Source organism: Hyperoodon ampullatus, assembly GCF_949752795.1.
Source record: "Hyperoodon ampullatus genome assembly, chromosome: 12".
In the NCBI taxonomy this organism is placed as follows: Eukaryota; Metazoa; Chordata; class Mammalia; order Artiodactyla; family Ziphiidae; genus Hyperoodon; species Hyperoodon ampullatus.
Genome location: NC_136925.1, coordinates 41,950,139 through 42,022,227, shown reverse-complemented (window position 1 = coordinate 42,022,227; position 72,089 = coordinate 41,950,139). Strand labels below are relative to the sequence as shown.

Sequence of the window (72,089 nt, the reverse complement as noted above, 5' to 3'; positions counted from 1 at the left end):
AAAGACAGGTGAAAACTGAGAACAGCAAAGCATTTGGGATCTCTAGAGGGAAGGCTTACCTGTGAGCCAGGCGTTGATGCTGAGTCCTAAAGAGAAGCAGAATCTGCAGTACAGCCCCGCCTGCTTCACAGGCACAGCTGTGCTGCAAGACCAGCCCACCTTGCCCTCAGCCCTCACCTGTCCCCTCAGGGGCTCCTCAGGGACTTGTATGAGAAAGGCCTGGCCTGAGGCTGTGCAAGATGAAAGAGCCAAGACTTCTAATTTGTTTTTTTTTTTATTGTAGTAAAATATACATGACATAAAATTTTATCAATTTAACCATTTCCAGTTCGGTAGCATTAAGTACATTCACAGTGTTCTGCAACCATCACCACTACCAGTTTCCAGAATTTTTTCCTCATCCCAAACAGGAACTCTGCACCTATTAAACAAGAGCTCCTCATTCTCCCGTCTCCCAGCCCCTGGTAACCACTATTCTACTTTCTCTCCCTCTAAATTTGAGTACTCTAGGCATCTCATATAAGTGGAATCATGTAATACTTGTTCTTTTGTGTCTGGCTTATTTCACTTAGCATAATGTTTCCAAGGTTCATCTGTGTTGTAACGTGTATCAGTCCTTCATTCCTGTTTAAGGCTGAAGAATATTCTGTTTTATGTCTGTACCACATTTTGTGTATCCATTCATCCATGGAGGACATTTGGGCTCCTTTCACCTTTTGACCGCTATGAATAGTGCTACAATGAACATGGGTGAACAAATATCTGTTCAAGTCCCTGCTTTCAGTTCTTCTGGGTACATACCCTGATGTAGAATTGCTGGATCACATAGTAAGTCTACGTTTAACTTTTTGAGGAATCACCAGACTGTTTCCTAATTTTTTTAAACTATTTCCCTAATTTTTCATGTAACAGAGAAAAAAAATCATTACAAAAAGATAAAATAATGATCTCTTTTGTCGTTTAGGGAATAGAACTGATCTCCGTAGTAGATGGCTGTTTATGGAATGACCTTGATCGGACATGGTTGGCTGTGAAAGGTGAGATCCCTTTCAGTGATCAGGAGAAAAGGTTACCACCCAGAAAAAGGAACTAGACGGTATTGGCCTGATAAAGTTGCAAGAATATTGTCTTCCCTGGGTGGTGCTGAGCCAGGGGTCTAAGACCCTGAAAGAAGGGAGAGAGGTCTCTGTAGAGAGGGGGCCAAGCTCTGTACCACCAGGGTCTGGGGTCCTAAGGTGAAAGGTGACCAAGGAGATCTCTGCCAATGAAGCTAGAATGCCTCAGAGTTGATTTTATTGAGAAATTGCTTTTTCTGCCCTGGGCTGTAATTCCCCTCCATTGTCCCTAAACCTTCAGCTAAAATCTCTTATGTGCAAGGTCCTGCGAGCAAGTGGGAGGGATAGAGAGGCGGGAATGGGGCTCTCCAAAGTTGGGGGAGATGGGCTGCACCCATGCTGAGCGGAAGCAGGAACTGAGTGTGGAGTGCCTGTGGGGCACGTCAGAAATCCTGCGGGAAATGAGGCGGGGACTGCAGCCACTTGGAGTAGAAATTAAAGGAAGAGACAGTTGCAGACAAAGGGAAGACTGGGGGCTTTCCGGGTTATCCCGAGAATACCACGCCTTGGAGCAGAAGACCCAGAGCCACTGGAGGTGAAGCTCCAGCATCATATGTGGGCAGAGGATTAGTGGATGTTCTAGCAGGCCAGAAACAGAGACTCGCCCCCTTGGAGCCAAGTTTCGGCAAAATGCACAGCCTGTGAAACAACTCTGCGGCTTTCAGGGAGCTGGGTGACACTGGGGCACCTTAGTTTAGATCTAAATTCCCACTACCATGAGGAACACTCCCCGCACGAGTCACTCCGGGGCGATGCAGAGCAGGGACTGGCCTGGGAATGTGAACTTGCTCAGCCAGACGCCTCCCACGGAGACAGGACCTCATACCGGTCTGTCGCCTCAGTAAGGCCACCGTGGGTATCAGAACCCTGACTTTGATGATCAGATTGGGTCACCTCTGTCCAGAGATTCATCTGTAGAAACACAAGGGAGGTTTCTTTCATCAAGACTGTAAGCAACGAAAGACTTGTTATCATGAAATGGACCCACGCTCTGTAGGAAGGCTGAGGTGTCATTTCATTCATCTCTAGTTACACTTTTACACAGCAAACTAAAAGATTCACTATCATTTTAGTTCTGAAACAAGTCCTGTGTTTCTCTCAGCTGAAGGTCCGGGGATTAGAGCCCATGTGACTGAGGGATTACCCTCCCGTCTCCTCAGTCTGGTCCCTCTCCTGCACGTCCTACCTTGTTCTCATCCCACACCATCTGCTCCATGCAGGTTGTTCACACCTGCATCAGAGCCCTTATCGCTAAGTCTCAGGCTTTGCCAATACAGGAAAGGAAAACAAATGATACAGAAAATAAACCACTGTAGGTGCATGTCTGAATTCTAGAGATGGAGGGTGGGTGCACGGGGTGAGGAGGAGAGGAAGCAGAAGAAAACTGGCTTGATTGTTTAGGAAAACACCTGTTTGGTTATGAAAGGTGAGCCTCCCGGCAGGAGAACCGAAGTCATCTGCATAACGAGGTGGTAGGAATTAGGGGCTTCCCCCAAGGCATCAAGGGAGACTTGTGCCCCATTACCCAGAATAGGGTAAAAGGGATCAGAATAGGCTCCAAAAATGGCTAAGGTCAGGGCTTAAGGTGAAAAGTAACTCCAGTGAGAAACTCTCCATGACAGGCAAAGCTGCGGGTCCTCCGAATTGCAATACCTCCCTCGGGCCCGTGCTGTAGAATTTTGCTGCTTAAATTGTGGTCCACAGACTAGCAGGATCAGTAGCGCCTAAGAGCTTGTTAGAAATGCAGAATCCCAGGCCCCACCCCAGACTTTACTGGACCAGAATCTGTCATTTCAAAGCTCCCCAGGCAATTTATATGTACACTAAATTTTCATAAGCGATGTTTTTAGAGCACTGGTCTGCAGCTTTGGCTGTGCATTGGAATTGCCCAGGAAACTTTAAAAAATACTGACAGCCCACCACCAGAACTCTCAGGTGATTCTAGTATGTAGCAAAATCTGAGAACCACTGCCTTAGAGGGCTCCAATCTGGGCTTTTTCTGGCTGTGCCCCTGTAAGTGGTGGGAGGTGTCCATGGGCCAGGGGTGCACTGATAAACAGGCTATCCAGAAAAAAAAAAAGGTTGATTTGTAGATTGAAATATTTGCCAGTTTCCACTCCCCCCACAGCACAGCTGATTTCAAGCTACCAGTGCAACACCCTGAAAGTGGAGTTAGGAAGCGATGATTTGATTTTTTTTTTTTAATAAATTTACTTATTTGTTTTTGGCTGCATTGTGTCTTCGTTGCTGCATGCGGGCTTTCTCTAGTTGCGGCGAGCGGGGGCTACTCTTCCTTGCGGTGCGTGGGCTTCTCATTGCGGTGGCTTCTCTTGTCGTGGAGCATGGGCTCTAGGCTCGCGGGCTTCAGTAGTCGTGGTGCGCGGGCTTAGCTGCTCTGCGACGTGTGGGATCTTTCCAGACCAGGGCTCGAACCCATGTCCCCTGCATTGGCAGGCAGATTCTTAAGCACTGCACCACCAGGGAAGTCCAGGAAGCAATGATTTGACTCTCAAGAACCTGTGCTAACCGGTACACCACTGCATGGGGCCAGTAGGGTGTGTCTACACCAAGTCTCTCCCCGTCCTTCAGGACCTTGGAATACCCTGATGCTATGCAGGCCTCTTCCCAAAGCGGGTGGTTCAGAGTTTAAACATGTGCCACAGTGATCACAGCTGAGGTCCCTCGTGTGCAGGATGTAGCTGGTGTTAGGAAGGGCATGGGAGAGAGGGTGAGAGTTGGGCCTCCAGTGCTTTCTTGCCCCATCCCTGTAAATGTAGGAGTGGGCCTGCAGAATAGGCATGCCCCATTTTGAGTTTGCAGCTCTTTCCTGAGCTCTGCTATGGCATGGTGGCCTTCTGTTATCACCACGCATCCCCGATCCTTAAGAACACGCTTAACATGCTGGTTTGGGCTTAGGTGTGCTTTGCGGAATCGGTGGGGACACAGTGCTCCTGCACTGGGTGAGGGCAGGAGAGAGAGGACCCCACATGTTGGAGGCAAGAGGACTCGAAGGATCAGGAATTTAAGTGGGAATCCCCAGGAGGATATGACTCACCATCCACTCCCCAGGAGCCCTTGGAAACGTTGGGGAGGTACTGGACTTCCCACAGGATGCAGGAGATGGACTTAAGGCATTTTATTTATTTGTTAAAGGAAGGATGATTTCTAAAGTCTGGAGGACTTAGGAAAAAGAGTCCAGAGCCTGGAGTTGGATTGCAAGGGTTAAATTCCCAGCTCCACCACAGACTAGCCTGTGGCCTTGGGGAAGTGGCTTAAGCTTCCATTTCCTACTCTGTTTCTACCTCGGGGAGTGTATCGGAAGCTAGTGTGCCCTCGGAAGGCAGAGAGTTGGGGCAGATTCGGGGCAGGAAAGGGTCAAGGAGGGCAAAGGGCCAGGTGGCAGTCACGCTGGGAGGCCCAGAGGGGGCAGCCAGTGAGGAGATGAGACAGGACAGACAGCAGCCTCTGTGAGAGGAGTCTCCCGGGAAGATGGTGCCCTGAAAGAAGGGCACCCAGAACCGATGAAGGGAAACGATTAATGAAAAAAGGTCAAAGACAAACATCACCTCCTTCCCAGGTTGTTAGGTTGTTAGCACCAGCCTTCTCCCTCTCACCCAAATGCCGAGTAACACTTCCTTTAAAATAGTCAAAGGGTGAGGACTTGAGCCCCACAAATTGCTGGAAACCCAGCCTCTCAAAGGGCCTGAAAGCTCCCCAGGAGGCTGACATTTCTACCGTGTGTGTGTGTGTGTGTGTGTGTGTGTGTGTGTGTGTGTGTGTACAAGAGAGGGAGGTTGTCCCATGCGTTGTGAGGGTCTCATGGCCTCAGCTTCCTTGTCAGCCTCAATGACGGTCAGAGGCAGGCTCTTCTTTGCTTGTATGTTTCCAACCCAGAACTAGGCCATCTTCAGGGTGTCCCAGCCGGCAACTTCCTCTCTTAGACTAGCTTCCCTTCCTTCAGAGGACGTGCCCTCTCTCCTGGGGCCTGGCCCTATCCAGGAGGCCCCAAGAGGGGAAGAGCTTAGTATCCCATTCTGTTCCAAGGCCTGTCTTAGTCCTCAAAGCCTTTCTATGGTTGAGCTCTTCTCAAGATGATTAATAAGCTTCAAGGAAAATCTATCCTCTACCTAAAGCTCTTGGGGGGAAAATGGTTTCAGATGCAATTTTAGTGTGAAAATTCCAGTAAGACAATCAAATCAAAGCCCAATAGGAGTCTTGTACAACATTACATACCTAGGATATAGGTTCTGATGTTATCAGGGACCCAGACTCCTTTCCTCTTGTTGCTCCCCCATCCTTGGGGTGTTGCTATCAACACATGGTCCCCCAACAGCTCACCCCCACCACCAAATCCACGCTGTAGCCAATGAGAAGAGGAAGAAGAGGACGAACGCCCCTTTGCTCAAAGGGCATGACACTTCTCATTTCTCTTTGATCAGAACTTAGTCCACCTGGCCATCCCTACTGACAGGAAGGCTGGGTAACAGAGTCTTTATTCTGGGGAGCCATTTGCCCAACAAAAGATTCTACTACTGTGGCAGAAGAAGAGAGTGAATGCTGGGGTTCCCTCCAAGCCTCCGCTCAGACATCAACAACGTAAACTGGGTTGAGCTGCACCAAGCTTGGTCCAGTTCCCTGAGAGAGTGTCCTGGGGAAGGTGAAGAACAAGTCAGCTTACCCTCCAGGAGAGCTGAGGTGAGCACTTAGAAGGTGCTTGCGTTGTCACCATCTTCAGATAAGAGCAAGGTGCCCAGTGGGACAAAGACTAATTTCACAGAGAACAGAAAAGCCCAACAGGGACCTGAGGCTCTGCCCTCACTAATGAGAAGACCCACAGGCTCTCCTCTACATCTAGACCCTATGCCGAAGAGAAAGAGGGAGAAATGCCAAAATGTTCAATAATTACCAAGGAGAGACAGAACTGAAGGAGACTGAATTAGTCTCACTGGCAAGCATATGGTCCTTTCCCCACAATTTAGTGGAATGGGAGCTCACTAGGAGAGGTAGAATAGCTATAGAAAAAAAAAGGTTGCGGGGCTTCCCTTGTGGCGCAGTGGTTGAGAATCTGCCTGCCAATGCGGGGGACACGGGTTCGAGCCCTGGTCTGGGAAGATCCCACATGCCACGGAGCAACTGGGCCCGTGAGCCACAACTACTGAGCCTGCATGTCTGGAGCCTGTGCTCCGCAGCAAGAGAGGTCACGACAGTGAGAGGCCCGCGCACCACGATGAAGAGTGGCCCCCGCTCGCCGCAGCTAAAGAAAGCCCTCACACAGAAACGAAGACCCAACACAGCCAAAAATATAAATTAATTAATTTAAAAAAAAAAAAAAAAAGGTTGTGGAGGGACTTCCCTGGCGGCCCAATGGTTAAGACCCTGAGCTTCCACTGCAAGGGATGTGGGTTCGATCCCTGATCAGGGAACTAAGATCCTGCATGCCACCGCGTAGCATGGCCAAAAAAAAAAAAAAAGGGTTGTGGAGTTTTGGGAGTTTTGGCGTAATCTAAAAGTTAAAACTCTCTCTCTGTCTCTCTCTGTCTCTCTCTTTCTCTCTGTGACACACACACACACACACACACACGTGTAAAATTTACTGGCCTATTGTTTTTAAGATGAAGTTCTAACAGCATTTTTCTTACAGGTAGAACCACCACTATCCCTGTTTACGCTTCCTTCTGTATGCAATCTGCCAGCCAGGCAAAGCTGAAAGGGAAGATCTTTTAAATTAAAAGAATACATTAATTTTCTCCTGCCAGGAAGGTGTGAGCATCAAGGCAACAAGCTGAGCCAGTGAAGACAAGTCTGCTTGTAATACCTAAGCTTTCAGGTGGCCTGAGAGGTAAGGTGGTCACTCTGTTCCCAGAACAGAATGCAGAGCAGAGCAGGCAAAAGCCCTCAAGCGGTACGTGGTTGGGCCTTTGGTTTTTGCTCAACTGGATCCTCACATGTGTTTGGATTCTCTGATTTGCAGTAAATTCTCTAACATACAACACACCCTTATTTAATTGTTAGCGTAAGAATGTCTTATTGCTGCATACGAATATTTTAATATCATCTACTATTTTGTTGAGTTTTGTTCCTTTACAGTATTGACCGATAACTGACTCTTGGTATACTAATTGAATTATGCATTTATTTGATAGTTATTATTATAATACTAGCTAATATTTATCGAGCGCAATGCCAGACACTGCACAGAGGTCATTTTATCTAATCTTCCATAACAATCTCAGGGCTGCGGTACACAGTTATGCAGTTGGTGCCTGGCTGAGAAGGCAAAATCAACCCTAGTCCCCCACCCACCAAGCTCTGTGCTGGGGCAGAAGTCTCATGCCCCTGGAGGAAAGGAGATGTCTTCTTTATACAAAGGCAGCAGCCAGAATCAGTGCATTGGGAGCCTTGACCACCAATGAAAGAGAGACCTTATGTCTCCCATTATCCAGATTAAGAATCCAAGGTACAAAGAGGTTAAGAACTTCCCTAAGGTCACATGGCTGGCAGGAGGTGGTCGAGAGACTAGTCCAGCAGCCAGACTTGCAGCCCAGGCTCTTAACCCGGATGCTGTTGGTGTAGTGTCTTTCCCACCCCCGGGAATGCTCAGTCTTAGGTTGTGAGTGCCCAGAAGACAAGCATTTGTGTCCACATGAGTTGCCTTGGGTTCTACACAACACGCTACATCAGTGAGCAGATGAGATGCATTCTTGACACTAAAGGAATGATTGTTCAGATCTTTGGGCAGAGATCTCCAGCTACTGCAGCCAGCTGCTTTAGACTGGAATTTCACGATGTAACAGGAAGAGAAGAGGCATTGAGAACTGTCAGGGAAACAACACCCTGAGGAAATGAACTCTCTAGATTCTGACAACAAACAAAAGTTTAGAGTCTGGAGGTCAGGCAGCCCAGTTTGCTCAGTGGGGAAAGCTTAACGAGAACTGTCCACCTACCTCCCTCGCACCCACACTTCACATCTTTGTGGAGCCTTGAAAGATCAGTCTGTCCATAAAATATATCTGCCTTCTAACTTTGCACCCAACCCCCCCCCCATTTAATGCATTTCTCTGGGTTATAGTTGTCCTACCTGCCACCAGCACCCTCCAGTTCCTTTCTGCTTGCTCCCTGATGCCTGAAATTCCTTGAACATGGAACAAAGGCTTTCATTTCATAGAGAGTGATGAAGCTTAAAATGCAAGCGCCCCTCAGAGAGGTAGCACAATGATTTAAATTCACACCATGTAGCTGAGGTATAAATGAGGGATCAGGTTTTTTCCTGAGAGGACCTTTTGATGAGGGAAAGGCAGAAGAGAGAATAAGGATACTAGAAAAACCGGTGCTGGAGAAAGGACAGTCTAGAGAGGGTAAAGGGCACAGGAAGGAGGTGAATCTGTGTGGCCTCAGCATATGTCCGCACCCACCTTGAGCCCCCGGTGGGTACTGGGCAGCCCGGTGCAGGGGAGAGGCGTGGCTTTCTTAGGGAGTCAGCTCTGGTCTGAAACCCAGCTGTGCAGCCCTAACAAGCTGCCTGACTTCTGTGCACCTTAATTTCCTCACCTGTAAAATGAGGGAAATAAAACTCACCATGCAGCCCTGCTTTGGGGACTATTTTAGTTTAATTGTGATGAAATAACATAACATAAAATTTACCATCTTAACCACTTTTAAGTGTACAGTTCAGTGGCATTAAGTACATTCACATTGTTGTGTAACCAGCACCACTATTTATTTCCAGAACTCTTTTCATCTTGCAAAACTGAAACTCTATACCCATTAAGCAGTAACTCTGCATTCCTGCCTCGTCTCAGGCTTTGATAACCACCATTCTGCTTTCTGTCTCTATGAATTTGACTGCTCTAGGTCCTCAGCTAAGTGGAATCATACAGTACTTGTCCTTTTATGACTGACTTATTTCACTTAGAGTAATGTCCTCCAGGTTCATCCCTGTCATAGTACATGTCAGAATTTCCTTCCTTTTATAAGGCTGATTAATATTCCATTGTATGTGTATACCACATTTTGTTTATCCATCCATCCATCGATGGACACTTGGGTTGCCTTCTACCTTGGCTGTAGTGTATAATGCTACGATGAACATGGTGTACAAATTTCTCTTCAAGACTCTCTTTTCTTGAGGGTTTCTTTGAGACCCTCAGTTCTTCTGGGTATATACCCAGAAATGGAATTATTGGGTCATATGGTAATTCTATTTTTAATTTTTTGAGAAATCGCCATACTATTTTTCACACAGGCTGCACCATTTCACATTCCACCAATGGTGCACATGGATTCCAATTTCTCCACATTCTCCCTGACACTTGGTATTTTCTCTTTTTTTATAGTAACTATCCTAATTTTTTTAAATTGAATTATAGTTGATTTTCAATATTGTGTTAGTTTCAGGTGTACAGCATAGTGATTTGGTTATGCATGTATATGTATACATATATTCTTTTTTTCTATTCTTTTCCATTATAGTTTATTACAAGATATTCAATAGAGTTCCCTGTGCTATACAGTAAGTCCTTGTTGTTTATCTATTTTATATATGGTAGTGTGCATCCGTTAATCCCATACTCCCAATTTATCCCTCCCCACCCTTCCCCTTCAGTAACCATAAGTCTTGTCTCGATGTCCATGAGTCTGTTTCTGTTTTGTAAATAAGTTCTTCTGTATCATATTTTAGATTCCACATATAAGTGATATCACATGATATTTGTCTTTGACTTACTTCACTTAATATGATAATCTCTAGGTCCATCCATGTTGTTGCAAATGGCATTAGTTTATTCTTTTTATGGCTGAGTAATATTCCATTGTACGTATGTACCACATCTTCTTTATCCATTCATCTGTCAATGGACACTTAGCTTGCTTCCATGTCTTGGCTATTGTAAGCACTGTTATGCTTACTCTGTTATGCTTACTAATGCTGTTATGAACATTGGGGTGCATGTATCTTTTCAAATTAGTTTTCGCTTTTCCAGATATATGCCCAGGAGTGAGATTGCTGGATCATATGATAACTCTCCTTTTAGTTTTTGCTTATTTATTTATTTATTTGTTTGTTTATTTATTTATTTATGGCTACGTTGGGTCTTCGTTGCTGTGCGCGGGCCTTCTCTAGTTGCGGTGAGTGGGGGCTACTCTTCGTTGCGGTGTGTGGGCTTCTCATTGCAGTGGCTTCTCTTGTTGCGGAGCACGGGCTCTAGGTACGTGGGATTCAGTAGTTGTGGCTCACGGGCTCTAGGTACGTGGGATTCAGTAGTTGTGGCTCACGGGCTCAGTAGTTGTGGCTCACAGGCTTTAGGGCACAGGCTCAGTAGTCGTGGTGCATGGGCTTAGTTGCTCTGCAGTATGTGGGATCTTCCCAGACCAGGGCTTGAACCTGTGTCCCCTGCATTGGCAGGTGGATTCTTAACCACTGCACCATCAGGGAAGCCCCTATTTTTAGTTTTTTAAGGAACCTCCATACTGTTCTCCATAGTGACTGTACCAATGTACATTCCCACCAACAGTGTAGGAGGGTTCCCTTTTCTCCACACCCTCTCCAGCATTTATTATTTATAGACTTTTTTGTTGTTGTTGTTGTTGCGGTACATGGGCCTCTCACTGTTGTGGCCTCTCCTGTTGCAGAGCACAGGCTCCGGACGCGCAGGCTCAGCGGCCATGGCTCACGGGCCCAGCCGCTCCGCGGCATGTGGGATCTTCCCGGACCGGGGCACGAACCCGTGTCCCCTGCATCAGCAGGCGTACTCTCAACCACTGCGCCACCAGGGAAGCCTATTTATAGACGTTTTAAGGATGGCCATTCTGACCCATGTGAGGTGACACCTCATTGTAGTTTTGATTTGCATTTTTCTATTAGTGATTTGAGCATCTTTTCATGTGCCTGTTGGCCATCTGTATGTCTCCTCTGGAGAAATGTTTATTTAGTTCTTCTGCCCTAACCATCCTAATTTTTAAATATAACCTGAATAAAGCTGCCCATATACATGTCCAAAAGTCAAACAAATGAGTACAGAGAAGACTTGGAGAATAACATGGGATTATTTATCACAGACTTTCTTGAAGGGCAGAGGATCCCTCCTGCTCTCTCACTACTACACTCTGTCTCCTCCACCTCCTCTGTGGGGCTCGTGCTACTTTCTCATCATCCCTTTCCAAACGTTCTTCTCTCATCTGACTTGCCCTGCTATGTTCAGCCTCCACAGGAAGTAGAATCTGGTCTCAATGTGCTTTTCTCTCTTGGAAAGCAGCTGTCTGGAATTCTGGTGAATAAAATTTTCCACTCCATTATACAGATAATGAAAATCACCTGACATATAGTAGATACTAAATGGTAGCTAATCTTCTGGTACCTATCTCACAGGGGCACTGTGAACAGTTGGCTCTGTGAACAGTTAAGTGAGTAAATAAATGCACACAAAGTTCTTGGAACACTTAAGCGCTGAGGTTAGCTGTTATTATTGTACTGGTAGTAATGTGGAGCTCAGTTTGTTAGGATTTAATCCCTTTTTAGCAAGAGATGCTGCCAACAACTTTGGGTCCAGTTGACCACTCTGAGGAAAGTCACCTTGGAGCAGATAATCTTTGACTTTTCCAGAACTTTAAAGTGTTCCCCTTTAAGTATGCAAATGTAAGGTGAATAGACGCCATTGCCCTGAGGTAATGGAATGACAGAGCTTTTGTAGCTTGACAGAAGCTGCTGTTCCCAATATACCCTTTGTAGGGGAAGGAGATGAATAAATCTGTACAGGGCTCAAGGAACCTCATGAAAAGAAAAAGGTTGAGAGGTAATCCTTTCCACGTGAGAGTTTGTGTTTCCAGGACCTCTTTGCTAGATTTGTGAGGTCCTGACTGAATCAGCTGACAGAACAAGAAACAGTTCTAGCCGGCAACTCGCCGAGAAGGAGGGCCACCTGGACGGTGGGGCAGGATCCCGGGGCTCAGCGGGGGTGGGTGAGAAGGGTGGTGATGGGCTCTGGCTTCTGCCTGCGTCTGGCTGACCCTCTGGACTAGAAGCAGCCCACCAAAGCAGTGGAGAAGTAACCGGTGGCTCTACGGCTTTGTCTAGTGGCTAGTTTATTTCGAACTGCCTGTATCTCCACAATTTTTGCTTCTGAAAGAGACACAAGAACATGTTGGGAATCTTACAGTTTGCGTGCCTAGCCTAGCACCCAGTGCATGTCTGGAATAAGGCAAGGCTCACTAAAGGTGGTGGGACTGGAGTTAGCCAGAAGGGCAGGACCAGGCACTGGGAGCCTGGGCGTTTCTTCTCTTCCTGCCTCGGTTCCAGCAGTGACGCCAGAACTGAGTTGTGGGGAGAGTTAACCAACGCTAGGGACCCTTTGGGTGAGGACCATCCTCAGGGAAATGCAGGACAGGAGTTTTCTTCTCTTCCTCATGGTGTTTCATGGTTTCACTCTGCCATTTCAGCACTTAAAATCATAGCATTTAAAAATGGAAAATCAAGGTTTGTCCAAGGAATGAATCTTTTCCTTTTTTCTTTTTTCCTTTCTTTCCATCTATTAAAGCTGTAGAATGGCAAGTTCTGAGCATTAGGTCCAATCGGTTTTGTTTACAGAGGTGGGGAAAGCTGACCTTTATGGAATTATGCCTTTGCAAGAATACTGAGCAACTCTAGAATCTGGCAAACACAAATCCTCCCCTCCTAGACTTTTAACTAGAGGGAGAGGGTTGGCCCACCTCTTGACTACTCTATTATGTACACAGCAGCCATCACCATATGTAAACACTGCACTTTGGTAACTGGCACAGTCTCAGCCCCACCCTTTTATTGGCTACATCTTTCCCCACCCACATTAAGCGTTGTCAAGAACTGTGCAAAGAAAACAAGTTATGTGGGCTCCATCCAAGCACATAGGAAGGACAGGCTACAGCAGGGCAACAAAGGAACGGGAGATAACATCCACCTAGAAGTGAGACAGTTCAGGAATCCTTCTCCACAGACTAGCTGGGTGACCCTGGAGAGGTTACTCCAAGTCTTGAGCCTCAGATTCTTCAAAGGTGAAGTGGGAATGACAGTAGTAAATGCATCTCACAGGACCGTTTGCAGGATTAAATGCACTAACAAGTAGTATATGGTAGGTCCTTAGTGAAGAGTTCCTCTCCTGGGACTTCCCTGGTGGTCCAGTGGGTGAGACTGCATGCTCCCAATGCAGGGGGCCAGGGTTCGATCCCTGGTCGGAGAACTAGATCCTGCACGCACACCGCAACCAAAATAAATGAATAAATAAATAAATAAGAAATATTTTTTTAAAAAAGAGTTCATCTCCTGTGATGCCAGCTAAAAGGGTGTGTGTATTAGCCTGAGAACACCAGGGGGTACTGCTGGGGGCCGGAAGTGTTCATTTCCTAGGCTCTCTGACACTTTCCCTGTCATCCATATTTCACTGTAACTGCCTCATGCATGTTCAGATGGAATTTTCTTGTGTTCAGGACACCCTCTCTAAACAGTTTACATCCTCAGGCCGCTTTTCAGTGGGGCCCCAGCAAGGGCTCCTAGGTAGGAACCATTAACTCCTTCCCCCAAGTGCTGCCTTTCTGCTTGGGATAAACTGAGATGGGAGGAAGGCCCAGCTACCAGCAATTAAAAGCAGCACTGCAACACTTGGTATCTCCCCACAGAGCCCTTAGGCTCACATCTGGGGAAACAGTTGGTGGGAGAATTGGAAAAAAAGAATCCTCTTGTTCTTCCTGATGGGTTGTATTCCAAAGGCAGTACTTGACAGAAGCATCTTTCAGGCTTTTCCCAATCCATTTAAGGGCATCTAAGAGAAATGAAAATTATCTTCACCCTGCCCTTTCTTTGATCTCCCTCTTTTTTCCTCCTCTTGTCTTTTCTATTCTCATCTCCTAATACTGATAGCTTTTTCAAAGTATCCTGGTACCAACTGCTCCACATGCAAAAATGCTATTTCCCCCTAAACTAAAAAAAGATTATTATAATAATAATTGTGAGGCAGAAAGCTCAAGGCCAAGATAAGTACAATTTTTAAATCTTTTTTCTTAATGAATGAAGTACTACACACTTGTTGGAAAAGGAATCCAACATATGTATACTATACATACACATATGTATAGTATACATATTTTATATCAATACTGTAAATAGGATAAAAGCCCTCTGTTCTGACCCATTCCCCTCAATCCTTTTCCTTAGAGGTGACCACCACTTAACAGTCTGGTATGCATTCTTCCAGACATTTCTGTCATTTTTGGTCACTTAGCAGATATGTAGTACTTGCCAACTATGTTCTGGGCAGAGTGATAGGTGTTGGAACCAATGGACATAAATAAATAAATATATAAAAAAATATATATACACACACACATGTATTTGTCATATCTATTGGCAAAAATGAGATTATGTTTCTCAAATAATATCTCAGAGCCACTTTTCCTTGTATGTAGAAATAAATATATACATAAATAAATATTTATGGTTTTTAACAGCTGTATAGTATTCCACTGTAAGGATACACCAAAATGTATATACCCTGTATATGTTGTTTTAAAAACAAGCAGCATTCCCTCTGCTTGCAGAGCATAGAGCAACCTGCTCCACGTGGCTCACTTGAGCAGAACCTGGAGGTCTGGATAGGGATGCTCTGGGGCCCGTCCCTTCCTCGAGGGTAGAGGGGTGGCCAGCCGAGTGGGCTGACCCTCGGGACTCAACAGGCAGGCAGAGCGTCCAGGAGCACAGTGCGCCTGCCCAGCACCCAGCTGGCCAGTGGGTAACTGAGTTCACACCCGGGTCCCTCTGACTCCAGAGCTGCGGCCAACACAGCTCCCATTACAGTCTGCCGTCCTGGTCATCCTGTTTCTAGCATCTCCTTTGGCAATAAACTCTGTAGGCACTGATTAAGCAAAGAGAAGGAAAGGCGAGGAAATAAACTTGAGGACATGAAAAATGCAGCCAGAGGAGGACTGTGTGTGTGTGTCAGGGGCGGGGGGTGGTTCTCAAAACTAGTCACTTTTTCATGCCTGTGGATGGGACAGGGTGTGTGTGTGTGTACGTGTTTGTGTGTGCGTGTGTGGGGGGATGGACAGTGAGTCCTCCCTTTGTGATTAAGAGCAGCAAATGCGGTTAGAGACAGCAAGAAGTTTTTGCTTCATACTCCTCCCCATGATCTGCCCCCAGTTTCCTCCTCTGGAGCTGCTAATGAATAACCGATCTTAACGCCCAAGTTCAATCCCCTCCCCAGGCACCGTCTCAGGCCAGGGTACTACGACGACAACAACGCTGAGGTCCAGGGCAGTGGGAACATTCCTCAGCAGTTACTTAGCTGGGTTGTGAAAAAAAAAATGCAGCCTAATTGGCCAGTGGCCTTTTCTAGTGAATGAAGGAGGTTTCTGTTTTAAGAAATAAAGTGACTTCTCAGCGGCTGTTGATTCACTGCCCACAGGGAGATTTTTGAGCCGAGGCTTCCTAGCCTCGGTAGAAATTTGCATACAACTTCCACTTCCTGCTTCGGAGCCTGTTCCGGCTTACCTGGGCCGGGAGAGGGTGGAGGAAGGCCCGGAGCGACCCAAGGTGGAGTGACCCAAGAAGGAGAGAGCGTGATCACCCCGTGGCCCGGTCTGTCTCTCCGTGGTGGCTCTAAGGTAAGTTGTTCAGAGTTGTCACCTACCTCGCCTTACTTCTTTTTGACCCGTTTCCCAAAACAGTTTTCTCCTTTACTGAAATGTGCTGCCTTACTTTCCTCCACCCGCCTCTCCCCACCTTTCGTTTGTTTGTGTACAGAGAGACCAGCTTGGGCTGGGAAAATGACAGCTACATTTCCGCTGTGAGAAAATGCTGGTGGTTTAGTATTTCAGACGGGAGAGTGAAGATTAACTCTTTGAGGAGTGGAGACACACACACGGCTGTGTTTGAGTACTTAGTGTCCCCACAAGTTTCTATTAAGAAGACAAGCCCCATTCTCCAGGGAGGGAGCCGGGGATGGCACAGATTAAGGAATTGGCTTCCAGCCTCAGACACGTCAGTGGCAGAGATGGAGGGAGAACTCCCAAGTTTTCTTGATCCCTGTTTCACTTCGGGGAAGAAAAATCAACACCATGTTCTTGGGCCAGGAAGTTCATCTCAGCTCTGTGCTGGCTGTGGCGCCCTCTCAGGTCCTGTCTCACAGCCCTCCACCCTTCCAAATGACCCAGACATTTGCTGGCACGGACAGTAGGCCTGAGCCTTTAGGGAAAACCAGGGGAGAAGTGCTATCATTTGATCTTAGAAGCTAATCGAGCTTCCTGTGACTTTCAAGTTCAAGATGATTTCTTAGCATAGGGGGATATTTTTTAATGAACGGGGAAAAAAAGAGACCAAATAATAAAAGCAGAGGACAAGAAACTTGGTTTCAAGTTCTCACTCCACTCCTTGCTGGCTCTGTGACTTATGCAATTTACTTTGGTTTCCCTAGGCCTGGATTTCTTCATCAATAAAATGTGTGGGGGGTGGTGAGCTAACAAGATTATGTCGAAATTCTAACGAAAGAAGGCTGGGGTGATGGGAATCCCAGAGGGGTAGCCATAATGGGTGGTCTTAGAAGAGTGTGTTTTGTTTACTGATTACTCAAATACATTCATCTTACCTCTCGCTACTAAGAGATATTTAGTCCCTGGAGGAAAAGGACTCCTTTCTTAATCCTTCTCTACCCTCGAGCTCTCAGTAGACTATCAGGCACCTTGTAGGCGCTCCGGTTTCTTCCATATAAGCTGCTCTGATTTGTTTCACTCATCTGCTCTCGAGGCAAAAGGTGAAGCCATAGCCTGGGTAAGAGGCTGAGAGTGGCGGCGTGGTGTGCTGGGCTGCCACGTGGCTCCGCAGGAGGCTGCCTGGAATTTAGGTGTTATTATTGGCTCTAGTTAAATAGGAGAAAGCAGGGGGTTTCTTGAATTAGTTTATGTCCCATTTGGGTTACCCAGGAAGAACCAGTCCGTGCACTTGCCCACAGAGTCAAGGCAGGCCCGAGAGCTGGCAGACGAGCCTGGCTCCAGGAGGCTACGTTACTGACTTAGCAGGAGCTGGAAACCACTCCTTGGCTAGACCAGTCACTGTGTGTGGGGCCTTTAATGGGAGGTGAAGGGAAGCTGTGAAGCACATCCAGATGCCACGTAAGGGTGATGACTAGGGTCAGACGCATTATTTGATGACCGACACACAGAATCCTTAACCTTTTCCAAACCACTACTTTTTTTAAAATCCTGATTGTTTCTTTTGAGCTGTTACTCTCCCTCCTTACAGTTCAAACTAGGCCCTGACTGTGTGGGATGGACTGACTCACGGCTTTCGGTATTGCTCAGCTGTTTCTGTGGAATATCAAGGCCCCGGTATGGTCCCTGTCATGTTTTTACCTGGCTCTCTCTATCACCCTGAGATGGGAGGACAGGAATTTCAAGATGTTTCACCTGTGATGAGTTACTGATTTTTATTTTCAAATAACATGCACCACTATCTGAAATCAGGCTGTTATTTGCTGCCAGCCTAGCTTTGATCCAGAAAGGCCACCCACAGTCATTTTTCATCTGGTGTCATTTGTGATGGGGTGGCAGTAGACAGAAGCCCCTGCTCTGCTCTGTGCCTGGGGTGGGTTGATTAGGAGTGAAGGCATGTTGGGGAGAAGACTTTTAACTTGGGGGTACTCACTTTGGGAGGGTGCAAAGATGGAAAATATTTAAGCCTGCTCCTCTCAAGATTAAGATGTTAGTGATTTTCAAATGCTCTGAAAATAAGAGAAGAAGGCAGTCATAGTTGCACGAATTCAGAATCATAGTTGCAGGCGCTCAGAAAGATCGATTATGCGGGTAGTTTGTCTAAATTAAATCTATGCTTAGAAGAATCGAAATCTCGGAAATATCCTGAATTCTAATCATGTTTCTGCTACAGGAAAATTTAGATTAGCCTTTCAAAACACATAGGAATTGCAGGCAACTGCTGCAGGGAAAACAAAAAAGAGCACACAGATGAGCCATATTAAACTTTAAGTTCCTTTCAGATCCAACGAAATGACCCCTAATGTTTGATCACAGTTCCTTATCAAAACAACCCTGCAGGCCTTCCGTGAGAAAGCATCTGAGGATTAGAATCAAGAAGCTCTCCCCCTGGGCCTCTCCTGTTTCTTCCTAGTGCATTGTCACCGAGATATTTTTAGTTCCTGAAACCCAGGCTGTCCTTCTCCCTCCGACATTTGACATTCTTTGCGTCTCTTGCCCAGCAGGCCTCCTACTCGCCCACATGTGCTTCGATGCCTGAGTGTTAAGCTCACCCTGTTCCTCTGTGTGTGTGTGTGTGTGTGCACGCGTGTGTACAGATGTGTACACAGACCTTCCTGGGGACCAGAAGTTGTAAATTGGCTGAGGGAGGAAGGTGGGCTTTCATCCCCTCGTGATTCGCAGAGCTGAGCCAGTTTGGCGTGGTTCCCTGATAAAGCAGCTGAGATCTAGCTCTCCAGGACTGACGGGAGCCCCCGGCCTGCTTGACCCCCTTCCTTCAGCCTGAAGATGCAGGCTGGCTGGGGTCTGGGCAGCTCCCTGAGCGATGATGGAAACTTGGCTCTTCCCCACCTCACCGTTTTCCTGCGCTCATGGTTCCAGTGTTTTGCCTTCTTCCTCTCCCAGGCGGGGTCCCAGGTCTCCCTCCCACCTCCGATTTCCCTTCCTCCTCCTCTGTGCTGTCTGCCCAGATTCCTCGCAGCTCAGCAGCTTACTTGTAACACTCTTGCCTTTTGCCTGCATTCATTCTTTCCCTTCCCTTCCAACTGTAATATGTAAAAATCACAGCTTAAGCAAGCCTCTCTCCTCCACCAATAAAGGACAAGTGTTTTAAACTTTTCCTTCAAGGTTTCCCACTCTCCTTGCTTCTCTTCCATTTCCTTTCTTCCTTTCTATCCCTTCTCCTCCCTCTATCTGCCCCTTCTTTTCCTCACTCTGGGGTCTGGACTGAATTAAGAATCACCAACGTGTGTTTAGAGAAACCTTATCTGAAACAAAACAAACAAACAAGAGAACCCATGGGCTGGTTTGAGGTTGTTCTCTAAACGGTTTTTACCAGCTTCCAGCGTGGTGGAGTCAGTCCTTTCCCATTAGCCCCGTCATTGAGTTGAGCAGCTCAGAGGAGTTGCAGAGCGAACTTCCGCACATCAGGTCGGGTCACGCTGCACCGCCTTCAGCCTGCTGTGAGCTGTACTGTGCAGGGTATGAACAAGGGCCAGTAAATGTTCCCTTGTCTCCAGGGCTCACCACTGCTTCCAATCCTCTGGCAAACCAAATGGAAGAACTTCTCTGTCTGGGAAATTCTGCAAGTAAACTTGGAAATATTTCTTCACTGGAATTTGAACCCGAGCCACACAGTTCACTCAAAACCAACTTCCACTAAGCAAACCGATGTTGAGAGAGTTTGCATGCGTTGGGGCACTAAACAAAGAACATGAATGAGTTTAAAGATTTTTTTTAAATCCCAAATTTTTGGACAGTTATGAAAAAAAATTACTCCCTGGAGAATGAAGAAAGACCTTGAGAATCTGTGACTGCAAGGACCTGGTCCAAATTGCATCTGAGGATCTTCCTAGCTGTAAATTTATATATTTATTAATATGTCCACCTGAAATATTCATGCTGTGTGTGTCTAGGACCCTTCAATCCTGTTGTTGACCCAAAGAATGCTTTTTTAAAAAAATCCAAGCAGTTGGTAACAGCAAGCCTTGATCATTTAGGAGCTGGTAATGTGGTTTATTAATTACTCAGGCTGCTCACTCCTGCCCTTCCCCTGTTTCTTGCTCTGCTATTTGTCTTCTTCCAGGGACATACACCTTCATTAAATCCCATCCATCTTTGCCTCAGAGGCGTCCCCTGGAAGATATCCCCTCTCTAGATGCATCGCCATTTATCGTCACCCTTTGTTTGTGCTCTGTCAACAAGTTTTCAATTTACTTTGAATTCAGTTTATGATTAAAATTTAATGAGATCCAGTCAAGTGCTTTTCTCAAATCAAGATGCCTCTGCAGTCTCATCCATATCCTCTATTGTAGTAGCATGAAGGAAAGCCATCACAGGTTTCCAGCCTGGCCATTCTTCATAAAACACAGGTGGCATGTATCCATGTCTCCTTAGCTTCAGGGTGAATGGTTCTGAAACCTATCTATTCCAGGAGCTTCTAGGGTTTACTCAGCTCCTGCCATCCCCTTTCTCCCCTCCCCCACATTGCTGTACAAGTCAGTGCCCCCAACCGAGAACCAAGTGGGTTCAGTGCCCAGGCTCTGGTGCTGAACTGCTTGGATTTGAACACTAGCTAGGCTACTTACTGGCCCTGTGGCGTTGGGAAAGTTACTTACCCTCCCTGTGTTCAGTTTCCCCATTCCTAAAACAGGGTTGACAACAGTACCTACAAATAAGGTGGCTGAGAGGATAAGTTAATACATGTAAAACACCTTGGAACAGTATTTGACACATAGTAAACATTTAACAAATATTAACAGTTATTGTTAACAAAGGGTAAGGTTTCTTAAGTATATCCATTTCATTAGGTTTATATTGATTTATCAGCATAATCTATATCAGAGCTTGATAAACTACAACTCTCGAGCCAAAGGTGGCCTGTGGTCTGTTTCTGTACCTGCCTATTGCTAAGAATTTATATATATATATATATATATATATTTTTTTTTTTGTGGTACGCGGGCCTCTCACTGTTGTGGTCTCTCCCGTTGCGGAGCACAGGCTCCGGATGTGCAGGCTCAGCAGCCATGGCTCACGGGCCCAGCCGCTCCGCGGCATATGGGATCCTCCCAGACCGGGGCACGAACCCGTATCCCCTGCATCGGCAGGCGGACTCTCAACCACTGCGCCACCAGGGAGGCCCAAGAATTTATATTTTTAAAGTGTTGTTTAAGAACAAACAAACTAACTGAAAAGCAGAGTATGAGACAGAGACGGTATGTGGTCCACAAATGTGAACTATTTACTATCCGGTTCTTTACAGAAAAGGTTTGCCAGTGCCTGATCTATGTGGTTTAATGGAAAGAGGTAGGAGATCTACAGGCTAGAATTGGCGGTGACTTTGGAGAAGCTACTTAATGTGCCCATGGCTCTGTACAATAGGAATGGTGAAGTGAAACCACGTACCTCACCTGGGACCCAGCTGTTTTAAGGACCAGATGAGATGATGTATATCGAATCTGCCAGAAATACACGTTGGTTAAAAAGATATGGTCTCCATACATTAGGTTCATATAATAGGTTTAGCGTCCAGGTATAAAACAAGTGAACATTGTCTAGAAAACAGTTCTTTTAAAGCCAAATCACTTTTTGTTGTAAAAATAACAAAATAGCCATTGTTTTTGGAGAGCTTGATATGGGCCAGGCCCTACAGTCAGCACTTTATTTACACCTTCTTCTTTAACCCTCCTATGGGGCAAATGCTGTCATTTCCCCCACTTTACAGATGAGAAAAATGAGGCCCAGAGAAGTTAAGCAATTTTCTCAAGGTCACACATCTAATCGTGCAGCTAGCAGAGAAAGAATTTAATCATGGGGAGCTTGAATCTAGAGCCTGTGCATTTAAGTCCTGCGTATTTTCCACATCCTAGAAATGTGTATTTATTCAGGGTAAGCCCGTCTGGATGGCAGAAGCCACAGTTAACTGTGAACGTGGACATCATATCTGTGAATATGTGCCCTGAGAGAGACTTGTGCCCTATGCACACCAGGGGGGGTCTAAGAGACCTGCAGAAAGCGAGGCGGGCATGATGGGAGGAAAAGAGGCTTTTGGATGAACGATGAGATAAGAAAGGTAATGCTGCGAAGACTGATAGGTTGTGTTTCTAGAAACTAATCATTTAAGGCAGAATGTGCTGGAGGAGAGAAAGGTTGCTGGGAACAGACATGAGCAAAGATTTGGAGGCAGCAAAAGAGAGAGAAAGAGAGAATGAATGGGAAATTCTGTGAATGGGACATCAGGGAGCATTGTCACAGGGGATGTCAAAACTGTTGATGTCTGGATAAGGTCTTATCTGCAAAACCAGGCTACGCAGGAAGGGTAGGGGGCAGAAAGGAAGCGAGAGAGGCTGGGACAGAAAAACTGACAGACAGATTTGAAGAAAGATGCTGGTCAGAATCTAAGAGCTGGAACCAGAGCTCACAGTCCAAAGGGCAGTGAGATTCCAGAGGAGGAAAACTGCTGTCTCTTGGGTCAGATCAGAGTAAGAACCAGGCTCACATACACCACGGGTTTCACGCGGTTGTGTGGCCCTGGGACTAGCCCTCCATTCCTAGCTTGTGCCACCCCAGTCCCACCCACTCCCACCGTGGACAGATGTCCCCACCCTCTGCTGAACGGTCTTTTGTATTTTATGGGACGGTTCACTCTCTCCTGGGTGGTCTCGGCAGTGCCTCTCTCACATTGGTTCTTAATCTTTGTGCACATCAGAATCACTGGTGGAGCGTCTCCTTTTCCTTTTTTATCTTTTAAGTAGATATACAGGCACTTGGTACAAAACGTAAAAGGTAAAAAATGCTCTGAAAAGCAAGTCCCTCTCCTGCCCCTGTTCCCAGTCACCCAGTTCCCTTCCCAGAGGCATCCTCTGTTCCAGCTTTCAGATGTGATGCTGTGGGCATATACAATCTCAGATCGCACAAAGGGTAGTGTACTCTACACACTGTTCTGCTCTTTCCTTTTTTAACTTCACAGTAAATCTTGGAGATGGTTCCACATCAGTTCACACAGCACTTCCTCAGTCTTTTCAAAAAGATGCAGAGTGTTCATTGTAAGGCTGGACCATAGTTTTAAAAAGCAGAACCTTTTGGACGCGTGGGTTGTTTGTAGTCTTTGCTGTTACAAACATTGCTGCATTGCCTATCCTCGTAGCCTCTTCGTTTTAAATAATATGTGCATATCTCTGTAGAGGAAATTCTTGGAAATGAAATTACTAGGTCAAAGGACATAAGATCTTAAAATTCTGATAGTTATGGCCAAATTGTACAGATTACACTCCCCTTGGCAAAATATGAGAGAACCTATTTACCTGTGGGACTTAAACAGGAAAAAAAAGGGAGCCCTGGCCCCGCCTCAGAATCTCTAGGTGTGAGGCCTGGACATCTATATTGTGAGCCTCAGAAAACGCTTCTGAAACAGAAACTCTCCTGTGGTCCCTGGCCAGCCAGCCTCCCCATTCCCCCAGGGGTTTGAAGCGAAGCCTTCGGAGCTCAGCATCATCCTGATAAGCTGAGACTGTCTAGAGCACCGCCAGCCTGGGGCTCACCAGGGCCTGGCTGGCAGGTCTTCTGTCCGCCTCAGGGGTCATAGACTTCTCCTCTAGGTCATGGCTAGAAAACAGGGCTTTTCCACTTAAAACCAATTGCCACCCACTGTTAAGGGTGGGAGCACAGGTTGTGCCAGGGGTACAACTGCCTGGACATCATATAGAGAAGGGTCTGGAATAAAACAGGGAAATTAGAAATGGTTAGGAGCGATGAGATACTGAGTTAATTTTTTTCAACATGCATTTTATTTATTTTTTTTTTTACAATATTGACGTTAAAGACCAAAAAGTAGGGCTTCCCTGGTGGCGCATGTGTTAAGAGTCCGCCTGCCGATGCAGGGGACACGGGTTCGTGCCCCGGTCCGGGAAGATCCCACATGCCGCGGAGCGGCTAGGCCCGTGAGCCATGGCCGCTGAGCCTGCACGTCCGGAGCCTGTGCTCTGCAACGGGAGAGGCCACAACAGTGAGAGGCCCGCGTACCGCAAAAAAAAAAAAAAAGACCAAAAAGTAAAACTCATTTCCAACCCTACCCACTGATCTGCCCAAAGCCCTCTGATGTGGCGTCGGCATGTAGTTTTTCTCTGTGACACCCTCAGGAGGGTGGCAGGGTTTTTCTGTCAGTTCTGGCTGGGGCGTAGGGCTGGAGGGGCCCCCGTGGTGACTGCAGGCCTGCCCCACCCTCTGCTGTTCTTCGCAAAGCTCTGAGGATGCAGGAGGAGACCAGCCTCCTTCCTGTCTGGAGCAGATGTCCCAGCATGCTGGGTGGTGGACTCACTGTTATTCTGCCAGCGAGGGTTCAGGTCAACCCTGCCGTGGCGGGGTGGGACCTCTTCAGGCATGGCCCAGGCCTGCCTCGGGGCCTGACACTTAATACATATTTGAGAGGAAGAGAGGAAGAGGGAAGGGTATAATTTCAAGAACTCTGAAATCCTCCCTGCCACCTTTCATGAGCCTGACATCCTCACTGTCAGGGATCCTTCCAGCTACATGGATCTGTCTCCTTTCTGAAACAGGCATCAATCATTCATTCATTCAACAAATATTTATTGAGCACCTACTATGTACCAGGTATAGTTCTAGATGCTGGGAATACAGCTGTGAACAGAGGAGTCCTCATGAAATTTACATTCTGGGGAAGGGGGGAGACAATAAACAAGGAATGTCCTAGATATTTGTATTTATAACATACATTTTATAGTATATACAGTGGTGATAACTGCTAGAGAGAATGATAAAGCAGGGAAGGGAGACAGAGAATGCAAGAAGCATGTAAACATTTTAGAGGGTGACCAGGGAGCCCTCACTGAGAAAGCAAGAGCTGAGTAAAGACCTAAAAAAGAAAGGAATTAAGCCATGCAGATACGTAGGGGAAGAGTGTTCCAAGAAGAAGGCACAGCAAGTGCGAAGGCCCTGAGGTAGGGCCTTTGATTTCCTGTATTAGTTGTCTTCCTTGAGCTGGATCACAAGCAACTTGAAGGTAGGAATAATGTTTTATGTCTTAAGAAATAATTATGTTTATGTCTCACAATATACCCTCTTGTACCTTTTGAGTTTTGTGTCACTTGTAGGTATTACCATTTGTAAAAAAATTTTAACTGAGCTTGTGCCTCAGAAGAGGGGGTACACAGCACAGAGTTGGACACATAGTAAGGTTCAGTAATCATTTGCTGTTTGAATACTTGTAGTGACAAATTTGAAACATCAGAGTTCATTTTGTTTTTTAAAGATTACTAATCCCATAGCTTTCCTGAAAGGTTGTTCATTGCCATGCCAGGTTTGTTCACTATCATCCGAGGAACTGTCTGTTCATTTTCAGACCAATTTCAACTCTAGAATTCCCACCCTAGGATGGACCTCAGATTCCCACTGAGGGAATCCCACCCTAGGATGGACCTCAGATTCCCACTGACCGCACTCCGGAGATGACCACATTTGTCACCCTTTTTATTAGCTTCCTCCAAATCCTTGAAGGTTCCTCAGCTAGAAGAGAATTTGCAACTTTTTAAATTAAATTTAATTTTTTAGGGAAACACTTCTAAGGTATTCACATTTGAAGACCCAGGGAGAATATAAACAACTGTACCTGAAGTGTGGAAAATGAAAATGAATTGCATACCAAGAAATAGCTCACAGCATTTAGTTCTCTTGCTGGCTGGCTCGCTGGCTGCACCTCTTACCCCGACACCCCCCCGACCCCCTAACCCCCCATTCAGCTGTGGGCCCACAGATGCCTGCAGGAGATTACACAACACTTAGCCCTTCAGAAAATACTTCTGTTTCCTGACCAGCTGAAGAGCATGTTGTATGGCATCTCCAATTTCATAGCTGTAGAAAAATTGTAAGAAAGAAAGGAAAACAATGGTGAACATTTTAAAATACTCAGTAGTTGAAATATGTGTGTTTTGGGTAGGTCTCATCAATGGAAATCAGTTGAAATTTGTGTGTTTTTACAGGGTCTAAGCAATTTAGATGATGAGGTCTATCCTCTGCAGAGTCAAGGGGCAGGAAGCACACCCAGCCTAGACAGCAGCCTAGAAAAGAGCCAGCCTGGGGCAGGGGACACCAAGTCAAGGAGGCAGGGCTGGCAGGGACTTGGAGCCTGAGGGAATTTTCTGTTGTGCCAGAAAATGGTACAAAGGTTGTTTGCAGCAGATGGGAAAGTCTGATACCACGTGAGAGTCAGAGAAGTGTTAGAGGGCATTCATTTGGCAGGGAGTGCAGAGCAGATTGAGGTCTCTTTCTATAGGCCAGGAAGATAAATTTGGTGGGAAACTGCTGATCCCACTTCTGCTCTTTGGGGCAGCATTTTAAAATGCGTGCTGTCTTGTTGCCATTGGGTTGGGTACTGGGCACAAGAGAAGGGGAATTCATAATTTTCCAACTTGTCTTAGCACAATAACTGATGGGCATCGTGCCTTTGGGCACAGTAAGCCCTCAGTGAGTGTTTGTGGTTGAAATTCTACATGGATAAAATAGGAATTTAAAAATTCACACACACACACCCCCGGCACCACCCCTTCTCCCTGTATGGCACTTGAGGTATGCTATGTACGAGGCCTGCACGGAACAGACGGCCAGGAGTTTTCTTTTCACTTCCTCGCTCCCACTATCCCTGCTCTGGAGCCTTCTGCAGGCCTCCCGTTATCACCCTGTGACATCTTTTTCCGTGACCTGCCTCCTTCCTTCCCCTGGAGCCTAAGCATCCTGGGACATCATCTCAACCAATCTTCTGATAAGGGGAGGCGAATTTTCTTTCTCATTCTGTTATGTTGTTTGAGAGTTCTGTTTTTATAGGTAAAACCAATATTACCTGGACTGTGGGCTAAAGGCTAGTTTAGCGAGCCTTGTCCGTGCAGCTACTACATCACAGGCCAGATGGTCATGCAGGCATTGTGCAAGAGGGAATTAAACCTTCCAAATAACCTATAGTTGTAAGTGGAAAATGTCACTATGACCTTTTTTCCAGTGCTTTTTAAACTCAGGCTTTAAAAATCTTTTTTTTAAATTGGGCAATAGTCACAGGGGGCAAAAGTTTAAAACTTCAGCAGGTAAAAACTCTCCCCCTTCCCCCCCAGCTTAGCTCCATTCTCAAACGCAACCAATACACCAATGTCTTGTGTGGCCTCCATCCACGTTTTATATGTGTGCAAGCAGTTGTGCTCACACACACACACATTCCCCTCTCTTTATTTTTTCACACAAAATAGCAGCATTGTATATACATTGGTCTGCACCTTGCTTTTCTTTAATCACTTAACAGTATATTTTAGAGATCATTCCACGTTCGTTACTGAGATTTCTTTCATCATGGATTCCAAATACACATGAAACAACCCACATTCTGATGATTTCTCCTTCCTCAAAACTTGGCTGTTGATTTTCATCCGTGTCTTTCCCTTGCTGGTGTATGACTTCTACCACAGAATGGTCCAGTCACATTCTTTGAATCGCCTTCCAGATAAAAATATCTTAATAAGCCTTACTGCCTTTGCCTGGAGGATAAGTGAACAATTTTATGTGATCAGGGCTCTGCCAGTGCACTGGTGTCACTCTACTGTTAATTTAAACCACATCTTGAATGAGGTCCCTTAAGGTCATAAAGCGGGGGACTCCAAGAAATGATCTGACTTCTGAGGCTGTGGCATGTTTTCTCTTGTTCCAGAAACTAGGATGAACCGAAGCATTCCTGTGGAGGTTGATGAATCAGAACCATACCCAAGTCAGTTGCTGAAACCTCTCTCAGAATATTCCCTGGAAGAAGAATCCGAGCTACCTGCTCCAGATACAAGGAACATGGCACCCAACAGCTTGTCTGCACCTCAAACCCCTCACTCTTCCTCAGGAGACTTTTCTCACGCTCACCCAACCCTGAAGCTTTCAAATCACCAGCAGCCTATGTCCCAGCAGGTAACCTGCCTGCGCACTAAAGTCCTGGCAGAGAGTGAAGACAGCTTCTGGAGGAGACACCCAGACCCCGGCAAAGATTTTCCCTTAGGCTGCTCTGCAGCCAGCGAGCCTGAGGCTGAGTCTGTGGTTGGAACCCTCACCCCGGAGCATCAGTTTTCACTTATGGAAAAACGTAATCAATGGCTGGGATCTCAGCTTTCAGCAGCTTCTCCTGACACTGGCCATGACTCAGACAAATCAGACCAAAGTTTACCTAATGCCTCAGCAGACCCCCCGGGCAGTAGCCAAGAGATGGTGCCATGGGCCCGGACCCACAGGAACCGAGCAGCCCCAGACCTGCGTACGATAGACACGGGATATGATTCGCAGCCCCAGGACGTCCTGGGCATCAGGCAACTGGAAAGGCCCCTGCCCCTCACCTCCGTGTGTTACCCCCAGGACCTCCCCAGGCCTCTCAGATCCAGGGAGTTCCATCAGTTTGAACCTCAGAGATATCCAGCATGTGCACAGATGCTGCCTCCCAACGCTTCCCCACAGGCTCAGTGGAACTATCACTACTATCCTGGAGGCCCCGATCACCTGGTGCCACGTAAGTGAGCTTTACCTCCTCTGGACATTCTGGGCTGGGTAACTGAGTAAGTGGGAATCTCACATCAATGTCTTGCATCCTCAGACCAGCACAGACAGGTCAGAGGGCAGGGAGGACATTTTGCTTCCTGTGGGACCTTCCACATGTGATTGGATTTGCAAGTGGTTTTAGAATAATGCTTTATCTTGGCCCAAAGCCCGTTCCGCTTGGAACCTGCTTCTCTAGGAAACTTTAAGTATAAAACAGATTCCTCTCTAGGGTAGTTTTAAGTGAAACTTGCTGAGAGGCAGGGAGACGACTCAAATAACTTCTAGAAAACTTGTTTGTTATCCAAATTCTTGGGCATCTGGGTTTTTCCTTCTTTACATGCTTCTTCTCCACCTTAGATTTTTCAGAGAAAGGGGCCTTCTGTCAAAAAAATCAGAAGGTGCCCAGAATGTCATTGAGACTCTGAATTCATGCATTACATGAAGATCCAGTTGCTCCTGTGATTATATTGCTTAAAGGCCTTTGGAGGTTGAACCATCAACATCTACCCTACCATCTAGCCACACTTGAGGACTGGCAGTCCCCCTAACTTGTCGAGCTGTTTCACATCCCCCTGCATTTGCCCACACTCTTCTCTCTACCCAGGATGTTTTTCCCCTTCTTGTACATTTGAACCAGTTCTATACCTTTTTTTCTTTAACTGCTTTTTTGAGATCTAATTTATATACTATGAAGTTCACCCTGCCCCCATTTAGGTGTATAATTCAATTTAGAGTTATACAACCATCACTATATACCTCTTTTAAGACTTAGCTCAAGTGTCCCTCTGGCAGTCTTCCCAGATCAGTCCCTCCTTTGGGCTCTCTGTTTCCTTATACTCTGCCTGTTGGGGCACCTAATGCCAGTATGGCATTTACTTATGGACTTGTTTACTTCTCCTTCCAGACTGTAAGTTTTTGCACATTCAGCAAAGGTGTATTTTCAATCCATAATTCCCCAGTATTTAGCACAGTGGCCAGCATATACTAGATTCCCAATAAATTATTTCTGAATGAATGAATGAATGAATGAATGAATAATATGTATCAGTACAGTAAGCATCTCTGAAAGTGATAAAGTCTTAGACTGAGATAAAAGGTTCATCACAATTCTTGATGTCAGCTCTCTAAGACGCTGCTGGAAAATAACAATAGGGCTTTACAGATGAAACATGGGGCTGGGAGGTGCAATATTTTTCTTAGCAAAAAAAACCCACCATATCGAAAGCAGTTCAAATGGTCTGACCAAAGAGTCTGACCAAATCTGGTGCCTAGCTTTAAAATAAATTATAGAAATAATTACACATCCTATAATCAGTCACAATTTATGTATTTATACATGTGCATTTAATATAAAGCTTCCTGGGCTTCCCTGGTGGCGCAGTGGTTGAGAGTCTGCCTGCCGATACAGGGGACACGGGTTCGTGCCCCGGTCCGGGAAGATCCCACATGCCGCGGAGTGGCTGGGCCCTTGAGCCATGGCCGCTGAGCCTGCGCGTCCGGAGCCTGTGCTCCGCAACGGGAGAGGTCACAACAATGAGAGGCCTGCGTACCGCAAAAAAAAAAAAAAAAAAAAAAAAAAAAAAAATATATATATATATATATATATATCTGCAGGTACCAAGTGCTCAATAAGTATTTGTTAAAAAAAAAAAAAAAGTGAGGCTAAGAGATGAGGAAGCAGCCGAGCTTCAGGAGAAAGAGCCCCTGAGGTCTACAACTGGGACTCTGGTGTTGGTGTGGGATGCTGGGAAGTCAGCTGATTGGGAAGCAAGGACCTCACTTGTACTTTGAGCACCCAGGGCTAGGATGGGTGTGGTGGCAGAGTTCCTTGAGCATGAATCACTCACTGAAAACTGAACCTTGGCAGGGTCAGGATTTGCATTTTTTTCTCAATGATTTCTAGGTCAAAAAGGAATAATTTTGTGGAAATAATACCACAAAATACTTTTTTTTTAACATTCTACTATCTGCGTTTAAAGATAATTTTTCTGATCATAATACTAATGTTTGTTCACTCTCAAAGTTGAAATATGCCCAAAAGCCATGTTTCCATCACCCCAAAATAATTCCTTATTGGGGTTTGACATATTTACTGGGTTTTTTCTTTGCATATATATTTAATATAAAACTAAAATAATTTCAGTGTAATTCTTCCAGCATCACCTAAAAATGCTGCATATTATTTCATCAGATGGATCTATCAAGTTGTTTTTAAGTTATTCTCTGCTGGACATTTTAAGTAGTTTCCAATTTCTGATCCAATAAGGAATGATATGATACATCATGTACATAAGTTTTTACCTGCATTTCTGATTAGTTTCTTAGATTAAAATGTGGAAGTGTGAATACTTCATCAAGGGCTTTGTGATACTAAGTCCCAAGCAGTTGCCTTTAACCACTAACAGGAGAAAGCCCCATTGTGATAGACAGAAAACATGGACTCACAATTTGAGGGTTCCAGGAAGATCTTCTCACTTGAAAATATTTTTCCTGTTGAACCCTGAAATGGCATCGTTAGCAATCTAGTCTTTGGAGGTGAGCATTGCCCTCTTTGGGCAGGCTCTGTTAAAATGCAGACACTCCCACTGGGAATACCTTTAGTCTCTTAACACTTGCTTTCTCTCATCAGATCCCCTCCCCTTGCTCTCTATATTATTTCCTTCTATTGAAGTGGGGGAGGAAGGGGAGCCTAGGATCCTGGGAGTGAAGATAAGTGATGAAAGGAAGGCAGAGAGGAGAGAACTTGGACAGGAGAAGGGAATAATTCACAGAACACGTATAAGCAGCCAATAAGCATATGAAACCAAGCTTAATATTACTGAATTTGAGAAATGCAAAATTTTTAAAGATGTATTTTTCCCAATCAGGTGCACAAAAACAAAAAAACCCTGGGACAACATCTAGTGTTAGTGGGTTTATGGGGAAATGAACTTCCCCATCTACTCTTGATAAGCGTATAAACTGGTACAGTCTTCCAAGAGACAATTTCACTATCAAAATTTTAAATGTGTCCTCTTTGGTCCAGCAGTCTCACTTGTAGGAATCTGTACTATAGACACATTAAATGAACATATAGAAATACCTGGATGAGGATGTTTATTAAAGCATTGTATTAGAGTAAGAATAAAAACACTAAAATGCCTATCAATAAGGGGACAGATTATAGCAAATAATTATAAATTAGTAAATTATAAGTAATTATCAAATTATGTTATAAAGAATATACATTATTGTAAATAAGTTGTGATTTATTTATACCATAGACTACTAGGCCCCTGTTACGTAGACTAAAATACACACTCTGACATAAAAAAGATTAAGGGAGAAGCATGAAGTGTTAATCCCATACATGTTATTTTTTTTAATTATATATGTTAAAGACTCCATTAAAAAATGTGTAAGATGGCCCCAACTGTTAACTGTGATCATGGGGGAAGGGGAACAAGGAATTAGGAAGAGACAGGGAGATTTTTCTTCTAACTCTATATATTTTTGTTGAATTTGTTAGAGCAAACAGGCATTATTTTTATAATTTAAAAAATAAGTAAAGGGACTTCCCTGGTGGTGCAATGGTTAAGAATCCGCCTGCCAGTGCATGGAACATGGGTTCGAGCCCTGGTCCGGGAAGATCCCACATGCCGCGGAGCAGCTAAGCCCATGTGCCACAACTACTGAGCCTGCACTCTAGAGCCCTGAGCCACAACTACTGAGCCCGTGTGCCACAACTACTGAGCCCACAAGCCACAACTACTGAAGCCCGCGAGCCTAGAGCCCATGCTCCACAACAAGAGAAGCCACCGCAATGAGAAGCCCACACACCGCAACGAAGAGTAGCCTCGCTAGCTGCAACTAGAGAAAGCCAGTGCGCAGCAACAAAGACCCATCACAGCCATAAACAAATAAATAAATAATTTTTAAAAATAAGTGAAAGTTAAAAAGAAAAAAGAAAAGTAAGGGGAAATGAGGGTGTACAAGTGGGCTCAGCCTAATCCACCCTGCATGTGCCTTGGTCCTGGTTCCCAGGGGCATTTAATTACAGAGAAGAGGGTCAGGTTCAGGCTGGGTTTGTCAAGGAAATTCAGTGCTTACAGTTTCTCTTCAGGGCACTGCAAGCCCAAAATATTTATGAAGCCTCCAATAGCAATGGCTCCCAGGAAGGTTGCTGTGAGGATTAAATGAGATAATGTATTAAAGACACTAAGAAAGTAGCTGGCTTGTAGTAAGCCCTCAATAACTAGCAGCTCTTTGTTATTATTGCTATTATCTAAATGGATCCTGTAACCAGCCCTGTAAAGTACCCCTCTACTTCTAGATCCCTCTTGCTGGCACAGATTTTAAGCATTCAAAGCAGGTGTATAAATGCTTAGTTTCATGTCAGGGCTGTAACTGCATTTAATTGCCAACAAAACCACTTCAAAAGAGCTGTTCATCTAAGTGATGCTCGTGCAGTTGGAAACCATGGCTACGTGGTTCTACTCGGCTTTAGAAGAGTATTACTTCCTCATCCGTTAATGAAAATATAAATAAATAATGATCACCATGCAAATGGCATACCTTAGCCTTTGCAAGTTAAAGCAAAAATGGTTACTGGTCACCCCTTTCATGTCAAAAAAAAAAAAAAGTTATCAAAGCAGGTGAAAACAAGAAGTGGGAAAAGACTGTTTCTTTCCTCCCCACCACCCCCGGGAGAAGTCAGCCTCTTACTGCCTCAAAATCCTCCCACTGAAGGTCACCAGACTGGAGATCATGGCTATGCAATCAAATGAAACCCATGACGCAAATAAGTTGGGAGAAAAGAATGTATTAAGTCTAAAAGACTCTTATTTTACTGTAAAATTCTTGCTTTCTCTACCAAGGAGACTGAATAAAATAAACCTGTGGGCTCATGCCTACTATTGCTCATATGGACCCCAAAGAATGATTATTTGTATGCTAGAAGGCATGCACAATTAAAAGTAAGGAAAAACAAACCAGGTGGAAGAGATGATAAAGCAAGGCGTTGCCTTTCAGGATCTACAGCTCTTTACAGCTGTGGGAGTTCCTGTAACAGTTTATGCAGGCCATTTTGTTTTCCTGGCTAAAGTGATTGTGTTATATCATCATGTCTTTTGACAACTTGAAAATCAGATTTTATTTTCTCTCTCATAAATTCTTTTAATACCATTCTTAATAAGGAAGAAAAATGTTGAATGTTTTGACTAATAAGTGGAAAACCTCGTTTAGGATTTGGTTTACAAATTCCAAGTGGTCAAAGCCCAGTAACACGAAGACCATGTGTACCCAGGCCAAGAGGATCATAAGACTGACAAGTAACATACAGTTCTGGGCACCTAGTCATGATGTGGAAGATTTGTATTTTTGTTTTGTGATTAACACTGCATCAGAATCTAGGAGTTACTGTGCTAACAAATCACTTGTCTATCACATTCTACAGAATGCACTCTCTTGATGGAATTTTAGGCATGAGGACAAGTCATTGGGGGAGATATTTTAGGCAGTGATTCTTAAGTCTACCATGTAGCTGGCTGCTGGCTTGCACGCCTCTCTTATGCACTGAGTGTGGGTTTGTGTTTCCAAACAAACATCCATAGACACACAGATTTCCTCTTTCTCTCTCCATTTATTTTGAGCTACTAAGGAGAACTATAACCTATTTATTTCTATTCACCGCCTGCCTAGCCATAGAGATTCAATAATATTTGTTGAATGAACAAAAAGAAATCTGTTCCCTACTTCCTGGGAAAAGGAGTGATTCCCTAATCATGAGTAGAGACTTTGTGATATCAAGCCTTGGAAAGGCCATCTTTACTTGTCTAATGGGAGAGCAGAGGAAAGAAAGGAGGTCAATGAGATTTGGAAACAGACCTTGTTCATTCATGTATCAACTTATTCAACGAATATTTGCACAGTTCTCTGCTAGGCACTGGGTGTGCAGGGGTGAATACAACACACATGGTCCTGTCTTTGCGGAGTTCACAGTCTACTGGAGATAAGTCTATAGATAAGAAGAAATTGGCAAACAAAATAACAAAGTGTACGTGTTATAAAGGAAATAGCCAGGTGTTAGAACAGACATTAATAGGATGGTGAGAGGAGGCCTCTTTGAGTAGGACACATGTGAGCTGAAATCTAAAGGAAAAGAAGGTCCAGGAAGCAAGGAGTTTGGTGTAGTTAATGTACCAAAAGCAAGTGAGTGGGGCTGGAGCAGGGTGAGCGGGGAGAGAATGATATGCTAGAAAATGAAGGAGGCAAGGACTGTGGTAAGGAATTTGGATTTTTTTCTAAGTTAAACTTCTTATTTAGGAGAACAAACAAGTGAACTCTATAATCCTGAATAAGGAACTTAGAACAGTACTTGGCATGTAACAAGTACTCGATAAATGTTAGCCATTATATATATAGTACCCAGCTAAACTAGCAAGCCTTGGTCAAAATAGTGGAACAAAACTATCAAAATTTGAGCGGTGAAAAGACATTCATTTACCCAACAAATACAGATTTTATTTCACAACTTTTCCACACAACCAGCCAAATTCCAGACAAAACCAGTCAAGTTCCACTTACGAAAAGGAAAGCTTAGGTTTCCCTGGTGGCACAGTGGTTAAGAATACGCCTGCCAATGCAGGGGACACGGGTTCAAGCCCTGGTCCAGGAAGATCCCACATCCCGTGGAGCAACTAAGCCCATGCACCACAACTACTGAGCCCTCGTGCCACAACTACAGAAGCCCACAAGCCTAGAGCCCGTGCTCCGCAACAAGAGAAGCCACCGCAATGAGAAGCCCACGCACCACATCAAAGAGTAGTCCCACTCGCTGTAACTAGAGAAAGCCCACGCGCAGCAACGAAGATCCAATGCAGCCAAAAATAAATAAATAAAATAAATTTATTTTTAAAAAAGGAAATCTTATTTTTGATTGACCCTCTGATATTCAATATTTCTTTGCTTTAACAATCAAAGGACAGCATAGAGAACTATATTGTCAGTACCCTAATTTCAAAAATAGATGAGGTGGATCATTTTCATCTGCTCACACAAACCAGTGTAAGTTTTTATCACAGGTGGCCATTTCAGAAATGAGAGTTACAGCTAATCAAACACTTAGCCCACATGCCATAGTGATTTTAATGATATGATTGGTTGCTATGAGACAAAAACCTGTTGTGTGAGGAATAATCTGTTAGAAATCATATGTCCTTGATTCAAAGGCTTTTGATTAACAGCACTAACATCCACCTTCTGGAAAAGAAATAAACCCTCTGATTAGAGCTTGGTAGTCCTTTTAAAGCAAATAAAACCTTATTAGCCACTCCTTCATGGATATGGGAAACGAGAATGGCTCTGAGCATTGAAAACGTTCAAGGCCACTGGCAACGCTGCTCCTCCTCTCCGTGTCTTCCTTCTTCCCACTTCCAGAGGAGATACTGAAAAATACCGCACATGGGTAGCAGATGAGACATAGACAGTCTAGAAGACCCAAGACCTAGCAGGCAGATTGTGCAGTGCTCTGTGGCCTCGCTTGTGTGCGTGTGTGAAGTTGGCTTTGTAACTCTTCAGTCTTCATTCATTCATTTATTGAGCATCCCCTGGGTGTCCGCACTGTGCCTGGAGATGTGGTGGCAAACAGACACAGTTCATGCTTTCACAGGTCTCGTAGGGAGGGCAGGTAAGAAGTTGACAAGTAAGAGTCATGCTTACTTACACAAACATGCTAAGCGTTAGGAAGAAAATAAAATAGAGAGATGGGATTTGAACAGGTGAATTCACTGGTGAACAGGTGATATCTGAGCTGAGCACTGAATGTCGAGATGTTGATCTGTAAAGACACAGGGCAAAACATTCTGGTCAGAGGGGATGGCAGACTCAGGGTCCCAGAGGTGGGGTACTAGCTTGGGGCATTCAAGAAGAAGAAAGACAGGGCTTCCCTGGTGGCGCAGTGGTTGAGAGTCCGCCTGCTGATGCAGGGGACATGGGTTCGTGCCCCGGTCCGGGAAGATCCCACGTGCCGTGGAAAGGCTGGGCCCGTGAGCCATGTTCACTGAGCCTGCGCGTCCGGAGCCTGTGCTCCGCAACGGGAGGGGCCGCAGCAGTGAGAGGCCCGCGTACCACAAAAAAAAAAAAAAAAAGAAGGAGAAAGACAGCCAGGATAGCTGGGGCTTGGTGAGCAGAGTAGAGTAGGAGATAAAATAAAGAAGGGCAGAGACCCGATCATGCAAGGTGGATTTTAAATGCAATGGGAAATCTCTGGAAGGTTGTACCTATAGCTGGTTTTGTAAATGGTCCACTCATACAAGACTCACCTAAAAACATGGCTGGCCTAGTGACCTGATAGCAGTGGCACTTTTTACCCTGTTCTAGCTGGGAAAAGAGCAGCAGGAGAGAGCAGCCCTGTAGCCCTGAAACTCCAGCTGGAGAGCTGGACCCCTTGGAACGTGTCTGACCTGCCCCAGGAAGGCTGTAAAAACAAAACCTCGGTGGTCTATCTTGTTCTAGACCACAGGGGGCTCTGTGGTCCTGTCTCCCCATTCTTAGAGATGCCTTCCATGTCCTGGTCTTTATCAGCCAAGGGGCTGGGATAGACCCAGTCAGATCCTTTTATTCTCCTCCCTTTCCTTAAGCCCCTAATATCATAAGCAGGCCTAAGCAATAGCAGGGCAAGGGTCACGGTCAGGGCCAGGAGACAACCTGGGTTAAGAGGGGTGTGGTCAGTTTTGCCAAAGGAAGCAGGACAGGAAGGACCTAGCTGACGTCACAGGTCAGAGCAGACAATAGACTAAATCCAGGGATTCTGACCATGCTTGAGAGACTGGCTTGGGCACATTTCCAGGGTCACTCAGCCAAGTTTCCTGAGTCCAGATGGTGGGGCCACACTAGTGAAGTGAATACACATATTATTTGTCTTCTGTACTTGAGGCCAATAGTCCCCTAGATGTTCCCATGAAAACTTCAGTGGTTCCTGACTACTTACCAAACTAGGAATAAAGTTCTTAACCACGTTCTCGCTCCCCACATTCTGGTTCCAACCTTCTTTATCTGTTACTTTCTGGCTCACTTCCTAGTTTTATTTCACTTTACATCCCGGCATGTATGCTACCTACACAGCAGGCAAATTGGTTATTATTTATATAATCAGAAAAAGAATAAAGACCAATAAAAATCTTTTGAAAACCAAGGTTCTTTCTTGCCCTAACTAGCTATGCCTCCTCCATCATCCAAGTTCTTACTTGGGCAGAGGTGGCAATGCTTGGATTACCAGGATGTGCTCATGGTTCATTTTGCAGGGTTATCCACTTGGCTCTCTCCAGTCCCTCTCCAAGCTAGGCCCACCCCTAAGATATATCAGAGCTCTCAGATTTCCCACACCTGAGCCCCTTTGGGCCTGGACAGTTCCCCCAGAGCCTTCCTCTCCCACCCTTCCTGGGTTCCCTTGCATCCCCCCTCTGACCTTCACTTCTCTTCTCTCACCTGGTCAGGCAGGTTGCTCTTCTTCCTTTGGGACTCTGCTACTCCTGGGCCTGGCTGGGACCAACTTTCTCCTAGGTTACAAATTCATATAAATCACTGCCAGGCCTGGCTTTGCTCTGAGACTGCCCTCTTCTAACTGCCCTGGCCCCAGGTGCACATAGCCTTTAGCAACAGAGGACTGAGAAAGTTGGGAGGTGTTGCCAACTGGTTGGCTACTTCCCAGAGGTATGAGCCAAGTTTTCATTCATTTACTTCTTCTTGAGGGATTGGTGTGTGTGTGTGTGTGTGTCCAGGGAAGGAAAAGAGCAAGTAGTGATTCTGTATCTATCCTGAGGATAATTTCTCCTAGCCTTGGGTTCTAAAAACTTGGGGAATTATGGTAGGAATAGTGGTGATCTGGGCCCCTTGGGATGTATCTCACCTGCCCCAGGAAAGCTGTAACAGCAAAACCGGGGCAGTATATCTTGTCCTAGACCAAAGGGGTCTCTGTGGTCCTACCTCCCCATTCTTAGAGATGCCCTCCAAGTCCTGGTCTTTATCAGCCAGGCAGCTGGAATAGGCTCAGTTTGGATTATTTTAAGCATCTTATGTAAATAGGGGCCTATGTGAAGCTTTGTACTTTCCAATTAGAACACCAAACTCAGGATTTCACAGACGTTTTTATTTAGGAAAAAAATAAAAACAATGACTCAATTTCATGAAAGCAATCAAGTAAATAATAGTACAGAAATATGGCAAACATCTTAGAGGTGGTAAACGTTATCTGGAACCCTCAGTTGGTATCAAGACAAAAATTTGCACTGAGCTTACCTCTCCTTTCACACAAAGGAGCTCGGGTCAGCCTTCCCTGTTTTCTTTGCTGTCTTTACCTGCAGATGGCCACGACTACCCTCGAGCAGCCTACCAGCAAGTGATCCAGCCGGCTCTACCTGGGCAGGCCCCACCTGGAGCCAGTGTGAGGGGCCTGCACCCTGTGCAGAAGGTTGTCCTGAACTATCCCAGCCCCTGGGACCAAGAGGAGAGGCCTCCACAAACAGACCACTCCTCCTTAGGGCTCCTGAGGTATCAGTAAGTACGATGGGGCCAAATTTCAAACAGTTCTAACATGAAAAAGAATGATGCCAATGCAATCAAAATGTATCTAAACTCTCTGTTGGTTTGCTACCCAGGCTGCTGACCAAGTCACACACTGGAACGCCCCACATAGACTTTTCAGGTCAGGAGGAAAGGGAAACTGGTTGATAAGAGTCTCGTTACCAGAGACATAAAGCCACTGGTGACTAGTCAAAATGCTCTTGAAGGAAAGGCTCTTAAGATGCTAAGTCACACCTGCTTCTTTTACTTTCAGATCCCCTGGCCTTTTAGCCCACGAAATAGGTTTTTATTTTTACTATGACTGACTTCCAAAGCTATGAAGTTCTTTTTTATACCCTTAGTTTCTACACCTGTTTAAGACCATTTCTTACTTTGAAATTTTAAATTCAATTCATTCTTAATAGAAATTTAAAATAACCTGTTATTTTCTTTTGTAATAAAAGAATTCACACATGTTGAACACCATTATTAGGTCTTTCTGATACTTCTTCCAGAAAAACAATTTTGGTTTTTCTTGACTTTGTTTAATTGTCTAATCCTTTAACCATATTTCTCTTCATTGTTCTTTTTTTTATAAATTTATTTATTTATTTTTGGCTGTGTTGGGTCTTTGTTGCTGCATGCGGGCTTTCTCTAGTTGCGGCGAGCGGGGGCTACTCTTCGTTGCGGTGCTCGGGCTTCTCATTGTAGTGGCTTCTCTTGTTGTGGAGCACGGGCTCTAGGCGCACAGGCTCAGTAGTTGTGGCTCGTGGGTTCTAGAGCGCAGGCTCAGTAGTTGTGGCACACGGGCTTCGTTGCTCCGTGGCATGTGGGATCTTCCCGACCAGGGCTCAAACCCGTGTCCCCTGCATTGGCAGGCAGATTCTTAACCACTGCACCACCAGGGAAGCCCCATTGTTTCTTTTGACTCTTCAAGTTTTCTTTTTCTCTTAATTTATAGATCTGAAATATACAGGAACAACTCATGTAAATGGAGCTTCCTAATTTATGATAAAATTGGAAAGAGAGTAGTTAAAATGTTTGCTCTTGCTCAAGCACGACTTTTATATACCACTCAGAGTAAATCTATATTCTGTTTTGAGAATGGAATGAGATATGAAGGTCCTATTAAAGCAGTTTTTTCCAGAAATAGAGAAATCGGTAATCAGATCAAAAAGTTTATTGAAAGAAAAAAGCCCACTCTATTTACAATGGCAGATAAGGCACATCTGCCTTTCCTCTTCACTCAAAAGCCGACAAGCCCTCAGATTTTCTTTGCAGACAGATGCCTTATTTTTTTAAAAACAAAATTGCATGGAATTTATATAATGGAATTAAGTAATGATTTACAGCCAGATAAGCACTCTTGCAGAAAAAATATCTAAAATTCCAAGAAAACAAACAAAATTTAAGCATCTTTATGTTTAGTGTTGAATAGGAGAGGCAATAGTAATTTTTAAATTAAACTTTTATTTTGAAATAATTTTAGATATGAAGAAGAATAGCAAATGTAGTACAGAGTAACTGCTTTTGTAACATCAATTGCTATGTTCTCCTTGGTCTCCTATGGTCTCCTTGGATTTATTTTATCATTTTAAGATAATGAAAAACAAGTACAGGTAATGAAGCTAATTCTCCTCTTACTGGTTTTTTGAAAGAGAACCTTAATACAGAAAATTTACTCTGTCATTACTCTCCATGATATTGTTTTATATGAAAGTTTTTGAATATTATCAAGGCCTTAACATTGCTTTGTCAAGTGAGCAACCATCTTTTATAACAACTAAGCAACTTTGGGTACAAAGGCATTTAATACAAAAAGAATATGGAACTGGATCCCCATTAGATGAAGGCATATTTCATAAAATTTTTTTCTATATTAATATAAAATAAAAATAACTTCCTCAAACATTCACAATTAGAAATATAATATAGTTGAGATTCTGTGTAATTTTATTTTAAATCTTGTTACATAGGACTTTCAGAATTTTTAAAATACTCTTTTGGGTAAAAATATGAAATCATAAGCAACAATCTAGGCATATACACACAGGTTTTATATTCAAAACTTTTGTAAAATTTAGACTATAAAACAATTTCAAACATAACAAATAACAAACATTCCTGTTCCCACTACCTAGGTTTTTTAAAATGTTAACAATGCCACATTTACTTCATATTTTTTTGAAGAAATAAAACATTACAGACACAGTTTTAGTCTCCATATCAGTTAGAATTCAGTTACAGAAAACAGAAACAACTCTAGCTATTGTAAACAGAAGGGATTTAATATAGGGAATTGGGTACTTACAACATTGTTGGAGCTTGGAGGAACGAATTTTAGGCTGGGCTTCCAGGAATGATCCCAGAGCAACGTCACGGAACAGGAGACCAAAGCGGCTGCTTCCTCTGGCATGGTCAGAGAGGCGGAGGCTCAGAAAGCCACCGCGGAGCTCTCCATTCTAGGCCATGCTGCCACAGCACAATCCAGAATCCGGAAGCTGCCACCACCTCAGCTACTGGAAACATTTTGTTCCTGCTAGGTCTGAACTGGCAAAAAAACGGATGCCCATGCCCTGCCCTTGACACTGTGAAGCTGTAACGGGACACTGGGATGCCTCCTGATGAACTTGGCACCTCCTGATAGACAGCCGTTAACAACAGAAACCACAGAAGTGGCAGAAGCTTGGCCTCCATTTCCGTCTACCTTCCAAATCTCCCACGAGTGCATCTGGTTGTTCCTCTCAGCAGACTGTTCATGGGAATATTGTGGTGACCAAAATAATAATAAAGATGCTATATAATAATAGGGTACAAACCTCTTTAAAGGGTCTTCAGAATCAGATTTTCATTTGTATATTAACATAGATACTTTTAAACCTACATGGTCTTTTCTATCTTTTGAGATATAATTAAATGTTATCTATTGTGAGCTAAAAGTTGTCTTTTTATCAGAATGCCTAAACACCAAACCTTGTATGTCACCCATTGTATTACTTTGTTTTGTTGGTGATCTTGTCTGACCTGTACCTGAGACTTATCTTCCCCATTAGACAGTCCTTAAATCGAGAAATCAAATCCTGCTTCCCTCTTTGACCCCTAGCACAGGCCCTTACAAATGGCAGCCAGCCAAATTGCTCATTGACTAAAATCTCTGCAGAAAAAAACTTTGTCCTTCTGGGTCAGGAAAGGAATGGAGACAGAGGAGAAAGATAGCTCACTGGTATTTCCCATAGTCATTAAAGGCTTTCTGTCCCCCTAGGTTTGTGTTTATAAAACATGAACATTTACTGTGAATGTGTTCCTTTCCAGGGGCCGGCTTTATAACCAGCCACCTCATAGAGCTGGTGCTCCTGAGGAGTCCTTGGAGTGTCCTGCAGAGTTGAGACCGCAGGGTCCCCAGACTCCATCCCCAGCTGCTATCCCTAGACCCCCAAGTAACCCTCCAGCCAGAGGAACTCTGAAAACAAGCAATTTGCCAGAAGAACTGCGTAAGTTGTTTGCGATGTTGTTTTTTCCTTCTTCTTGTCAGGTCTTATACTTTAAGAGTACTTGATGATTATTCATCCATAATCTTGGATATCTCTCACATACTACACAGTGAAGTGAAATTTCCTTTTTTGCTTTTTGTTAAAAAAGTAACCAGCATTTTGTAGGACTGTTTGTAGAGATTCTGATACTACCTGCAATACTCACAAAGTGCTTAACGACTAGATTTTCTTCAACATGTACTCCAACAACAAATGACCCCCATGCTTTTTCCCTCTTCTAAATGATGCTCTTGAGTGGACTTGTCCCTGGTTAGATTGATTAGATGTCCATGTGGTATTGGCCAGGGATCTAGCGTCTCACCATAAATTAGCAGCAGCCTTCAAGAACGAGGTCATTTCCCGTAGGAATAAGCAATCTTGTGTGGAAAAAGCAGTCTCACATTCTCCATACTGCTTTACAACCAAATGCAAACTAAGCCTTTTATTTAAAGAAACATTCGACTAAGTGTCAGGTGATGATGCTTTTTCCACATTTTGCAGCCAGAACCAGAAATGTTGAAATATCACCAAAATGTTCTCATATTAAGGTCTGTCAGGACGGTAAGTTCCAGAAATCTTAAGAAAACAGTCACTACTTGTGAAATTGTTATATTCTGTTGTGCTTGCTGGAATTCTAATAAGCCCTTTCCAAATCTTGGCGCTGCTTTGAACCAACTTAAAATTAAGCCCTTTGCATTTGTTAATTCCAACTGGGGGAATCGATGCTCTTTGGTCATTTAAGACTCTGAAAGATTTCTATGACAGTGATCCATTGTTGTTTTTTATTAAAAATTTTTGTTTTAATCTTCTTAAAATCTTAGACATTTAAATTTCGAGCATTTCTGGAGAATGGAAGATGTTAGGATGTAGTCTGGGTGTCAGTTTATAGACCATATTTATCTTACCATAACCTATAAAGGGAGTCCTAAAATTCTTACAGAGGAATTGCTTGAATATTAGGTGTCGAGAAGAAAATAGAGTGCCATCAATACGCCTGGCTGCTTAAATGAGTCAATGTGACCACTGAACATACTTCCATTTGAGAGGTGTGCTTCAAAAAACAAGAGCCTAAGCGTAGATAAGTAGGCTCTCTCCAACCCCTGCTTTCTTCTCCACCCTCTGCCCCAGGGCTTCCTGAGATGTAGCCAGTTGATTCCAGACTAAAAGCCAACACCGAGAGATTATTCATCTACCACATTAACACGCTAGCCAGATAATTTACCCAAGACTTTAGCCTGGGAAAACACTGGTTCTCACCCTGACTGGGTTAGGCTTACGGGCACAAGCCCATCTGCTCTAGGCTGACTCAGGGAGATGCAAGGGAGTCAATGATGCTGGACCTGCCAGAGGTGGGCTGTCTCCTTCAAGCTGCTGAAGTTCTTAGTAACATTTCTGAGCTGCGCTTTAGTCTCCTCCAACTTCCTGGCTTTCCCCCCACCGTGAGGCGAGGAGGGGGAGGAGGGGAGGAGGGGGAGGAGGGGAGGAGGGGGAGGAGGGGAGGAGGGGAGGAGGGGGAGGAGGGGAGGAGGGGGAGGAGGGGAGGAGGGGGAGGAGGGGAGGAGGGGGAGGAGGGGAGGAGGGGAGGAGGGGAGGACGGGAGGAGGGGGAGGACGGGAGGAGGGGGAGGAGAGGGAGGAGGGGGAGGAGGGGGAGGACGGGAGGAGAACCACTTTCTCCCTCTCCTCGCTTGCTCTTGCCAAGTTCAGGCCAGCAGGAGAGCATCATGAGATCAAAAGAGGACGCTGCTGGGTGGCCCCTTAGCAGGGCTCGACTTCCTGGCCCGCTGTGAGAGTATTTTGTGGGCACAGAGCCAAGTGTCTCTAATATACCAGGGGTGGCCTGATCTTAAGGCCCCGCAGGTTCTGGGTGATGGATTTTTTTGTTAACGCATCATGTGGTTTTTCAGAAGACCTCCTCTGCTTGTCTCAGCCTGCCAGAACTCTCTCTCCTTTCCATGCACCCTGAGCAGTCTGCATTCCCTTGGACAGAACCCTTTGCCCCTTTGGGCCTGCAGATCTATGTCCTGAGGACAGCAATTCACCCTGCTGTAGCCACAAGCCCTTAGACCACTCCCATCCTGAGGCTTCCCTTCATTAAGGACAAAAGACATTGCATACACTTTTCAAGTGTGGTTTAGAATAGAATAATTTGACTATTTTCTAATAAATGTGAAAAATCTCTCTTAGGGAAAGTCTTTATCACTTATTCTATGGACACGGCCATGGAGGTGGTGAAATTTGTGAACTTTTTGTTGGTAAATGGCTTCCAAACTGCAGTAAGTATTTTATCCAAAGAGAAGACTGAACTGTTAAAGTGAGTATAATGAAAAGAAAAACAAGAAAAATTATAAAGAGCTGTTGATACTTTAAGCTATGTTATTTGATTTATGTGATTATGAACTAAATGCTTATGGATTTAGGTAATTATTTTCTAGAGTTTAAACTATCCAAAGTCTCCAGCATGTTTTTCCTGCATGCGTTTTGAGCGACCCCGGTGCCTCCGAACAGCCAGAACGGCGTAAACGCTGAGCATGTATGCAGCTGGCGCCCTCCCTGAAGAAAATGCCAGGCTCTCGCTGCACTTGGCATCTTTGCCCATCCTCACCAATCATGCCCGCTTTGGTTATGCTTCCTGTGGTACAGGAGGCTGCAGGCTTCACCAGGTCACCTACTCATCTTACAGGGTCCTTTCGTTCTGCACTGGGTTGTGAGGTTTGCAGTGGAGGCCCCTGCAGCCTGGGGGCCCTGCTGTGCGAAGCTGCTGGTCCATCCACACTTCGCTGCAGCAGCAATGCTTCTGGACAGGGAGGTACCTGGCCAGGTTCTCGGCTGGTCTAGGCTAGTTCAGGAATGTAGACGCCCCAGCCCTGCAGTTCACTGTGATCTTAGCCTAAGAAATCTCAGGAAGCACATGCTCCTCAAGTCCCCTGCAGTGCTTTGAAAAAGCTCAGCTTAAACCCATGTAAGTTTTCCTTAGGATAAATAGAGAACCACAGGAGGCTACTTGGAGGACTGGCTTTCCTCAAGCGCTGAGATCGCTTCTCTTCCTTCCCAGAGACCTCCTCTGGGTATTTAGGGACAGTCAATTCTAAAGAGTGGTGAAAAATTAAGGGAAATATCTACAAATAGGAATGTTGAAGGATAAAGGATAAATGTTGACATTTAGTAGCTAAATGTCAATTTTAAAGATTATTTAGCATTTCTGAAACGAGTTTTATTCAAATTTTTTCTTCAGTCTATAATTATTTTTAAATGGAAGTACATGAAGTTGTTAAAAGTATACACTTTGTACACTCCAACTTCATGACTATATAAATATATGACTATATAGAGACCAACATTTCAGTTTCTCATTTCTGGGATAAGAAACACTGTGGCAACCATGATATAAAATCAAATTACAAAGCATAAGGTCAACATTTCAGAAAAGATCTTACTTTTGGTCCTTTCCAAATAAGTGTACTGATTGTCTCTGGAGAAGAGGACAGGTTTTTGTGACCTTAACAATCGGGCTGTTTAGGCCAAGTTTAAACTTGTCCTTGGGGCTTCCCTGGTGGCGCAGTGGTTGAGAGTTCACCTGCCGATGCAGGGGACACGGGTTCGTGCCCTGGTCTGGGAAGATCCCACATGCCACGGAGCGGCTGGGCCCGTGAGCCATGGCCACTGACCCTGCGCGTCCAGAGCCTGTGCTCCGCAACGGGAGAGGCCACAACAGTGAGAGGCCCACATACCGCAAAAAACAAACAAACAAACAAACAAAACTTGTCCTTGATCCTCATCGTTCTGAAGCCTGTGGTAGAATCCCGTAGCCCCATCCTGGACAGCTAAGTTACTATATTGATACATCAAGATCCCCTTAGTGGAGAAAAATAAACTTAATGGGTAATTTAATAAAGGGACAATTTTCAAAGTTCTAGGTGAGTTTTAGGGAATCCACAGGGAATCAATAGTTCAATACCCCAGGACTAGCAAAAGCAGGAGTTCCTACCACCCTGAGGTCTAAAGAGGCAAGGGAACAGTGACGCCAATCAAGAGCACCTTGTGCACAAACACACTCTGGCTGCAGAACAAGTCTGAGCCCAAGAAAGACCTTCTTATTTAGTCTTCTGTAAAACAGAAAATAACTGGTTTTTCTCCCCTTCGAAGGCTTGATATTTAATACCAGTCTTTTCAAGGCCCAGGAGTTCTACTTCTTGACTTTCATCATAAACCTTTTCCCCACCATCTCAGTAATTGTTTTTGCGACTGTTTCTTGGACTTGTTTCAAGTTTCATGCAATCCTTTCAAAATATATAGATCGAAACTGGACATAATACCATAATAATGACCTGGCTAATGCAAGCAAAGTACCATATTGTATCTCAGTACGCGCCTACTACACATCCATTAAAATGCTCCAGAATCATGTTTGCCTTCCAAATTACAGACATATATATATATGCGTATGTTGCTGGCTTACATGCACCTGGTGGTCTACTATGTCTCTCAGATTTTTAAAACATAATTACAAATACTAAATACTCAAATGCCTACTAATCTTGAAATAGGAAACATTTTAAGAAAATTGTATCTTGATTTTCACATTTACAGGCTCCTCCTTGCAAAAAGCATTAGTGACTTTTTCAGTCTTAAATATATATAGCCTCTTGTGCTTTCTCTTGCTTTGCATCTAGACAGAGCCTCATTGAGTCACTTTCCACATCTTTTTCTTGTAGATTGACATATTTGAAGATAGAATCCGAGGCATTGATATCATTAAGTGGATGGAACGCTACCTTAGGGATGTAAGTACATTCCAAAATTCTGAACTTGTTTTCTGGTGAGAAAGACAATTAGCTTGTGGAGTTATTTTATCAAAGAAGCACTGCCATACCCACCAAGGGCAAAGCTGACAAAGTACCAACAAAGCTTGCCTTGTTGGCAGCCGTGCAAAGACTTGGAAAGGAAGGATGGGGTCACCCTCCTGGACATGCACAGGCAGGAAGTAGCTGTGAACCAGACACAGGTGGTTGATAACAATCAGAGCAAACAATTTTTTGACCAGAATAGGAAAGGAGGAAATGAAGGCGGGGAGTGGGGAGGGAGCGGCAGAATTCAATTGAATCTGAGGCCACCCCAAATGTTTTGTGGGATCAGGCTGAACAGGTTTCCAGGGCAGCCTCACAGGCCGTGCAGCACATTGCCCACACCCCACCCCAGCCCCCGACACCCCCTCACAGCCTTGTGATTTGTTTTCCACTGACAGAATCTATACCGACCACTGGGACACTTTGTGCCTTAACAAGATAGAAATTGATTGCTGCCAGCCTGTCCGTGTCGGCGGCGGGGGACAGAGTCTCAGCAGGCTGGGGTTTTGAGGGTTTTCCTTTTGTCTGCAGCCTGATGTTTGCTTTGTGCTGAAGGGTCTGCTCCTAGGCAAGCAGGGCAGTCAAGGGTGCAGTAACTGACAGCTTAGATCCCGCTGCCCGAGGGAGGGGGTTTTCATCGTTGCCGTTGCAGAGCCATTTTGCCACAATGCAGAGTCACTTAGTGATTCCGGTTTTCATTAGACATTTATTAGCGATGGTTGTAGAAATCGGTGGGCAGAACCGCATCCATCTAGGAGAGCCGGAGCCATTCGCTCTTGGTGTTTGAAGGGAGCTGGGGAGGGAGACGGGGGTGGTGGTGGGGGGAGGCGGGAGTCTGCCTGGGCTGGGGCCGTGCCTTTCACTTTCTGCGGATGGAGGCCGGCCCTCCATCCTGCAGTGTATCAGAGAAGGCTCACAGTCCTGCTGGCCGGTTTCCAGCCTGCCTTCACCAAATGGACCACACTCCACACTTCCATAAACATGCTTTCTCCCTCTCATTAACAGAAGACAGTGATGATAATTGTAGCAATCAGCCCCAAATACAAACAGGATGTGGAAGGTGCTGAGTCGCAGCTGGACGAGGATGAGCATGGCTTACATACTAAGTATATTCATCGAATGGTGAGTGAGGAAACCACAGCACCTCGCCGGCCCTGCGCCCTCGGAGTCGGGTTCTTTTTTCTGTGAAGGCCTGTCCTTCACCAGAGATCAACTGAGGAAGGCCGGCTGATGGGTGAAGAACCCCCGCAGAGGCGGGTGTTGGTTCTCGCTCCGCCTACGTTCGGGGCCTGGGGCAAGTCCCCACATCTCTGGGACTCAGTGTACGTCTCAGTAACAGGGAGATTAATCTGTGATCTCTAAGTTCCAAGATTCTGGAAAGCAGTGCTTCGCTGGCTTGGTTGTTTATCAACAAATGTGAAGCCTGGGGGGTGCGGTGGGGTGGCGGGAGACAGGGCCATGAGGGGGTGGGTTCCTGAATCTGTGTCCTGTTCTGTCCCCTGAGTAGCGCAGCCAAAAGGACACCGCCTGTTGTGTCAAAAGAGACTGTTCAAATCTAGCTTCCTCCTGCACAGGCTGTGTGACCACTGGCCAAAGGCTTACACCTCTTTGTGCCTCCATGTCCCTATTCAGAAAATGGGTCACTAACACCGTGTTGTTGTGAAGATTGGATGAAATAATGTCTGTGGAGCATATGGCACAGATCAGATGCTCGGTCAAGGGAAGGGATGGTTCCAGCTCATGATATAGGAGCAACACCTGAACTATGGGGGCCTGGTCAAACTAAAACCAGGGGGAGACATTTATAGGAAGTTCGACTTACTCAGCCTCTGACAGAACATTCTGGCTGAAAGTATCACCAGCTTTGGAACTGGCTGTGTTATGGGCAAGCAGCTTCCCTGCTTTTCATGACCGTATAGAGCCTGTGGAGACGGCGCCTGCTTGACTAGGATGCCGGGCTAGACTTGTGACTGTCACACTCTCCTGTAGAGTCCCTCCGGGTGCCCATATGTGCTGGGGGCTCTGGGCCTCCCACCCCACCCAGAGCTGTCTGCCTTTCTCAGGCTGCTTTACCAAGCATTCTGAGACTTAAAAAGGCTTGAACTCACTGGTCTAGAACGTGTAAGCTCCATTTCAGCTCGAACATTCCACAAGGGGGGAAGGCACCTGGAATGGGCATAAAAGGCCACTGATTAAGACAGGAAGGTGGGGCACGAAGCAGACACGGCCCCGAGGGAGTACGGAAGCAGCACCAGGCAGGAGGCAGTCAGGCGGTCAGGGTCGTGCAGCTTCACCTCAGGGGAGGCGGACTGAAATCCAGGTCTGTCCTGTGGGTCGGGAGCACCGGAAAAAGGCAGGCTGGGTGGGTGGGTGTTCCCCATCTGGGTCTCCAGGGTCTCTGGCTCCTCTTCTACCAAGTGCGGACCACTTACTTGAGCTCAGAACCAATGCAAAGCAAAAGCCGAGGCAAGGTAGGGAGGTCAGAGAGTGAGGCCAAGGAGTCAGGAGATAAGTATCCCTCCTATTCCATTCTTACCCAGCCTAACAGACCCCGGCGGGGCCCAGGAAAGCACCCTTTCTGCCCTAAAAGGTCATGGCTGGCTCTGGGTGCTGCTACCCCTTGGCTGTCTGCATGGCCCCGAAGCACTCATCTCTAGGAACTGCCAGTCCTGGAGCCGACAGCTCTTGTGTGTGAAGGGCTCCAGGTCCTGTCAAGCTCTGCGGGTGTGTGGTGACGCCAGGCAGTAATAGGCAGCTGAACCTCCGGGCTTTCCTGACGGTGCCCAGCCATGAACCAGATCGTCCCCAAACTTGGTTTCTTGGGGCAACAGTGTCTCGGGCCCTTCCTCATCACTGGAGTGGTCGAAGAGGCCAGCTGCAGAAGTGCCTTCCTGCCCACCTGGCTGACTTCCTGGTCCCCTCCAGGCAGCAGGAAACTCCAGGACAGAGGGAGCGAAGAGGTACCCATGAGTAACTGCATCATAGAGCTAATGGCTCCCAGGAGGCCCATCTCTGGAAACATAAGAGATAATAAAAACGCACCGCCGCCCGGGTAGCCTACTGGACAAGCAAAATTGTACAGTATGCAGTGTCCTGGAAGTCAGGGACTAAATCCAGTTCTTCACTTTTAACTTACAAGCCCTACACCCTTCCTCTCACTTGTTTGTACTCGTGTGGTTGGTGCTTTTAGTTGCACCTGACTCGGCCCATTTTAAAATATGCCTTTGGTGTCATCTTCTGATTTTTAATGTGAGATGGCTCTGAGAAAGCACCTCATGGAAGATTCGTGTGTGTTGTGACTGTGTGTGTGTGTGTGTATGAGTGTAAGGGTGAGTGTTTATGAGGCTGTTTCTATGGTGATTTCAGTCATCACCACTGTCACTTTCTTCTCTGTTCTGTTTTTATTCCCATGCATGGTGAAGACTTCTCAGTTCTAAAAATCAGTTGGAAGATGAGATAGTTGGGAACACGTAATTCCTCATCTCCTTTGTCATCAGATGACTGAAAGCTTTGTGCTGGTTACAGGATTTGGAAGGCTCTAACTCCTCTCACGTTGAAAATTCTGGTTTTGATAGAGTTCTTGGCAGCTAAATCTTGCAGGGCCACCACAGTGTCAGAGCAAATTGGAAGTGGTGTGGGAAACCTAAAGCTTGGCAGACGGAGCTTTCCTCATTGACCTCCTAGCCTTGCCTCCCTCGGCCTCCCTTGCCCTCCTGTGCTCTGGCCTCAATGCATTACTAGCTGGTCCCAACCCCACAAACATTCCTTCACACCTCCAGACATTTGCTCATGCTGTTTCCTCTGCTGAGAATGTTCTTCCCCTCCCCCCATTTTCCCTGCCTGACCAAATTCTTATTTTCTTTTAGTATCCAAATGACAACTCCCTTGTAACTCCTTCAAACCACTGGTGTAGAAAAGGATGGCCCCCCCTGGGCTTCCACAGCGATTTGTTCACACCTTTCACACTGCACTGTGGTCGGTAGTTTTCCTTCCTGCCTGCTCATTAAACTGCTGGCTTTGTGAGGATAGGAATTATATCCGTGGTGTCTGGTAAACTGGTTCTCAAAAAAAAAAGGATCCTGATTTGTAGCATTTGCCCATTTCCATGGTACAAATACTCTCACATGGCCGATTTCAACCTACCAATGTGAAGTCACTGAACACAGAATTGGGAAGAGATGAGTGGCTTCTGTGAACTGCTATGAGGCAGCTCAGCACACCCTGTAAAGTATCCTAGTCCTTGAAACCCCAAGTCCAGCACAGAGCATGACTTTTTTTTTTTTTTAATCTCAAATAGGTCTTTTATTTTTTACATATTTTAAAAATATTTGACAAGTGGTTTTCAATAACAGTAACAATAGTTCCTTTATTTTCCTAGATATTCTATTCTTTCTTGTTCCCTTAGGTGTTTTATTTTCTTACATATTTTATTTGGAGAAGGGGTCCTTACCAGACTGTCAAAGGGACCCATGGCATGAGAAGATAAAGTGAGTGTCTTTAGAAGACTGGGGAGAGACGGAAGCTGTTGTTAAAGATACGCACAAGATGGAGAGTCCAGTGCGAGCACGACCGGGGCACTGGGGTGCAGGGCCTGCCTTCACAGCATGGGGGAGAAGGTGGTGGTGCCGGCCGGGCCCCCTGACCACAGAGCATGACTTTCAATAGGCCTTCGATACATGACCGATGAATGAGCAAATGGCATACGTGTGTGATGGAGAGTTTAAAATTATGAGTGTGTGGCCCTGAAGGAAATCAGAATAAAAATCCCGTGCGGGCTTGCATGATCGTGAGTACCACTGACTCATCCTCATTCCTGAAATTAATCCTTCAAGTGTGTTCTCTTCCAGATGCAGATTGAGTTCATAAAACAAGGAAGTATGAACTTCAGATTCATCCCTGTGCTCTTCCCAAATGCTAAGAAGGTAAACAAACAAACGGTTTGTTATCTGGGATTTTAAGTGGAAAAGCTTGTCAGCTCTTTATCCATCCTTCGAGATAGCAGTGTTGCCGGAAAGATCAACGGGTTGTAGCACTCAGTTGAGCAGCATGAATCAGGAAGGTTTCAGAGCTTTACCTGATAGACCATCCTAATTGTTCAAGCAGCCATCACACACAAAGAAGTAGTTTGTGTTTTAACTCATGAGACGAAAAGAGACTGTTCATCTGATACTTCTTATCTCTTGCACATAAAAGTCCGAGATGTGTGCATTTTTTGCAGGCTGTTCCACGGAAATGTTTTGTTGCACATAGTTCAGCTCTCAAAGCTGTAGAATATGGGAATTAAACCTATACAGTTACCGAAGGGAACTTTGCTATGGGTCATATGAGGGTTTTTTCACTGGAAGGGCAGGCCAGCAGATTTGGAGAACGGGGGCAAAAACATCTGAGGTCCCAAGCCAGGCTTGGAGAAGAGAAGGCAGCAGTGTAATAGACATCTTGGGAGCCAGACCACAGCACCCTGAGCTCAGGCCCAGCCCCACCCTGGAGGATCCCTAGATGTCACGACTGCACTGAGACTTCTGCCCTGGGTGAGGGAGGGTTCCATTTATGGGACCGGGACGCCTGGGGTTGCGCAGTTCACAGCCTGCCAACAGTGTGCTTTCCATCCCTCGCCCAGGCTCTGACTGCTCCCACTGCAACATGTCCTTCCTGGTCTCCCTGTCCTCTTTGACCCTGTACAAGCCATCCTCTGTCCTGCCATCAAAGAAGTACATCCGAAATGTAGATCTGATCTGTCTCTGTCCAGCTTAGAGATTTTGTGGTGGTTTCCTACTGACTACAAGATCACATTGGTCTTATTTAGTATGGCATGCTTGGCCCTTCAGAAGAGGGCTGTGCCGCTTGCCTGGCCTTCCCTCTTGCCACCGTGCGCACAGATGACACTACGCTCTGGGCACAGTGGCCTGTTTCAGCTTGCCCTCACACACGCCCCACTCTTTCCTGTTTCTGTGCCTTTGTACTTGTGCTCCCGCTGCTCTGCAGTGCTGTTCCTTGGTTGTGTCCAGCGAACTCTTGCTTATCCCCATAGCACGCAACCCCTCTAGCCTCTCCTCCCCCATGCCGATGTGCTGAATAGACCCTCTCTTGAGAGCTCTTAATTATAGTACCTTGAGTTAGTGGTGCATGGCTGGAGCTGGAGCTGTTGGGAGTAATTGTTTAGAATTACTGGAGCGTTATGGTGATAGAAAAAAGCAGACCAACTTTTAGTTGGTTTTGTTAATGTTTTTTAAACTTCTTCAAACAGTCCCCTTGTTTACCCGCTCTCAGGGCAGACTGCTCCCCCCGGCCCCTTGGCATGTTATGGCCTAGAAAATAGTTACATTTTGACTCCATCCTAAGACTGTGAACTCCTCAAGGCAGTCATTGTGTCTTTTTCATTTGGGCATCATCAATACCCAGCATGGTGCCTGACCTACAGCAGGTGCTCCATCTAAGCTCATCCTGCAATCCCCAAAGGAGTCCTATCTACTCAGTGAAAAATCTCTGAGGCCCTATCTGATACAGCCCCCTCTACTTCCACAACCCCTCCCCTACCCTCTTTCATTCATTCTTCTCTGGCTGCACTGGCACGCATGCTTCCCCCACAGGGCCTTTGCACTGGCTCTCCTAGCTACCTGGACCCAGACATCCACAAAGCTTGCTCACTCTACTCTGTCACGTCTTTGCTTGTTTTCTCAGTGAGACCTCTCCCTCACACCCTATTTAAAACTGCAAATCTTTCATCCCTGCCCAGCACTCCCTACCCCTTTTCTCTGTTTTATTTTTCTCCACAGCCTGCTTTACCATTGAACCCACTATACATTTTACTTATTCATTGTCTTTCTTTCCCCAACAGAATGTCCACTCCCCGAGGGCACTCTGAAACTGCACCCTCACGATCCCTGGCTTACAGGTTCTGCTTTTGCCTGATAACTGGGATCTGGTGGGCTTCTTCTTCTGTGAGCCAGCCCTGTCGCTGGAGTGAAAGGATAATGAATTAGGTTAAGCCCAAAGCCTTGGCACCCTTCTGCGGAAGCCACAGGGGAATTCACATCCCTCTGCATGACTTCTGTCCTACGTCTCAGTGTGGTGAAAAGCACACTGAGATGCAAAGGGCAGGTAGCCTGGGAGACTGAAGGAAGATGCTGGACACACGTGCTTTCCATAACAAGCTACACAGCTTATACCCAGAGCCAAGAGCCTTTCACACTCGAACCCCTTCCAAAAGCAAAACGGTACAACCCCCAGAAGAATTTAGTAGGAGACGCCCATGAAGGAAAAATTGGGAACTGAATCTGGGATCTAGAGTCCAGGCTTTTCTCTAATGGCTTTTGCTTCTGTCACTCTCTCTCCCCTAGGAGCATGTGCCCACCTGGCTTCAGAACACTCACATCTACAGCTGGCCGAAGAATAAAAAAAATATCCTGCTGCGGCTGCTCAGAGAGGAAGAGTATGTGGCTCCCCCCCGAGGGCCTCTGCCCACACTTCAGGTGGTTCCCTTGTGACTCCCTCCATCCCCAGATCTGGGGGCCATGCCACGTTTGGGCCCCTGTTCTGAGGACCACTCTTCTGGCTGAGGCTGTGTGGCAGCATTCAGGGCTGTTGTTTTCAGTCCCTCCCTGAGGGGCCCTCCCACCCCAGAAAACCTGTTCTGCAGGGTCCTCTTCCTCCCGGCCACCCCAGACCTCAAAGGACCTTGTCTTTGAAACAGAGGCCATGGATGCTCTGCTTTCCCTTCTTCTTAAGCCCACTGCAGGTTCCTCCTGTGTCCAGAATGGGCTCTCAGCACTTAGCAGGTAGACAGTACAAGTGACATTGCAATAAATGTCAACGACCACACTCTCCCATCGCTTTGGGCTACTTTTCTGAGTTAGCCAGATGCTGTGTGTCTTCAGACCAAACTGATTCATGTACAAATAATAAAATATTTACTCTTTTGTAAAATTGTGTTTCACTTATCTCAAAGGACATAGATATATATTAATTTATCTGGGCAGGTGCTTCCAGGGACATCAATAAAGCTGCTTAAATAGAATATTAGACAAATGTAACAGACTACTTTGTATTAAAGGATTAAGGCCAAAGAGTTAAACAATCCCTTTTAACTTAATCTTGAAAGCTTTATTCCTGCAGAATTTTTTGAACAAAACAACTTTGTACCACACACAACCATGATTCTAAATAAAATCATAGTTCTTAGGAAGATGAGTACTTATCAACTATAAATAAGAAACCTTGCTGATGAATTGCAAAGAACACTAGTTTTCTTTACATTATAACCTAGATGTCTACTGGGTGCAGTGAATGTCTTTGTTTTTAAAACTAGGAAAAGAAAAGAAAAGCTAGTATACCCAAAGTCCTCATTTGTAAGACTTTATGACGAGTACCTTTAGTGTCATAGCATTTGGGACCTGGTAAAACTGACGTGCTTGTTTAGTTAACTCAAAGTGCCTGGAAAACACCCCAGGCACAAACATCAAGGCTTCCTCCTCTCTTTTTATTGTCTTTTTTGGAGGCGACACCATCATTAAAGATTCTACACAGAGTTGTACAAAAATGGCATCAGCAATGATTACTCTGAAATGTTTCTAGTTTGTGGAGGTTTAATAATGTGATGTTATTACCCCTTCCTCACTTCAGAGGCCTGTCCTGAGCCCTCAGCCACTGTTCCTCCCCGAGGTGAATGATGAAGGAAGTTACCCTGGTCCTCTTGCATTCATCTGCAGGTATGCAGGGGATGGAAGTGGGCTAGGGCTGACTCAGTAAAAATAACCTCTTAGCCTCAAAGCTTTATTCAGACCTAAACTGATGTTAGGGGTGACATGTGCAGAGTTCAAGGCTAGAGTCTTGTCTGATATTTAGTGACTAACTGAAAACCTAAAATGTGATTTTTAATTTCAGTGACTGGTTTCAGAATATCTGCCTGGTTAGTTCAATTTCTATATTATTCAAAGGCATCTCAGTTCATGGCTACAATCGAAGTATTAGACTAGCTCTTTCTCAGCTCAGTGCCCCCGGAATTGTTGTTGATACCCTTTTTCTTTGCTTCCTATTAAACAAGTCGCCTGTTTAAAGACTGAGCTCTTCTCGGAGCCGTGTCTGCGAGGGAGGCAGGCACTCCGTTTCAAACATTCCAGACCTTGTTTCATGATGTTTTGCCAGGAGCCTTCTTAACCTCAGTCACTTCATCAGCCACCTCAGCCAGTTTGCCAAATGCCCCATTGTCACCATCAACTTTGCCAAATGAATTGCAAAGTCCTGTGACCACTGGGAAATGATCCAGAAAGAATCTCTCAAAACACACGATCTTTCTGTTTCTTCTTAATGAACCAAGAAGAATCAGTGGGACCCACCTCCTAGTGGCAAATGAAAGAGAAGGAAGGTTAGACTGTGGGAAAATGCCACAAAGAAGAAATGCCTCTCCCCCTGAAGAGTTATGCAATATTTTTCAAGGTATATCGTTCTATAAGGGCCCACGAACCAAATAAACCACCACCAAAACGAGAAAGGATGAATGAAATCACCAACGAAAATTTAATTCCCATACCATTTATTTCTGCCAGGGAATCTTCAGTCTGTAAAGGACCCTAGAAATCATGCACCTCCGCAGTTGTGTTTTAGGCATGAGAAAAGTGAGGTGCAGAGGAACCGTGGCTCCGCTAAGCTCACCCTTGGGCTACAACACTCTGGCTTCCAGTCTACAGACATTTAGTCGGTGAACCTAGAAAACTTTCTGGTTTTTTTTTTTTTTTTTTTTTTTTTTTTGCTGTATGTGGGCCTCTCACTGTTGTGGCCTCTCCCGTTGCGGAGCACAGGCTCCGGACGCGCAGGCTCAGCGGCCATGGCTCACGGGCCTAGCTGCTCCGCGGCATGTGGGATCCTCCCGGACCGGGGCACGAACCCGTGTCCCCTGCATTGGCAGGCGGACTCTCAACCACTGCGCCACCAGGTAAGCCCAACTTTCTGGGTTTTGATGGTAGATTTGTTCAACAAATGATCCAGTATCTCCTGGAGGTAAACTGAGCCTCATGAACGTAGGAGAAGGCTGAGGGAAGATGCACCTCTGTTCTCTGGTGACTGGAGGATTAAACGATCATGTTGCAACTTGTTCTGTGGGAAATTCTTTGGGGGGTTAATTATTGCTGTACAGAGAGTCACTTTTCTTGAAGTAGTTTGGCATGTTTATTTTATCCTGCTATTCTATGAAACCAAGGCACAATTGAAAAGATCTTGACACCTTCCAGAAGCTTACAGGCAAAACCCGCCAGTAGATCGATTTCTTTTCGTTGTATCTGGCCAATCTCCAAAACAACAACAATGAAAAGGCTTTTATTTTTTAATACTGTGATGGTCATCTTTCCCTCTCTCTTCTGTTTTTTCTCCCTCCCTCTCCTAATTCTACACGAGTGGTACTCGTTGGAGTAATACTTAGCTGTTTGGAACACCTGCATTACCCTTCATGAGAAATGTGTGGGTCTGGCTAACTCTCCTTTGGGTGGAGGGAGGCTGCAAGAAGGGAGACACATCAACAACACAAAGTAGGCTCGCTCATTCAATACAGCTGGCACTGGGGAGGCCTGGTGCCCAGGCAGGACAGCATGTTCCTAACTTCATACTGATTTGTTCCATTTTCTATTGCAAAAGGCTTTCAGATAGACTCACTGGTGGGAGGCTTTCACTGACCCTGGGCAGTCACGTGCTGCCCACCCACCCACGTGAGCTACAGCCCCTCCATCTGTGATGGTGCATTTGCTCCCAAATCTTTAGCCTCAAGCCAAGCAGGTGGGACCTGTAAGAGGAACACTATAGTGTAGTTTAGTTCTCTACTTAACTGCCCAAGAAGCTTCTGAGTCTGGGGCTAGGTCACACTTAGACTGGGGTGTGTAGGAAGTGATAGTTGAGCCTTTGCTAAACAATGAAAGTCTTGGAGGAGCGAAGTGTACCTGGGCAAAGGTGACCATGTTCCGGACCTGCCTGCTCTTTTCTAGAAACGCTTGTACGGGAGGAGGAATTGCAGCCCCCAGATCTCCCAGGACTCGTAAACTAAGACCAGGAGGGCACACACTTCTCGTCCCTGGCCTGACTTCCTTTGCTCCCCTCACCAGGAAGGTGCTGACGGTGGGGGGGGGCGGGGGTGATGGTGGGGGGCGGGGGGGGGCGCGGCGGGGAGGGACAGGGAGAGGGAGGGCGAGAGGGAGAGAACTCATGCCTGATGGATCCCATTAGGCTTAGTGTGCAAAGCAAGTTGCGATGAAGTAGCTGCTCTGGTATGCGTCCAAAACTGCTGTTCTATTTTTAGTCTCTCCAGCGTGCTTCTTAGCCCCGCATTGTGCGCCTGGGCACCTGGATGGGCAGCGAAACATGGAACTGAGCCACTCATTTGTAAAGCTGGAAGGAAGGAGGCTGTTGATGCGGGGCTTGTTTATCGCTGACAGGGAAGGGAGACCTGGAATGTTAATGAGGACGGCTCTCTGAAGCATGCCTTCATGGTTAGCCAGGAGTTCAAAGGAAGAGGCAGGCTCAGTCCTGTGCCGAACAAATGTGAACCGTTGATAGAGGGAAGGAGAAATCAATTATGCTGTCGGAGGCCTCCATGTCATTGTGTTGCAGTTGTTAGAAAAGGTAGGACAAGGACCAGATCTCAAAAGGAAACAAAGCCACATGGCCTTGAAGTATAACGAGTTTGCCATGGCAACTGATGGAAATGAGCCTCCTGGGCACTGAGCAGGTGTGTTATCTTACAGAATAAATATACTTCTCTCACTCCCAGGTTTTTATAATAAAACCTGTGTTTGGATTACTTTCCCCTCCTCTTTGTTACCCAGAGAAGCTGGCTGTTGCTCAATCAGCCCAAGGCTCTAGTGAGGGAAATGTAATCGGTGTTATCAAAAGGGCTGCTTTCGAAAAGCTGGTGCTCAGCTTGGCTGCCAGCCTCGTAGCTGAGCAGCAGCTGGGCCACAGGTACCTGTCTGGCTTTTGCCACCTTCCAGGCGATGCCCGGCACAGAAGTCCACCTGGTCACGCATTCACTGAGGCGTGACAGGGAGGCCCAGCTCTCATCCTGGCACAGTGGTCAAAAGCTGCATTCTTCCAGGGAGAGGAGAAATGTGAGAAGGTGAGTCAGGGACCCGACCAATTTTCAGCGTCCTGTGTTATCCAGGATAGGGGGCAAGGGTTCCTTGAGTTTAGAGATCAACAGATTCTATCTTCCAATCTGTTGTTATAACAAAGTTCAGTTACTCAGAAACTTGCAGAGAGCTGCTGTTTCCCTGAGCTTTAAATCATCCCTCTCAAATGGGGTCTGGGGTGGCAGATTCTGGTATCTGAAATGTACACAAAATGTGGAGATTTTATAAAACGCTCCTGAGTCAGAAAGAAAAGTTGACTTTGGACTGTTGCAAGGCCAAAAATAATACAGCAGTCTATTAAAAAATTCACCTTTGTTTTCTGTAAAAATGATTCCTAAATATAAATGTACTATAAAAAAATAATAATACAGCAGGATAGTCCTATTTTCATTGCTCTCACTTTGTGACTAAAAGAAAACTTCCACTCTGGCTTCAAATTGATTTTCAAAGCAAGATGCTCATTCATAAGAGGCTAGTAGAACATGGACAATTCTAAACTAGGTTTGGGCAAAGCAGCCAGCCTGAGGGGAACTGTGCAGTCAGGGCCAGCCAGCTGAATGCAGAAGTCTCAGGCAGCAGTTAATGCTCCACAGCACCTAAACCCCATCCCCTGCTTCTGTATGGGCTCCTTCTTTCCTCCAACGAGATGCCCAGCATCAGCTCCTGCCCCTCTTGTAGAGTCCTGTCCCCCCAGACGGTGCCCCGGCTGCCCCATCACCTTATCTTTGACCCTAATAAGAAAAAATAATGGCTGCCTGAAGAATGAATTTAAGCTGTGGTGTCAGTGTGGAAAGGGTTTCATGCACTAGCCCTCCCAGGCAAAGTGGTATCACCAAGTCCAGGCACTAAACCATGCTGATGCTTAAGGGGGGGGGCATTCCCACAGTCAAGTTTTTTTTGTTTGTTTGTTTTGGTTTTTTTTCGGTACGTGGGCCTCTCACTGTTGTGGCCTCTCCCGTTGCGGAGCACAGGCTCCGGACGCGCAGGCTCAGCGGCCATGGCTCACGGGCCCAGCCGCTCCGCAGCACGTGGGATCTTCCCGGACCGGGGCACGAGCCCGTGTCCCCTGCATCGGCAGGTGGACTCTCAACCACTGCACCACCAGGGAAGCCCCCCACAGTCACGTTTTTAAAATTCAAGATTCTAAACTAGGTCTTTGGATACCAGCCTATACTTATTCTTTGAAAAGACACATGAAGCAGAAGTCTCTGATACCCCAGTGTGAGCATGAAAGTTCTGGTTCCATCCTGCTACCATTTCTAATGAAACTGTCATGTAAAAGCTAAACCAGAAAGGTCAGGGGTATGGTGGGGAATGGGGAGGTTTAAGCAGCAGTCACAGATCAGCAACCAACATCCAGTTATTTACTAAATGCCTACTATGTGCAAGGGGCGTATGCTTGGCACAAAGGTCAGTGATGCATGCTCTTGCCCTCCAGTTATTTAAAATCTAACTGGGGAGAGAGGCCATCATGTGGAAAGAGATCACCCAAGGCAGCGTACAGTAGACGCTAAGCAAACGGGCCAGCTGGTCCCTTTTCCCTGCTCCTTACTACGATTGGGGACTGAGCTCTCATTATGCAGTTTCAAGGTCAGATTTGCAAAGAAGCAGATGATTGGAGACTTCTCCTAATAAATAGAAGATGTGCTCACTCCTCTCCACATACACCTTTTAGATTATAATATTCAGGCCCTATAAATCACCATGTAAATGAGATCTGAGTTAGGAGACAGAATTTAAGAAATGGGAAAGTATAAAAATGCATCACAGAGTGTGCATATTAAACCAGTAAATGACAGCGCAGCCCACAGGGCATACATCAGGCCTCTCTAAACAGCAGCTTAGACCCGTGCCTCAAGAAGCGCCAGACCATACTGTAGTGGCAAGGTGAGGAAGTGCTTTTTACACTGCAGCCTCCACATCTGGGGGAGCAGAAACCTAGCCGGTGCTGGGATCAGCTGCGAGAGAGCAAAGGGATTTCTGCACTCTGTTGGGTAGGGTCTGGGGAGTGTTCGAAGTTGAATCTGTCAGCTAAATATACAAGTAACTGAGCGAGAGAGCAGAGAATGATAATATGCTGGAATGGGCAGAGAGACTTTCTCCATGAATGAGTATCGTCATGGTCCAGTTTCCCCAGACAAAATCTGCGGCAGAAAACTGACCAAGCTGGTCTGTGATGTGTCTTGACATGTTTCGTACTTGAGTGAGTGGTAATCAGACAAACCTGAGTTTGAATCAGACCTGTTTGCTTACAAGCAGTGTGATCTTTGGCAAGTTACTTTACCTCTCAGAGTCTCAGCCATTGAAATGGGGACAACAGAACCAACTCCTAGGGAGGTTGTCAGGACAAGGTAAGATGGGTGATATAAAGCTTCTAGAATAGTGCCTGGCACATAGTAAATAATAAATTTTCCTTCCTTTCTTGCCCTTTCCTTCTTGCTTTCCACCTCATAATTAATGATTATTTATGGGAACTTTGGATATTTTCTTACTTCTAAAAAGTCAAATAGCAAATCCTAACAACAACAAAAAACTTTCATTTTAAAAATGAAGCCTTAGGAAAGGTCAGCATATGAGCTTTTAAGCTGAAAACTTTCATCTAGTTTTTCAGAGAAACTAATCAGCACAGTTTGTTTTCTTAATAAGGCCTGCAAGAGGCCATAGCAGACTCAGAACAATCACAGCATCTGGAGACAGGCTTCTTCCCTCTAGCATCTCGCTAAGGAGCAAAACTCCAGCAGCACTGGCTTGGATGATTAGAGTTATAACATATCAAACTTGGCAATGAGCTTTGACTTTAAAGGAAACTAACTTTAGAGATTCACAATGGGGCCTCAAAATTAGGATAATGGATTTGAAACTATTTTGAAAAGTAATTTGAAAGGCAGTATTGTGTTCATATTATACCTATTACTTAAAAGGAAGTTTTGAATTCAGGTTGGGAAAACTGCTATGCTCTCCCCTGGCTCTGCTTTTCCAAGAAATGAGGTATCACTGCCTTTTTCTCACAGTCCACTGTGAACTGTGCAGCCAGCGAGAAAAGTGGGGGTGGGCCTAAGCAAACATTTAGATTGGAAATTAATTACCATATTGATTAGTGTTTCTTAAACCTCTTCCTTTTTTCCCAAAAGGAAAAATTTCTCTTGAGACCACCTTCTATGTTGACTTAAATAATTTTTTTCATCATCTTGTTCCTTAAATACATGCCATTGTATTATTAGGTATAAACGCTTTATACTTATAGCTCATTAAAAACTATAAGTACACAAAATGAAAAAGTCTAGACATCTGTTGCACACAGTGTGAATATACTCAATACTACCAAGCTGTACACTTAAAATGGTTAAGACAGTAAGTTTTAGGTTATGTGTTTTTTTTTTTACCACAATTAAAACAAACCATAAGAAGAAATCAAATTTAACAAGCTAGATAAAAACAAGATCACCAGATAAATTCAAATAAGAAACATTAATTTAGTGTAAAAGTGGTAAAATTTTGCTGAAACTAAGTAGCCAATGTTGGATTTAATTACAATTTATACATGCAATTATAAAAGCATAATAAGATGCTTTTATGCATTTTATGTCTCAACTGTTGACCTAAATATTTGATTATGAGCATGATGGACAGTCCTTTGATTCACAATCATTATCATTACCATAATTTTTCCTTCCATCAGGTTACTCATTTGAAACCATCAGTTGATTATTTTAATTGGTCCAACTCATCTAAAAATGGTTTTCTACAAAATATAATATTGTTAATTATTTTTTTAAAAAGCTCGTAACAAAAGTCCTTCATGGAGAATATTTGCAAGCTGATATGCCATATAAACACACACACAAACACATCTGTCAATAATCTGAAAAAAGTGACTGCTTTGCCTAGCTTCTTCTGAGTTCAACCTATGATACCAAGAGACCTGTAATGACTCAGTTTTCTCTCTACTTTCCTCTATTTGAACTATTGTAAAGCTTCATTTATACCAGTGCCATGATTCATTTGGCCTTCACTTTGAATGAGTGCATCATTTGTGTATCAAGTCAGCCAGCTCAGTTCTTTTTTCATCAGCCTGTGACAATTAAAGTACCATGGTTATTTTTATGATGGAAAGTCAAAATTAATTTATTAAATAAAGACATAAATCTCATCACTGAGCAGTTTTAGATTTATAGCTGGTAAAAAAACGCAATATAATTTTTACTGAACAGAAATCAAGATGGTTTTTGTATTTTGATGCCAGGAATGCCAATCTAAAACTACCACCAATTTAAAAGTTAAATATTGGCACATTAACAATCATGTGGTACCAACCCAATTTTAAACACAAAGCACCAACACTAAAAGTATGTGGTTATAAAACAAACATCCCAGATATGCTTATATTTTATAATGTAAGTTTTTTTTAGATCATCATTGAAATGAAAACACATTATTACTGATGGATCATCAATAATACATACACAGACCTCTAGTTTGAGGAAAAACTGATACTATATACATAGATAATAGAAATCTTTACAGAATTAGAACACCGCAAAAGTGGAGTGAGGAGGGCATCCCACGAGTGGGATACCTGGTGCCAGTGTTGGGCCCAAGCAGCTCAAGAGAGCCACCCCTGCAGAGGGTCGGCTTAGCTCAGTGTCAGAGCCAAAGCAGGCTGAGAGGATGGCTCAGTGCAGGGTGGCCCAGGTGGGCTGAGGATTGAGGGTGGGAGGGGCAGCCCGGCAGGAGGTTTCAGAGCCCACGTGGGGTGAGAGGAGTATCTGTGTAGGAAGGTGGTCCAGCACAGGTTGTTATAGCCAAAACAGCTATGTTACCTAATAAGATACAATAAGAACACAGCATCACTTCTGTGGTATTCCTGACAAAGACATATGCATAACTTAATCATGAGAAAACATCATATGAGGGACATTCTACAAAATGACTGGCCCATATTCTTTCGAAGTGTCAAGGATATTAAAGTCAAGGAAAAACGGAGGAACTATTCCAGACTGAAGGAGACTGGAGAGACATGGGGAATAATTGCATGGTGTGGTTTGGAACTGGAATCCTTTTGTTATAAGGTATGTATGGAGAAATTTGACTGGAGTCTGAGGATTAGACCCCAGTGTACCAATGTTAATTTCTCAATTTTGCTGTTTGCACTGGAGTTGTACAGGAATGTCTCTGTTTGAGCTATGTCTCTGTTTGAGTTGTAGAATGTGAGCTATGATATTCAGGGGTGATGGAGGAATCGGATTGACAACTTCCTTTCAAATATTTCAGGGGAGAAAAGATCTTTGTACTTTGCTTGCAATTTTTCTGAAAATTTGAGATCGTCTCAGAATTTTAAATTTAATGAGATTGGGGAATGTTGTTTCTTTCTTTTAAAAAAGAGGACAAAAAATTCATGTATAAAGTCTGACCAACTATGTAGAAATGTCTTGCAAAGTGGTAAGAGTTCCCATATCGAGCACTTATAATGGGTCAGTCAGATGTTAAACTAAACAGTTTGTGTATCTTATTTAAATTTCACACCAATCTTACAAAGCGGGTACTACTAGTACCATTTTACAGATGAAGAATCTGAGGCTCAGAGAGGCTGAGTACCTTGCCCAGGCTCTTAACTAACCTACTGTACTGCTCAAAAAAAAAAAAGATTGGAAAAAAATTTCCAAAAAGATTGGAGAATATTAACAGCAGTAGTCTCAGGGCAGTGGGACTACAAATAACTTTTGGTTTTTCCTTTTGTAGTTTTCAGTATTTTCCAAAATATCTACAATGGCATGTTGCTTTTGTAATTAGGAAAAAAGAGAAAGTTGTCATTTACAAAATAATCATTGTGGAGCGATGTTGTAAAAATATGTTGAGGGCTTCCCTGGTGGCGCAGTGGTTGAGAGTCCGCCTGCCGATGCAGGGGACACGGGTTCGTGTCCCAGTCCGGGAAGATCCCACATGCTGCGGAGCGGCTGGGCCCGTGAGCCATGGCCGCTGAGCCTGCGCGTCTGGAGCCTGTGCTCTGCAACGCGAGAGGCCACAACAGCTAGAGGCCCGCGTACCGCAAAAAAAAAAAAAAAATGTTGATTATTCAAAACCATACTGAACAACCCAAACTCTTACTAGTGATACTATCTCTTAGTAGTGATATTATTGATGACTTTCATTTTTAATTTTTTGCTTCTCTGTAATTTACTGTTTCTATAATTAATTCTTTCATTCATTCAACAAATACTTACTGAGCATCTGCTATGATTTATTTTTATAAGAAGAAAGAATTTTTAAAGAAAAAAATGTACTGTATAAGTCCAAAGTTGTAAATTTTATTCAAAAGAGCAGGGAGGAACAATATGTATGCTTGGAAAAAGACAGGGCACCAAGATGTTACTAGCAGTTATGTTTCAGTGGTGAGTTAGTGGAGAGTTTATCTTTTCTTAATACTTTTCTATGCTCTCCCAGTTTTCAACAATATGTATTACTTCCACATTCTATTCATGGCTGTGTCTCCAGTGCTTAGAAGAGGAAGTGGCACATGGTAGGAGTTCAAGAAGATGTTCTGAATGAACAAATGCTTTTGATTACAAATACCAAAAATATACAGTTTTTAAAAACAGCAATAAGGAGTTCCCCAGTGGCCCGGTGGTTAGGATTCTGGGCTTTCAGTGCAGTGCGCCGGGTCCAGTCCCTGATCAGGGAACTGAGATCCCGCAAGCTGCGCAGCGCGGCCAAGGAAAAAAAAAAAAAAAACAATGACCTTTATTTATTCATTCCATTATGGTAGTTGGCAAACTGTGCGTTCAACCTGTGCTATCCTAAGCTGGAGAAGACATAAGAGAAGGCCAAGGTATAGTAGGGTGCTCTAGTGGCCATTTAATGGGTGGTGGTGAATGGGGAGAACCATGTGATGGGAAGACAGGGTGAGCAGAAAGAGGGGAAACTCTTCAGAAGAACACCATAATGTGATTTTATTGTATTTATTAAGATTTCTATTCAACCTGTTTTTAGGAGCATTGGCGACACATCACTATGCCAGCATATACTGAGGACAGATCTTGTGTTGTATGGCTGAGCTTCTTGGTAGTGATACCTGAGGTTCACGGAGGAGTGGGCTGAGGTTGGGATGACTCAGTCAGAGGCTCCTGTTTTGCTTGTAATTATGAAGCTCATTTTTCTGGTTTTATAAAGTAACATGGATCAAAACCCTAAGAGAGACTGGATATTAGGCTAGTGTGGGAGAGATGTCCCTTAGATGGTCCATGAATCAAGCTGACGACCCAGCATCCATCTCTCTCCACTTGGCTCTTCAACTCTCAACTCATTTTGGAGGGAGGTTATGTGCTATGTGATTTTGCCAAATTTGAAGATTCTCAAAAGTCACATGAAGTAGTCCTTATGTGTATCCAGGGATTACTAGAAGAAACAAACCTTTCTGGTCATCCTTGAATCCTTTCTTTCTCTTACAGCAATACATGGGCAAATTCTGTTTGTTCTGCCTTCAAACTCTCTCCAGAGTCTGACTACTACCCACTCTCTTGTCTTACTTGGATTATTGCAAGAGCCTCTCGACTATTCCCTGCTTCAGCCCTTGGCCCCCTGGTATATTTTCCTCACAGCAGCTACAGGATTCTTTTAAAACCTAACTCAGATTATGTCTTCACCCAAACATCTGCAATGGCCATAGCCCTTATAATAAGGTGCCCACTTGGGTCCCACAACTCTCTCTTATGTCTCTGACCTACTTTTTTCCTCACAGCAGCTACAGGATTCTTTTAAAACCTAACTCAGATCATGTCTTCACCCAAACATCTGCAATGGCCATAGCCCTTATAATAAGGTGCCCACTTGGGTCCCACAACTCTCTCCTATGTCTCTGACCTACTTCTCTACAGCTCTCCCCTTGCTCGCTCCCCTCTAGCCATCTTGACTTCCTTGCTGTTCCTCAAACATGCCAGGCACACCATGCCCTTGCTGTATCCTCTGCAGGATGCTGTCCCCACCCCCTCCAAATGGCCCTCTCTCTCTCCCTTGGGATCTCTCCTCAAATGTCACCATATCAGAGAGACCTTTCCTGACCATCTCTGTAAGTGGAAACCAGCTCCCCAGACACCATCTCCTTTACTTTGCTTTTTTTCTTCATAGCAGTCATCATCATTGGGACAGTTCTGTCCACCAAGTGTGTCTGATTTTCCTAAACATATGATATGATTGCACTCCCTCACCTTTTGAAGTTGGGTGCAGCCACCTGACTTACTTTGTCCAGTGCCACGTGAGGAGAAGGGTCGTGTGTCACTTTCGGGCATAAGCCAGTGCGCAGTTCACCACTCTATCTTCTCCCTCTCCCACAGAGACTGGCCATGCTCCAGATGGGGATTCTCCGGGCAGCCTGGGTCCCAGAGTGAAGCTGCACAGAGCTGAGCCCCCAGCTGACCTGCAATGAACACCCAGTGTAAGTCAGAGATAAACTTGGTTGTTTTAAGCCACTGAGATTGGGTTGTTTATTACCACAAAATAACTAGCCTATCCTGACTGACACACTCTGACATACTCCATATTTGTTTGCTGTCTCCCCCTTCCCCTGTCTAGAATGTAATCTTTTTGATGGTAGGACTCTATTCACTGTTATATCTCCAATGCCTGGAACAGTGCCTGGCACGTGGCAGGTATTCAATAAATAGCTGTTGGCTGACTGACTGAATGATAAATTGATCACGCCAACTGAAACAGGAAGATTTAACAATGGCAGGTGTTACTAATCATGGATGCATCTACAAAAGTATTCCTTCGATCTTATCTGAATGGGAACAAAATGGTTCCCGATTCAAGATTAAAAGTTTGGCCGCTCATCTCACCAGACACAGTCTGAAAGCACAAATCACCTATGGGTACATAACATAGCGAGTTGTGAAAGCACATAAAGTAGTTAAAGTTACAACACAAATGAAGATGTGGCATACTGCTGAGGGGACTCGGTGACAACCATAAATAAAAAGCATTAGCGACATTTGTGTCGATGCTGACTGCTGATGTGGTTTCCTTTCCCCTGTGTGGACATTAGCATTTGTAATGAACTGAGCTTCAGAGGCCTGGGATTTTATCTGCCGTTATCACAAATTGGTGTAGGAGCCCCTCTCAGGACTTTTGCAAAAGCCATGTGTGCTTTTCTGAGCTGCTTTCTTTTCATGGGCTTCCTCCTGGTATGCCTGAATTTGGATGGGGATAATGCATTTCCTGTATCATGTGGCACCGTACAAGGAAACGCATTGTATCCCCTCAGAGGAAGAGTACATCTGTAAGTAGTTTTTAAGAGTGTACTGAGGATCTTGTTAGGGTGGCTTATTCTCCCAGTTCCATTTGGTTGATGAAGTGGATCACGTGACAGATGTGCATAATAAACTGCTTCAGTTGCTGCCAGTGGGAAGCTCAACCTATAAAATGCGGAATCTCATGGACTCATTGAGGGCCCAGCAGGCTGATCACTGAAGAGAGAAGTGTGCTTCACTGTGAACTGTCATTTCTCACTGCCTCATACAATGCACCAGTGTTACTAGGCTTTGCTTTTACTTCCTCCCAAAGTAACTGCCTTTCCACTTTATTCCTAATTCAAACTGGAAAGGCAGTTGTTTCTGTATATGATTCCCCAGAGAGCAAACATTATTAAGATGTGCAGGTAATCATCCATTAAATATACCTGCGAGGAGTCTTTATGTTTTGTCATTTAAAAAGGAAACGTATGTACATCAGAGAGTAGGATTGTGGGAGCTTTTTTTTTTTTTTTTGCCTCTTCCCCATCTCTGTTCCCCTCATCCTTTTCTATATTTTCTTTCTCTGTTCCATTAGCTTATTTTTTCTCTTTATATTCATTGGTAATTCCCTAATGACTACAGTCATAAGGGATGTAACTTGTCTCCCATTTCCATGGGTGGTACAGACAGTGACATCCAAGCCAAAAACCACAGGTGACCAACCTATTCCAGGAGTGGTCTAATTTGCAGCTCATTCTAGATGCTCCTGGGTCACTAAGGAACAGTGACTGGAGAAATAAACAGCAATAATGCAAATTTTAGCCCTAGATATGATCATAGGGAAAATGATGAAAAAGGCGGTAAGTCAATTTGATTCACTTCTACCACGGAGAATCCACATGTGCTCGGCACCAGACTAGGCACCATGGGGAGCCAAAGAGAAAGCACACGGCCCTTGAAAGTCAGTGAATAAAATATGGTGTACGATGACATATCCAAATGCCGTAATAGGAGCACAGGCAATAGGGCCTTAAGGTGGTGCCAGGGGGAAGATCTCAGTGAGAACTTAAATGGTCAGGCACGGATTTGGGCTGGAGGCAGGAACTGAGCTAGACCTTGAAGGACAAGTAGATTTTGAATGCTGTCAAAAGAGCAAAATAGTCTATTAAAGAGGTCAAGAGTGCATGACATCTTGATCAAATTCAGCTGTTTGGGACACCTCACAGCCCCAATTTCCCAACTAATCACATGTCAGGTGCACAGGTTATCTAAAGAACATTAAATATATATATATATATATACATTCATCAGATGTTAGTATAAGGCAATTAACCACAACATGAAGTACTGAGATGTCACATCTGTAAGCTTTAAATCGATTGTGAAGACAGCAGAATTGTTCTTCTTGTCTACCAGCGAGTGTCATGGATTAAAAGTGCTGCTGAATTTAAGGAAATTACATTTAAAAAATGTAATCTGGGCAATGAGAGCTTAATCTTCTAGCAGCAAAACAGCTTATGAAACTTCTTTTGGAGACTTTTCAAAATGTGAGATTTGGCTTTAGTGAGTTTAGGGAATTTTCCTTTGGCGACAGAAAGCTGGCACTGGGACACTATAGAAAGCCCCCGGCACCTTAGCTACCTCCTTCTGACTCTGATTTCTGGCAAGAGCCAGAAAATCCCTGGTTCTTTTCTGCCGAGGAATGGCAGGACTTGACAGCAACTGTTGAGTTCACACAGAGATGGGGAGTGCCTTGTTCCCAGAGTCAGCTGGGGTGGGGCTGAGAAGCAGCTCAAGGCCAAGAGTTTGACTTCCTGACCCTTACAGAAAAGTGTAGTGCTCTTTAATTTATTCCTGATCGGAATACTTTGCTGTGGTTTTCCTTTTAGAAAAGGAAAGACGTGCCCTTTTAACCATTTCCTCTCAAAAGACCTTTGTTAGATTTGATTTAGTTGTTTCAATACCAAAATAGCTACCACATAAAAAGTATTACTAAAAATGTCTCCTATTCCTGTTTCACATAACTCAATAATATGTTTCTGAGGTCTTGAGCCTGGGACTATTAGTCCTTTTGGTTGTGAGGGACTGGAAGGAAAAATTAAATAGAGTTTATGAAAAATAGAAAGAAACCCTTTTGGACCATCTCCTTTATTCTGAACGCTATGAAACCTTGAACGTAGGGGTACACACACATGGTTTGCCCATGTGCGTGCATACACACACATACTCTGACACATCACCTATTTTACTAAAAAATATTATGATAGAAAACTTCATTATTTTTGTTTGTCCTGGTTGTAGTCCTTCAATGATGGGCACCTGAGAGGCAAATGTTTGCAGGTAGCTGAAGGTACAGCTATGTGTTCTGCCCGAAACCTAAAATTAGATTGAGTTGACAATTCTATCTGGAAAGATTTTTCCCTCAGTGCTTTCATTCCCAAACTCTGCTACCTCCCACTTCCTGCAGAGAGTGGAGTCATCGTAGATAGTACTCAAAAGTAATAACTCCTGAGAGACTCCCTCTGCAAAATCAGCATGCAAAAGGCTGTTGGCTGCAGAAACCAAGGACTCTTGGCTATAGCAGTAAAATGTTAAAGCCACACAATAGTAAAAGGAATCTGGGTTTCCTATATTTTAAGTTGTCTATAGTTTCATGCTTCGCTTTAGTGAAATCCAGAGAAATGAATTAAAGGGTTCGCTTTTAGAGTCTTTATAAAAGTAAGGTATTTTTGTTGTTATTCCTTGAAAGATGATGAAAATCAGGTGCTGAAATTTAGAGGCCTTCTGAAAATGAATTGGAATAATTATATTTGTTAAACTGGGCAGCCCTGATATCATATGCTATATAAATCAACTTTCATTATTCTTTAATGATTCTTTGCAATGCTTTTTTCTAGAACTTTGCAAGCTTGACTTGTGTTCACCTTGCTGTGGAATGTTTTAAAGGGCATTTCATTTAATAGCAGAGGAAAATGATAAATTATAGATGTCAAATCTTATAGTAGTGATTTAGGTAGCTAGGGTAAGATTGTAAGCAATAAAATAAAAAATTTCCCAATCAACCTCTACATTAGAAGCAAAATCGCTGTCTGCATAATTAAAGCGAGACATGTCAAGATGCTTGTTAATATGCTAATCTGAGGGCTTTTTTTTTTTTTTTTTGGCTGCTTGGGTCTTCACTGCTGCTCGAGGGCTTTTCTTTAGTTGTGGCGAGTGGGGGCTACTCTTCGTTGCAGTGCGTGGGCTTCTCACTGCAGTGGCTTCTCTTGCTGCAGAGCAACGGCTCTAGGCACATGGGCTTCAGTAGTTGCAGCACGTGGGCTCAGTAGTTGTGGCGCACAGGCTTAGTTGCTCCGCAGCATGTGAGATCTTCCTGGAACAGGGATCGAACCCATGTCCCTTGCATGGACAGGCGGATTCTTAACCACTGTACAACC

The 72,089-nt window shown here is 44.8% G+C and overlaps 1 protein-coding gene across 4 annotated transcripts; it reads left to right on the top strand.

The window, feature by feature from the left end:
- Positions 1-27,548: 27,548 nt before the first annotated feature.
- TRAF3IP2 (TRAF3 interacting protein 2) lies at positions 27,549-55,233 on the top strand (the record flags this gene model as incomplete). Of its 4 annotated transcripts, none has more annotated exons than XM_079716229.1 (8): positions 27,549-28,377; positions 38,747-38,939; positions 42,258-42,436; positions 44,662-44,750; positions 47,190-47,258; positions 48,327-48,443; positions 52,169-52,243; positions 54,659-55,233. In XM_079716229.1, the coding sequence occupies 8 exons, from the start codon at positions 27,552-27,554 to the stop codon at positions 54,803-54,805; spliced, it is 1,695 nt and encodes a 564-aa protein (XP_079572355.1). In that variant the 3' UTR covers positions 54,806-55,233. The 4 variants fall into 4 exon arrangements, with proteins under 4 accessions (XP_079572355.1, XP_079572352.1, XP_079572354.1 ...); XM_079716226.1 differs by having other exon boundaries at positions 27,552-28,370; positions 38,713-38,933; XM_079716228.1 differs by having other exon boundaries at positions 27,552-28,377; positions 38,747-38,933.
- Positions 55,234-72,089: the final 16,856 nt, after the last annotated feature.